The sequence below is a fragment of the Poromitra crassiceps genome (genome assembly GCF_964638095.1).
Source record: "Poromitra crassiceps genome assembly, chromosome: 5".
NCBI classification, from domain to species: domain Eukaryota; kingdom Metazoa; phylum Chordata; class Actinopteri; order Beryciformes; family Melamphaidae; genus Poromitra; species Poromitra crassiceps.
In genome coordinates this window covers 29,647,689-29,719,777 of record NC_139642.1, presented here as the reverse complement: position 1 = coordinate 29,719,777, position 72,089 = coordinate 29,647,689, and the positions used below count along the sequence as shown (strand labels likewise).

At 44.5% G+C, this 72,089-nt stretch overlaps 1 protein-coding gene across 1 annotated transcript; it reads right to left on the bottom strand.

Moving 5' to 3' along the window:
• Window positions 1–34,426: 34,426 nt before the first annotated feature.
• ora4 (olfactory receptor class A related 4) lies at window positions 34,427–65,491 on the bottom strand (the record flags this gene model as incomplete). The annotated part of the gene is made up of 3 exons (XM_083636608.1): window positions 34,427–34,697; window positions 64,430–65,301; window positions 65,405–65,491. The coding sequence occupies 3 exons, from the start codon at window positions 65,489–65,491 to the stop codon at window positions 34,427–34,429; spliced, it is 1,230 nt and encodes a 409-aa protein (XP_083492734.1).
• Window positions 65,492–72,089: the final 6,598 nt, after the last annotated feature.

Below are 72,089 nucleotides of genomic sequence, written 5' to 3'. Positions count from 1 at the left end.
TTGAGTGTGTTTCACATCCCCTTAGCCATCTATCTTCACCCACTCTGTGACAGTGACAAATGGATTTCATGCATTTAAACCACATTTATAAATCATTTATAACAGCTTATGGATGTAATAAATCAAAGCGATATAGGAACCATGCTGGCAAGATAAAAAAAAAAGGGGCAATGTCATATTTCACCATGTCTCCCTTGTCCAGGCAAACAACTGAAACATGCGTCTATTCATTTTTGCTAATAACACGACATTAGCACATTAATGAATGTTTTCCCCATCTGTAAAGCTCTATTTCTCTCTGTCTCGTATTCATGCCAACGTCAACGTTTTGACTGAGAGTAATTAGATTCCCTCAGTAAATAAATAAGCTTCGACTTCGCCAGCGCCCAGCAGCAGCTGCTCTGTTTGCCCGATGTCTTTGTACATTATCTCAAATGGATTGCGCTTTAAAAAAGCAATTACAATCTATTCTATTCGCTATCAGATAACGATTATGAGCTTTCTGAAAAGGACTCTTTAGTGGTAAACCATGCATGGACAGGGAGCCGGGGTAGGCAAGGAGAAGGCGAAGGACGTTATACATTCAGATGAGCTGGAAGGGGGGCTTGTGAAGGTCGTTAGTCAAAGATGATGGCTCCAGCCCCCCTGCTGGCGATGGTGCCCAGGTGGGGAGGGGGGGGGGGTGATGGGGATTGAGAGGTGGGGGTGGAGAGGGGGGATGGATGCTTTGTCGTATGTCATCCCCCTCTCTCTCCCCACCTTTCCTTTCTGCCTACTGTCCTATCTATGAAGGCAAAATACTAGGGGTGTCACGATACACTCAGTTCACGATACGATACGTATCACGATACTGGGTTCACGATAACGATACGATACGATTTTAACAATATTTTTTTAAACTTGAATAATGACAATATATGACTGGAAAAGTAGTATTTTATTTGAAATGCACAAATACAAAACATGCTGTTGTGGGAAATTGTTATTACAATAACAACTAGAAAAAACATGAGATTGGAGATAAGGCTTATCTTGAAATAGAATGAGTTACACCGTCACTTAGATTTACTTTGAACTAAAAGGTTTCTCAGCAGTATAAATTCTCATTATGCATCTTCAGTTTTTCTTCAAACTCAAACAACAAGACTTTTCTTAATCTATTTTTTATGCATCTTCAGTTTTTCCTGTCAAGTAAACAGTTTTGCCAGAAACTCAATTGAATGGTTTCTCTCCTGTATAACTTCTCATGTGTCTCTTCAGAGACTTGTTCAACTGAACTACTTTCCACACATTGAACTTCAACAAACAAAGACGTTTCTTAGTCTATTTTTTTTTTATTTTTTTTTGCGATATGAGATTTCATCTCAACGATACATATCGTGACGTTTTACTATCGCGAAATTTCGTGGGACGATATATTGTGACACCCCTACAAAATACCCCCAAAAAATGATCGTAAATAAAAGTTGCCATTCCTCATTTAGTATAGGGGGTTTACCAGGGACACACACCCAAATAAAAGAGCAAGGCTTTTAGATTTTGTTTTAAAATGGCCCAGAAAGACGCCCGAGGCCCTGGAGCTCATAGGATGTTTCTCATGCTTCAGCAGCTTACTTTTAATTCATCGCTCTGACTTTCACTTTGCCGCCTCAGTCAGAAATGGTCTTTGATCAGCCATCCTCTGCATACTCAAGATATATCCAGCATCATAGCCACAGGCCCAACTCACATTTGATTTACCGCTACATGCCAGAAATGCACACTCAATCTAAGTTACTTGTCATTTCGGTCACACAAGGACAGTAAGGGGATTCAAAACCCAACAGAAATGACTTGCTCCTGCAGCTGCAAGCTTTTGTCGGGCTGCAGGTAGACGCGCGCCACCCGCCCTCGACATCCCCCCTGGTGGAATTAGGGACTACCAGGGGCGCTGAGGGAGGACAACACAAGTCCCGTACTGCCCTACCGGCCCCCAGCCAGCCCCCACACTCTGCTGTGGGAGCTGTTGTTAATGGTTTTAGGGATTTCTTGGAGTTTTGTCATTGTCAATTAAGTGTCTGGTATCACGACTCTATATCGTCTTGGCTTCCTAAACGACTGTACCTGCAGCAGCAGCGCTGCTCATTATGCTTCACTGTCTGTCTTTTCAACTAGGCAAAGTGTTTTCTGTCCAGGGGGCCTCTTACATGACAGCAATGTTTTTTTCCACTTTTCCCTTCACATCCTTCAATGTTTTCAACAGAGACTTTCCATCATTTGCCAGCTAAGGAGCCAGTCAGTCTAGCCACTACCCTCTCCTATACAGCAGCACCATTGGACCCGTCCTCCTATATCATCCGATGCCACAGTCGCACAAAACACAGTCAAACTATAATTGGCCTCCTGACTCTCCACCTACCTGATCCCGTCACCGCAGCAATTACACACAAACCAAATACAAATGGTCACAAACAAGAAAACAGAATCACATCGCCAAGGTGTGAAAGTTAGAGTTGTATTTAACAGTGTTCAAGGACTTCTGAATTCAAGATTTGACACTTATTAAAATACATGCTACACAAGACATGCATCTTAAAAAAAACACCAAGGATAGCACAATACAGTCAGGAGACTTGTTTGCATTGTGGTCCTATCTGTCTGTCTATCTATCTATCTATCTATCTTTTCTTCCATCCCATCTTCTATCTTGTTCTCAGTCTGGTGGCTGTGTGCAGCGTGCGCTCTCTTGGGGCTGGAGGCCGGAGCATTAAGCCGAGCTGAAGGCAAACGAGGGGGAGAGCAGCTCTCCACTGCTCAGCGGCCTGTTAAATCTGCCATGTTCACTTCCTCACACACACAAACACAAACACACACTACCTCGCATACACAAACACACACACACACACACCAACACACACACACACACACACACACACCAACACATACACACCAATACACACACACCAACACACACACCAACACATACACACCAACACACACATACACCCACACACTACCTCACACACGCAAACACAAACACTGATTTGTGGCTGATTTACCTCATTCCATACAGCACCGTTACTACGGGGCTGTGGGTCGCTGTGATGAGACAGGCACAGACAATGCTGCATGCTAAACCAGAGCAAAAATACATTTGCTTAAATATAGACACGACACGGCAGCTTTGGCTGTGTGTTTTTTTATCTCGCTTCCTTCGTGGTTTTCTCTCACATACAGTTATCCACTCGTACGCATTCCATCTGTTAATCAAGCCTCTAGTAGAAAAGGAAAGTAAACAAAGCGGTGTGAAGTGCCCAGTCTCTAAATGCATTGAGCATTGGATTTGCGGGAATGAAGACCAGAAAGTTAGAGGAAGTGTGGGCGTAGCATATAGGCTACCGGAAAAAAACTAATAATACCACAAGAAGCAGCAAATGTTTGTTTACCCCAAACAGCACATTTCTTTTTGGAACATGATGCCCTCTATGCTGAGACATGAGGTTGGGGTGTTGGGGCCAAAACAGCACTGGAGAAGAAATATACTGTCTAGTAAAATGAATAGAGAAGATCTATCACCACAAGGCAAAACACTTAGTGAATCAGTTTGAGTCATTTCATCTTACTGTTTCGATAAGGCCTGTAATAGCCTCATATTAGTGACACTTGGCTTTTATCTTTAAATAGCAGAAACCACTGAAATGGAAAAGGCTCGTTGCCACCGCTGGACTTTAACAGGAACAAAGCAATGAACACTTTTGGGCAGTAAAAGTAATATATAGTAATGTATTACTATTAAGTAATAATATTACTTTTCCTATAGTAATGAGTAGTGTAACGGATTACAATTTCCAAAAGAGTAATAATATTACAGTTACTAATTCAAATAACTTCAAGTTATTGCATTACTTTCTCCAGGGCTGACTCAGGTTAATGTTGCAGGGCTAGTTGTGACACAAACCTGTCATGCAAACATGTACATTGCCTATTGGTCAAAACTTGCCATTTTCAGCGTGTAGCAGCAAGCTATAGCGTTGTAGTTGTTTCACGCACGATCTGATTTCACCAAGTAACAGTTGTTCCCAAGCCCCCAGGAATAGCGCTGGGCTGTGAAGCCATTTGAACATGGTGGCGAAGCTCTGTATTGCAAGTCACGTGACGCCATGCAGCCCAGAAAGGAAAATTCCCATCCACTTGCATGGAGACCCCGGCAGCTGTTAACACATTCACTGCCAGCCATTTTTTTTTTTTACTGTAGGTAGCTTCTGCCAGAGGGTTTTTTTGAGGATTCTGGCTCATCTTTCAAGACCCGAGGATTCTTTTCTGCTAAGATTTTGTGAAAACAAAATATCTCAAAAGAACTAATAGAATGTGTGCTTTCTCTGTCTAAAAGAGTTAGTTTGTAGAGTTAGTAGTTATGTAGGCATTAGCACTTGAATACAGCATGGTTTCAGCGTCTGAAAATTTAAGCTGAGATAAATAGCTTTTTGTGAAATTCGATAGAACAGTCACTTTAACCATTCATTTTTGGCATCAGTAAGACGTCAGACATCTAAACAATAGTTTTGAACAGTACTTTCCTCCATAACAGCAGGAAACCCCCCTCTACTTCAAACTCCTCCCTCCGTGTGTGTTCTTGGCTGTAGCGGGCGTGTCACAAGCGAGTTGCTGCTGCTGCTGCTCCTGTCTGCTGGCGGCCGCTCTTTGGGCAAGTCTGGATGGGCTCGCTCGTTTCTTGGGGTTTCGGCTGAGAGCTTTGATGAAGCTTTTGCGATTCTGGTCTTATTTATGCTGCGTGTTTCAAAGTGTGTTGCACCCATAATCTATTATGCAAATTTGCAATCCCGCACCGCCAGCAACCAGCGCGAAAACGAAAGCGTTTTCGCCAATCCATTTTACAGTATGAAAATTTTTTCATCGCGCGTTCCCCTGCAGTTTTGGCTCTGCTTTTTCTAGTCTGGAGAGGACTGTCGCCACTTAGTGGGTCGGTGGAATGGGTTGTACACGTTCGGTGGCTCCCATATTTATATAGAAGATGTAAAAGGGTTAGATGCACATCCCACCGTCAAAAAAATATATATATTTTTTTTGACGACTTAACTAGTCAATGGCAGTCAACCGTTGGATTTTTTTTGACGAGTCAACTCGCCAATGGCAGTGAACGGGTTAAAGGAACACTCCGCCCATTTTCAACCAGCTTTGTATCATTAGAACATCAGTAGTATATCAGAAAACTGTAAACTGTTATGAAGTCTGTCATTTAATTTGACAGTTATTGAGTGTTAAAGTGTGGACCAGTGACATCACTGGTCCACACTAACTCAAATTAATAACTCATTAACTCAAATCAACTCTCAATAACTGTCAAACTAGATGAATGATGAATAGTTTGACAGTTATTGAGAGTTGATTTGAGTTAATGAGTTATTAATTTGAGTTAGTGTGGACCACTGGGTCAAATTAAATGACAGACTTCAAAACAGTTTACAGTTTTCTGATATACTACTGATGTTCTAATGATACAAAGCTGGTTGAAAATGGGCAGAGTGTTCCTTTAAACCCAGCGGATTTTTTTCCGGGTGTCACTCAAAGGATAAAACGACTCTTTTAATTATCAACAATTTTTTTATGGGGCATTTTTTCTTCAGAAGCCACTATCATGGAACACGTCATGGCACACATGCGCACTTCGCCTTGGGCCGCATGGTTAGGAAGTAAAACCAGGAAGAAAAACCCCTCATGATGGCTTCATGCGCCAGTGAGCAACCTCCGTCCGAATGCATGGGTGGGCGTGGCACGTCCCCTATCCAGTTATTTTAATACATCCATGGTTGTTCCTGGAACATGATGAAACTTGTTTGTCCAGGACTCACATTACAATCGACCAATCAGCAGCAGTGCTTCGATTGTGATGTCATTTACATGGGACTTGCAGCATGGAGGAACCGCCCATTTCAAACAACAGCACTGCCCCTTAAAAAAAAAACGTTTTATTGAATTTAGCATGTGGCTGTCCTGATGCTGAAAAGGTAAGACTATTTTATGGGGAATTATGTGTTTTTAAACTCGCTGGGTTCTATAATGGGAAAGAAGTATGTGTGAAAATAGAGGTTACTAGATGGGGCTTGTGGCACAGTTAGCTCATGGCTAATGGTTAATGCTAATGCCTAATCCTCAAAAGGTGAGATTTGCTTACATTTTACAAACTGTATTTGGGTGGGGGAATTATTAATGAATCATTAATTTAATCTTGGTGGGTTATATTTAATGGGAAAGAGGCTGTGTTAAAACTAGCTAGGACTTTTGGCGCAATTTATCTTGTGGCTAAGAGTGAAAATATACTTCATAGATTGTGGCTTGTAGTAACATTAGCTCTTCCTGCTAAAGCTAAGCTAAGCAAGCTGCTCAAACAGTTTTTCTTTTGGTTCTCATAACAGTTAACTTATTCAATAAAATATGTATTGGAGCCAAGCATGTGTCTGTATCAGTGGCGGCTGGTGAGCTAGAAAGCAAGCGTTTTTTTTTTCTTTTGCAGTTTGAAGACAGATTTAGAGGAATATCTCATTTTAATTTAGCATTAGGATTAGACTGTTGTGATGTCATTATTCAGTTTTAACCATCAATAATTGTTCCTTTTCTCATTATTTCATTTCGCAGAGTAAATACTGTATATTTATTTCGAGATTTTTGTCAATTATTTGTGCTGTTATGGTTATTATTAGCCTAGTTACTCACTTCTACACTCGATTAGATTGTGTTACTTATGGATGGCATGGAATTATAGTGAAAATAGATTATCCCCCCTTTTTGCTGGGGTCCCCACTTTGAAAACTGGCATAGGCTACAACTGTTGCGAGAAGGTTTCAGGATTTATCTCTATGCATTAGGCTGTGATTACTATTTATATAAATCTATTTATTCACATAAGGCTCTTTCACACCGGCCTTGAAAGCCGAAAAATGCACGGAAAATAGGATTCGCGCATCCAATGTGAAAGTCGTGAATGCGCTTTGGTGGATAATTGTTTTACGCCTTTTGTCCCGCGACGGTAGGTAGTAACAGCGCCGGGTTGCCTGGCAACCCGCCTCCATTTGAAAGCGTCGTCGCAGCGAGCCGGAAAAGGTGCGAATGGTCAGCTCATTCATAAAAAAAATTACAGGGGAAATCACCTCATGTATCAAGAAAGTGCACAAGTGAAAGTAAAAAAAGTAGCCTATACAATCATGACTGCAGGGACGCCAGGAGGAATGCTCCGTGCGGTTAGGCTTTATGCTCAAACGATGTTGACATTAGTAGGTAAAATTAACGGATATAATAATAAGCTTCAGAGGGCTATATCTGTCTGTGGCGAGTTGGTCTGATGATATTCCCCCTCGAAATCAGCTCTGTGCATTCCCTTACAAAAACTACTAACGTAGTCATGTGCATTTATAGCCTATACTATTCCCCCGACGAACGTTATGCAGACTGCAGCTGTTTGATATGCGGGCGGTCGTGTATCGTTTCAATTTTAGTAGGACACCATATCGATCTGCCCGCCCACCATGCGAGTGCGGCGGCGGAGCCTGTTTTGGCGAGTCCGCCCACCATGCGAGTGCACCTATCCTCCCAGCTCAGCGGACTAGGAGAAGGAGGGAAGTATTGTTGTTGAATGAATTCGTTCATCATACAGTAGCCAGGCTACACTAACCTATGAAAATATTCATTTGGGCTAGGAGGAGCTGGAAATCCCTCCGCTCGCCTTTCAATCCGGGAGCAGGGGATTTCACCTGAAAGTACACAGCAGCACGGGGATGTGGCCGTGCTGCTTGGCTCTGTGTGAAAGCAATTTCTGTGGCGAGGCTGCCAAGCTTTACGGGCTTCCCGAACTACAATTTTGCGTGATCTGTGTGTGAAAGAGCCTATAGATTCATGATATATTATGGTATACATATAAAAAGAAATAGAGTCCGCACACTGCTTGACTTGCTCCCAGTCGATTTATTTTTGACGTTTCGGTCAACAAGGACCTTCTTCAGAAATGAAGAAGGTCCTTGTTGACCGAAACGTCAAAAATAAATCGACTGGGAGCAAGTCAAGCAGTGTGCGGACTCTATTTCTTTTTATATGTTTCATTGCTTTTGTCCTGCACCTGCAATTTGAGTGGATGTGCGCGCTCTACTTTTTATATTATGGTATACAGCCTACCTGTGACATCAGTGTTTTGATTAATCTGTCTAAATGTAGCCTATTACTGCATGACTGATCCTATGATGGCATTGTAATTACACTCAGGTGTGCTTTCACAGGACTGGTGTTGTCCATTCAATCAGCCCACCTGTCTTTATAATGGCTGTCTTGCACTGTGTTTGTATGAGACTTGACAAAGTCTACGGCCGAAACTGTTGTCAAATAGCGTTAAATTATACTTTATTGCATCTGGCACCAGTGTGCCTTCCCCAGCTGGCTGCAACAACTTCAACATACTCGTTTAGTTACATTCCAATTCATCAACTTTGGAGCGTTATTTACCTCCCTTTCCGACATGCTAGGTTGACATGCTTGGTCCCAATCGATTCCTTATTTCTTCTACTTTCATATGGTAGGCTATAAAGATGACCACCCACGCTTTAAAAACAAGATTGCAGTCAGCGATGGATTTATGGCCCAAATTCAGTTTAAAAATGTGGGAATTTAAGGTTGCGGTTTTTATTAGGAAAAATGACAGCATGAAATACGAAAAAAATAGCGCTGCTCGGTGAACCATTTCCACGCCGAATTTAATAGAAGGCCCGGATAACTTGAAATTAATTGACTTACTTGCATATCCATGCCGTCTGTAGTGTAACCGCATGCAGCCGAGACGTTGCAAATATCCCAGTTTTCTGACGTTGCAAATATCCCAGTATCCCGCCGTACCGCGGCCCGCAACTCAAAACTCGTTTTGGCTCGTAATCCAATGCAACGACTCTCTGGCTTGTGAACACTTACTGCTTGATAAAAAGTAAATAAAAATAAGGGGGAAATATAATATGCTGCTACTCTCGTCAGTGTCGTGTAAATCATTCCTGTCAGGTCATCACAGCAAAGTGGATTTCACTTCCTAGTAGGCTAGTGAACTTGATTCAGCGGTGTTTCCCAGAGGATTTTGAGTTTTTGTGGTGGGGGACCACAGACCCCCTAGGGGGGTGCGGGGGCATGCCCCCCTGCAAGATTTTTTAAAACATTTTAAAGTAAAATGCATGAATTTGGTGTACTTTCAGAAAGCTTAAGAGCAAAATTAAAAGGCTAGATCTATGAAGAACATGTCATCATTACTGTGCTGTGGGTTTACAATGACAAACTAAATTTCTCCCTATAGGTCAGGGATACTCAACTTGCTTTGCCACTTTCGTGAAATGATAGAAGGCGAGGGGCCAGTTAATAAACAAACAATATACATTTTTCTGTAGCGGATTGTAGGTTTTTGGGGTGTCAGCCGGAGTTTAGGCTGACAGTGTTGTGCACACCGGATAGTTAGTTAGGTTAAGTTAGGTTAAGTACATACATAAGTGCCTGGGTAGCGAGCAGATGGCAGTATTTGACAATTTAGCAGCTAAATCATAGATTATTGAAAGATATTCCATATTCCAGACTGAAATGCTATATGCTATATGCTATAAGTATTGGCCAGAATGACATGAACATTTATTGGACACTTATTCAGCGGATATCTTGCATGTTGCGTTCAGGTGCACTGTAAAAAAAAATTAAGAAAAATTGCAATTATATCGCGGGCCACATCTTTTTGTGGCGGTCCAAATCTTATTGTGGCGGCCCGCCACAAATTCCTTTATGTATGGGAAACACTGCATCAGTCTATCCAATCTATCCAATCAACAACCAATTAGGTTGAATAAATGAATTGTTTGGTATTGATTGGTGAGGGCGGGTTATGCTCCAGCTAAATACGATTGGTTGAAAAACATAATTTCACTGTTCCTTGTGAAATGCATGTGTTTTCAACCAATAATATTTAGCATGAGATAAATTACCATGGGAATCAAACGCCCTAGGGGAGGATTTTTTTCTCCTCTACCCCCGAGGGCATGACCAGGGCATGACAGACTGGCACAGACTCTGTCTGCATGCCGCTCCATCAGTGCCCTACAGGGGTCACTGTTGTTGAAGCATTTTAAGAATAGCATGATTTGAGAAGAAAAAACACTGATATTTTATTAAAAATAGATATATTATTATATAAAATCCCCCATCTCTTCTAGAAAATAGGAGGACCATCCTCCTATGCCTCACTGGAAAAACCTCCACTGGTCTGTATACATGACATTGTCACATACAGTTAGTGCGGTTTTAGTGCAATGTTTGTTAACTTCTAATTAGCTCAGCCAGCAAGGCTAGCTCTTGGTGTTAGTCCTGGTCCACCATCAAGTAACATTCATCCAGGGCCAGCATTAAGTGTTAGTCCAAGTCCACCTTCAAGTACAGTCATCCAGGAACATCATTAGATGTTATTCCAGGTCCACCATCAAGTCACATTAATCCAGGGCCACCATTGAGTGTTAGTCCAGGTCCACCTTCAAGTACAGTCATCCAGGACCATCATTAGGTGTTAGTCCAGGTCTACCTTCAAGGCACATTCATCCAGGACCATCATTAGATGTTAGTCCAGGTCCAAAATCAAGTCACATACATCCAGGGCCACCATTGAGTGTTAGTCCAGGTCCACCTTCAAGTACAGTCATCCAGGACCATCATTATATGTTATTCCAGGTCCACCTTCAAGTACAGTCATCCAGGGCCACCATTAAGTGTTAGTCCAGGTCCACCTTCAAGTACAGTCAGAGCTAGCCTTGCTGGCTGACATAAGCTAATTAGAAGTTAACTCATTGAGTGCCAATGACGTCGATCGGCGTCAAATCAAATAGTAACGTTGAGTGCCAATGACGTCGATCGGCGTCAAATGCGTTTTTTGACGGTGGGAAGTGGATCAAAGCCTCATGCATCTCCTGTAAAAATATTGTAGCTATTGAAGGTGTATAACCTATTTTACGGACCCATTAGGTGGCGACAGTGCTCTCCAGATTAGAGAAAGGTGAGGAAAACCAGCAGTAGAAGCCCCGTGATGAAACGGAAACCGATGCTGGAGCCAGAGCCGTATAGATTGCTCTGGCTGGAGCTAACGTTAGCTGCGAACAGCAGTCAATCCGCTCCCACAACTCAGCCCCTCTGTCTCTGCTGCATAGTTTCTCCACACGATTAGGCGCCAGAAAAGCAGCACCCGACGCCGAAGGGCCAAACCATTCTAAGCAGTCCGGTTTGGCTTTTCGGTGTCGCGCTGGGAGCCGGCGCACAAAAACGGAGCGCTCCGAAAATAGACGCTGGGTGCGTGTTAGGCTGTGTGTTAGTGTGGGGAGGAGTTTGCAGCTGAGGGGGATGGGGGGGGGGGGGGGGCACGCAGGGCACCACACAACTACACCACGTCACTACATCAGAAAATATTAGCTTCAGAGTCAGTGAATGTGCTTGAAATGCTTCATTTCACAAAAGGCTGATTATCTCAGCTTCTAATTTGAAACGTCTGTTTTTGGTGAAAACAACCTATCTTCTCCGGCTGATAACTAAAGAACGGAAAATGGTATCAATAAACTTTTTTTTGCTGATGATACAATAGAGTCTCCTCGTTCTTTGTGCGTGTTCGATGTTTACATAGTAATATCACACAATATTCTGTGGGCCTCGAGAAATCACTGAAAACGCTCTGAAACTCTGGCACTGGGAGCGTCCGTTCTGCAAAAGTGGCTGGCACTCAATGAGTTAACAAACATCACTACTTAATAAACCGCACTAACTGTATGTGACAATGTCATGTATAGACAAATGCTTGGCTCCAATACATATTTTATTGAATAAGTTAACTGTTATGAGAACCAAAAGAAAAACTGTTTGAGCAGCAAGCTGCGTTTTAGCTTGCTTAGCTTTAGCAGGAAGAGCTAATGTTACCACAAGCCATATCTAGTAATGTACATTATATTTTCACTCTTAGCCACAAAATAAATTACACCAAAAGTCCTAGCTAGTTTTAACACAGCCTCTTTCCAATTAAATATAACCCACCAAGATTAAATTAAAATTAAATTAATTAATAAATCCCCCACAAAAATACAGTTTGTAAAATTGAAGCAAATCTCACCTTTTGAGCATCAGGCATTAGCATTAACCATTAGCCACAAGCTAACTGTGCTACAAGTCCCATCTAGTAACCTCTATTTTCACACATATTTATTTCCCATTATACAACCCAGCGAGTTTAAATACACATAATTCCCCATAAAATAGTTAGCAAAATTGAAACAAATCTTACCTTTTCATCATCAGGACAGCCACATGCTAAATTCAATAAAACGTTTTTCTTTTAAAGGGGCGGTGCTGTTGTTCGAAATGGGCGGTTCCTCCATGTTGCAAGTCCCATGTAGATGACATCTCAATCAGAGCACTGCGGCTGATTGGGTGGCTGTAATGTGAGTCCTGAACAAACATGGCTCCAAGCATGGTGAATATGCCACTGTCTCTGACTTGTCTTATCACTATACTGCCTTATGCTTGTTGTGTCTCTTGTTGTTTTTTGCACCCATTTGCCCTGTTATATTTGTACTATTTGCACTATGTTGTAAACGGAGTCCACAGCACAAGAATTTCACACGTGATACTTGTACCATGGAGTGACAATAAAAATCTTGAATCTTGAATCCCAGTAATAAGAACATTCATCATGTTCCAGGAACAACTGTTAAGCTGCGTTCACACCGACCTATTAAAGTTTGTTGCTGGCGTCGAGTTTACATACAAAGTCAATGCAAACGAGCGATTGAGCGTATATTCGCCTGGGAGAATAATCGCTGGGCGTCCGAGCGGCAGAGACAGAGCGACAGGGAGAAAATACGCTCGTCGCCCGAGATGAAATATCCCAACTCGAGCGAAAATACGCTGGCATCAGTCGCTCGCTGTTCAATGCTGATTGGCTGCCGTGTGAGAGCGAGTCAAGGATCACACTGGCTTGGAACAAACCGCTGGTTTATTGTGTGGCAACAAACCACATTGACAGGCTGACAGCTGACATGAAGTGAAGTCTGTACTACCGGTATGCAGCTCGCATTAGGAGCATGCTGATAGGCTTAGCTTGTAAACTATGACGGTGGCTCGTAGTGGACAAACAGCATGACATTGCGTAACGTTATATCCCCCACATGTCCGTCATTTCGTGTGCCTGTTGATGAGCGATTTAAACAGAGCGACAGAGCGATTCCAAAGGGTTGACTTGAGCGACAGAGCGAAAAATAAATATCTCGGTGTGAACGCCCCTTTACTTGGTGAAATCAGATCGTGCTTGTTTCACAGTGGCGATGGAGCGGAAAGGGAATGCATAAATGGTCGAAGCCGGTCGGTCGGAGCCGGTCAGAGCCAATGACAGAGCTTGCAGGGAGCGGAAAGGGATTTTCTTCCGCTGCAGACTGAAATGGTCGGCACCAATGGCAGAGCTTAGCCCCCCGCGGCCTGCTTCCAGGCAGTCAGACCACTTGCAGGTGTGCTCTTCCTCAAGCATGTCACTTTGATGGATTCATTCATAGACTGTAGGAAAAAATGATAGTTGGAAGCCTTAGCTCCACTTAGGCCTGTAGACGCTTTTAACTTGACAACATAAACATTCTAAATTGAACCCCAGCTCACTTCCTGTTGCAGTGTTTGCTAGTACAGTAGGACAGGACTGTCAGGAATCTCAGGACAGCTGACAATTCCGTGAAAACCGTCAATATTCACAAACATGTGAATACGCACATGCAAAGTCAAAATTTTAATGAGAAAGGATTCAATTAGCAATTTTGTGGGGTGTAACGGAAGAGTAATGTAACAAATGACTGTTGGCAGGGAGTAATAAATAAAGTATTCTACAACAGCATGAGTGAATACTGGATTCTGATTGGCTAGCAACAGTGGTAAATACGCCAACAATCTACAGTTCGGCTCCAACCGCAGTATCACTCCGCTCCCTGATGCTGACTCCGTTCCCTGTGCTGACTCCGCCCACTATTAGCCTGTCAGTCTGCAAATCTTTAACAAGGAAATGGCCGATCTGTAACAAGGAAATGTCCGATTTCGTAGTAACGTTTGATTTACTGGGTGGATTGAGTTTTGAGCAGTGGTTAGATGAAGATGAAGGTGAAGTGAACAAAGAACGACATGGTGAAATTGGGGAGAGAGAACTGGCTGAGCTTGAGTTGTCACGAGTTCGGACTAGCGGGAGGTCGGACTAGCGGGAGGTCGGACTAGCGCCCGGACCCCGAACCTGGGACTGTCAAACAAACAAACGCCCTCTGCCGTCACCAGATATCAACACACCACCACCAAAACGGGCTGCTTTAGATAACTGTTTAAATAACTGTACTTTTACAGGCAATGTATCAATAACTGTGAATCCCGTTAAGGAATAGGTTAGTTGTTTTTTGGCTCAAAGGCAACTAAATGTTTAGTGCAATCATTGATCTTGTGTATGGAACTATATTCTGTGGCGGAAGGATAAATGTATTCTGAAACCAGTAATGATTATAAATAAATGAATTGGATGTTACAATTGTGTATTTTTTATATTATTTGGTAGCTGTTGTAGAAAACAAATTTAACACTCAAGGTCGGGGGTTGTGGGCACATTTACCACTGGTACAGGTTTTATAGCACTCGGCTTCGCCTCGTGCCACAACCCTGTACCAGTGGTAAATGTGCCCACAACCCCCTTCCTCTCGTGTTAAATTTGTTACATATTATTACTTTTTAAAAGGGTAACGAGTAACGTATAAAAAAATAGTAACGAGCCTGTTACGTTACGTGTCTTTGCTTAATTGTTCCTCTCCAGGCTCTTCCTCCCCCCCTGCTGTGGCAGGTGTGCAGGTGTGCACAGGTGCACTCACTCAACCTAATTGAGAGGCCACAGCACAAAACCCTGGAGAAGACAGGCAGACAGGCCCAGTGGGCCATCTGAGAGCTTGTGTGCTGTGTGTGGTGCTTAGCACTTGTGGACCGGTGTCAGTCAAAGAAAGCTTTGAACTCTTCTAGAGAGTGTGACTCTCAGACTGAGAGTGGGGTGCCTGTTGACTCTCTTCGAGAGTGTGATCAGTTTATTTGGTTAACCTCAGCTTTTCTGTTTATTAATCACTCTTCCTCTGTTTCATGGAGCAGTCCTGTGTTGGTTCAATTTGATCCTTTTTATTTAACTTTATTTTGGTAATAAAAACCTGATTATTGTAACTTATCTCTTGTCTCCTTTGTCCCCCGGGTTGTTGTGCTTTATATGTTACATCCTTTCTGCCCTGGTTCACTTGGGAACGTAACAGAGCCAAACACTAGCAATGAAACAATTATTAATGTCTTGAATCTGAAGCGGACCTGAGCGTTTTTTTTTATTTTTTATGTTGACACCTTTTCTCAATGTTTTGATTTCTTGAAGATAAAAACCAACGCCAAACCATTCTCACCATCGATCTCCTGCCTTCCCAAGATCACCTTGTTCTGATAGTTTTTATGATTGATACGTTCCTCTTCATAAATGAAATTGGCATCAAAACTGCATTTGCATTTCTCCAGGAACCTGGTGTTAATGTCCCTGCATACATGCTTATCTTAATGTAGGTCATAAATGAGTAAGGTGCAGCTTCTTTTTGTGTGTGTGTGTGTGTGTGTGTGTGTGTGTGTGTGTGTGTGTGTGTGTGTGACAGTGCAGGTACATGATAATGGCTGATTATTTGTGTCCACATAAATACAATATGCAAAGGACACACATGCCAGGGGGACAAATACCGTCAAGGCATAATGCATGTGCCAGGGTTGTGTGTGTGTGCATGTGTATAGGACATTTTTCAGGGTCTTACAGAATTTATGTATGTTGATGGATACACAACTCCCATTTTTTTCAGTGACACTCTACTATACATTCTTTTTACCCGACTCTTGTATTCCTGCTCCCTGGCTGGTATATGTGTGAGCGTGTGTAGAGACTCAACAGCAAATAGGTGTGATATCAATATAGGCATCATCCCCCACTATGCAACCACACACACACACACACACACACACACTAGTGTTTCCATCAGCATAATTCTAATGAGCATTTTGAAGTATCGCATTAGAAAAGGTTGATGGAAATTCCAAAACTTGGAAAAATGTCCTCATCATCAATTTTTTTTTACACTTGCTTGAGGTGGCTTTTGCCTTTTCCAAAAAGCAGTTAATGTGCAAAATTGGAGATGGAAACACCTTTCCCCGATTAGTGCTGATGTAGGGAATATTGAATTCACATGATTGATCAGCTGTGCTCAGCACAGGCAACTTGTCCGGTCTGCTGCGATGCGTTCTGCTGTCAGAATGGAGCTGCACCTGACCGGCCCACAAACGGCCCGATAATCCTGCAGCAGATCAAATGTTCTGGGTGAAGTGTTGCACCCGAAAGACTCTCCATCCCTAAAAATGTTCCATGGTGACTGCCAGAACTGTTTTGTGCATCTTGTTTCCCAGATGTAAGGCGAGCATCGTACTGTAGAATGGGCATGAATGAGTGAATGATTTTATTATATGATTTCACCACATACAACCTACTTATTCTCTCTTATTCTCAGCCGTTAATGGAAACACACCTAATTAAAGTTGTAAGATTGTCGACTTGTCAAAGGTTCACTCAGAATTTGCACAAAACCTGAATGGAAACGTGCCTACAGACATGATGCAGCACTGACAGAAGTTTCCAACATCTCCCTTACCTTCAGCAGCTGGGAGGGAGGAGGAGAGATGGATAGTGGTGCTTAAGAAAATGATGCATCATCACACTTTCACGCTGTTCCCTGTCCCTGAACTGCAGGTGTGTGTGTGTGTGTAGGAATGTGTAGCACGGTGGTTATGTGAGTACTGTGTGTTTGTGTGTGTTTATAAAATGCTGACACCACATTGTAGTAGTCAGGGGTTCATCATTACTTGTCCCAGCCATCAGCAGGAGAGCATTTAAAAGAGCACACTCTCCTTCCTGCTCCTTTCCTCTCCATCTCTCCCATTCCTCCTCTCGTTGTCTGTCCGTCCGCTTCTGGCTCCAAATAACCAAGATGGCGACGGTCAAAATGCCAAACTCGAGGTTTCAAAACAGAAATCCACAAAACAATGCGGGTGATGTCACAGATGCAACGTCCATATTTCTATACGGTCTACGGTTTTAAAGCGTTTTCATGTCAAGAGGCCACACATTAGGGGTCGTGGAGCAGCGGATTTGTCCCAAACGTGAAACCACATAAAGGAGGATTTCCATTACTGTTGATTTAGTAACTGTCTAGATCAGGGCAGCGGTTTGCACCAAACCGGTAGAATAGCCCATATATACCTTCTCCATCTGACCACTTGCCTGTTTGCAGCCTGCTGCAGAGAGCAGACATCATCAACCCAGCTGTGTCTGCCTCTGCCTCACTGCGCTCTCATTGGCTGTAGCACGTTGATGTTATACTCGTCTAGTCTCTCTCAACTGGGCGGGTATACATGTGCAGATATGAAGCCACCGCTCTAAGTTACTATTATTTTATTCAGGAGAAATGGAACTTTGGTGCTTGGCCTCTCACCCATGATGTGCCTATTTCTTTAAATCTGGAAAGGTGAGACTCTTGTGGACTCAATTAGCCCAATTGTCTTCATGTGGGATGATGTTAGTCCCCATCATCGGTCCCCATATAGTCATTTCATTGTAGTGAGACAGGTTTTTGAAACTTGATCTCACTGTCTAAAATGAGCCGTTGTGACCTTTAGGATAATCACAGCCTCATGAAACTTTACCCAAACATGGTAGTACCACTGTGCCCCCAGGTTAGGGGCTTGAAGACCCCTGGGTCTCCCTTGAGAGCACCTACCCAATGCCTAAACCTAAGCCCCCCTTAGTAATAATAATAATAATAATGATTGGATTTATATAGCGCTTTTCTAGACACCCAAAGCGCTTCACAGGAATCATTATTCATTCACACCATTCGTACCAGTGGTGGTAAGCTACGGGTGATGTAGCCACAGCTGCCCTGGGGAAGACTGACGGAAGCGTGGCAGCCATTTCGCGCCTACGGCCCCTCCGACCACCACCAACATTCATAGACATTCATACCCATTCATACGAGGCAATGAGGGTTAAGTGTCTTGCCCAAGGACACAACGACAACAGCTGGGAGGGAGCGGGATTCGAACCGCCAACCCTTGAGTCATTGGCCGACCTGCTCTACCTCCCGAGCTAATGCCGTCCCAGTCAAGTGGGCTCGGAACCGGGCCCGGGTCCCTAATGTGAAACCACCCTAAGAGCCAACCTGCGACGTCGGTAACCACCACACAAGCCATTTACCAAACCTCCATCTTTTCTCATGCTGAGCAGCGTGCATGGAGGGAGCTCTTGTAGTCCTAAAGCGTCTGTTAATATTTGATGAGTCTGTGACTACAGATGGATGACAACACTGTGCACAGAGCCCAGGCAGGGGAGGAGGGGGGTGGCTGCAAATCTGGGAGCGCTGGGAGATCGTAAAGAGCAGAGAAAGCAGAGACTATTCCCTCTTAACGACTCAGGAGTCGGAATCAGTTACGCCACCGGCTGTTATGGATGGAGGCTGGTGTATCTGGGGTGGGAGGAGCATATTGATGATGTGCTCCTCCCCCTTTTCTCCCAATTGCACTTAGCCAATTACCCCCTGTCTAAGCGGTCCTGATCGTGGCTCCACCCCCTCTGCCGCACTGGGGAGGGTGTAGACTCACATGCCTCCTCTGATGCATGTGGAGTTGCCAGCCGCTTCTTTTCACCTGACACCGAGGAGTTTCACCGGGAGGACGTAGCGTATGTGGAGGAACATGTTATGCCCCCCAGGTCCCCTCCCCGCTGAACAGCGGCCCCGACCGACCAGAGGAGGCACTCAAGGACACGTATTCACCTTATGTAGCCACGCCCATTTGACCCGGTTCTGTGGCCGTCCTACGACTTCCGGCAAAAAAGAAAGAAAAAAAAATGGCTGGCTGCTCCAATATAATCTAACTCTGAATTAACTAATACTTTAGCCAATTGTATGTAACATACCAAATAAAAGCAAACGGCAATGTCTAAGAATGCAATGCCATGTAACTGGCTCGTTAAGTCTCGCATTCCAGGGAATTACGTTAACGTGTGCGGGTCTTATAGACGTAAGTGGCTCGAGCTGCGCTCGGAGGAGAGAAAACTATCTGAAGCTTTCTTTGTTGGAGTCCAGGTATGTTTTACAAGAAAATGCTCGTCATTGTCGACGATAACGTTATCTGACCTGGCTAACAGTGGATACTCCGCTTGCTTGCTGTGTACCGAGCTCAAAGTAGTAGGCTACGTTTTTGTTTTACACCCTGTGCTGTCCGCTACAAAAACAACTCTCTTCTTCATGACGTTCTTTCATATTTGGCGCCGTGACCGCCGGAAGTGTTAGACGGACCCGGAAGAATTTGGCCCACTGTAAGGTCTGAACATAAGGTGAATACCCTTGTCCAGCTTCAGTGTCTGTAGGAAAACCCGACCAAGCCGGTGGTAACAACGGGGGCTCGGACGTGTGGCCCTCGTGTTGGTAGGCGAGGGAATATATCGCGACACCACGTACGCGCCTCTATTTGAATACAAGTCTGTGAGCAGGAGGATTCTATGTAATCCATATGAGGATGCTATGGTTCGCTTAGCTCAGCCTCATCACCCCCCTCCCTCCTCGCTGCCTCCATCTCTCTTCTCTCTCCATGCACATCGCTGTCTCACTGTTTTGCAGCCGCATCCCTTTTCACTGTTTGCTGCCTCATCTGTTGTGGGATCTCTCTCTCTCCTGCTGTCTCTCTCTCTCTCTCTGTCTGTCTCTCTCTCTCTCTCTGTCTCTCTCTCTCACACACGCACGCACACACACACACACACAGCATGATGGAGGTCCCTATTCCTCCTCCTTCAATTACTACATCAACTTATCCGTGTCAGCAGGCTGTGTGCTGTGACTGCTGACAAGGGTGGCCAGCTAGTAAATGTCTGCTTTACCCTCCATCTCTCTCTCTCGCTGTCACACACACACACACAATGCACACGCACAGGTGCGCACACACATGCACGCGCACACACACACAGACACAGACACAGACACACACACGTCACACACACACAGACACAGACACACACACGTCACACACGTTTTTATCAGTCAGCGTTTCTTGCCTGAGACACTCAAACCATCTCTGTTTGTTTTATACAAATCGCTACGTCGCTGTTTTCTATCCTCTCCTCCCTCTGATCCTCTTGTTACAATTTACAACAATTTCACTTAGCAGACGCTTTTGTCCCAGGCTATGTACATCTGAGCTTTATACAACACAAGCAATGATGTAGGCTAGTCAGAAGACAACAACATGTGCCATGAGACCAAGCTTGAGTCTGAATGGACCTATAGGTGCCATCAGGCAGTGCACAGAGTGCATAGGATTTTTCCATCATGCATGCCCCTCATTCATCATCATTCATGCAAATCTACAGCCAATGGAGCAAAACTTGAAACACTGTCCATCTGGTCTAATGCTATTGTTTATATTACCTAGGCGGTTCTAACACTGCTCTCAATTCAATAGCTTATATCTGCTACTAATTGTTTGTCATATGTACAGTATCTCCATTACTATGGCATTTCCGATACCATGTCATTCCTGTAAAGAGCCCAAGCTTAACTCACAAACAACCTTTTGTTTGTTGATTTGTTTAGTTTTTGTATAGTTTTGCTTCTGTTTCTTACTGTACTAACTTATTTTTTCTTATCCTTTACTTTATTTTCTGCACTGTATCTGCATGCTATGTACTGTAAAAAAAGAAAAGAATGAATAAACAATTATTTAAAAAAATCATTCGTGCAATTAACATTCATCGTTGTGCTTTCTATCACTCTCAACAAGTCTTCTCTCCCTCCCTCCTTTCCTCCCCACATCGTCCCCCTCGGGTGCTCTTGAGTTTAAGGCCTAGTCTTCATTACCACGTTTGCAAAAACACCGTAGTTAAAGCCTTCCGAGTCTACACTAGAGCAGGCTCCGAGCAATCTCCGTCCATATAAGCTCATGCGAGAGGCACGCTACATGACGCCTCACATACACTGGGCATGCGCATGTCTCAATGTGTAGTACTGCAGTCCACTTCGAGAGGGCAACTACACCTACGGTCAAGGCAGAGAAGAAGATGAATAAGGTGACGTAGAAAACTATCAGAAAACAGCGTTACCGTTATGATCTTATGTTAGAAGACACACGTAACTGTATAGATCCCCGTTATTAGGTCAGTTTATCAAAATAATGCCTATTTCAAAATCTTGATTTTTGAGGACAGGGGGTCCAGCCAGCTAGCTGATGGAACCCGACTTCAGAGCTGCTCGCCTGGACACATAACGTCCATGATACCGGGCGAAATGGCCTGATGAAGTAGTCTGTGCGACTCTGTGGTGATTAGCTAATGTCTTGGTAGCATTGTGATTATGATTTAATTCATCATGGAAGATAAATTATGTTGGTTTAACACCCACAGATGAAAATAACAATTCCTTAGATGTAAGATCACACTTCAATAAATATAACGTTTTTGCAGATTTGAATGCTGCTGCTGGTCGTTTGTTTAATTTGCTCTTCTGTATGTTAGTGGACATTTAAAGCTGACTGAAGCACACTTGTCTTGAGGTAATTCCGTCAAGCTCAGTTAAAAATATGGCAATTTAATGTGTCATGATCATTGGACACGACAAGCTCGTTCATACTACATATGAAGCTGTAGTTCATATGTAGTTACATGGTCCTGGACCTGTAAATTAAAGTGAATCTATTCAACTGTATTCCATGTGTATTTACATGATTTTTGAATGTACTGATTTATTGAATTTACTGAATTTTATTACAAATTGTGGGGTTGGGGAGCCAATACAATCATTTGTGTACAGAGTAAGCAAAGGGTATGAACTAACAGATTCCTGGGGGGCCCCGGTACTGCTTACTAATGTATTGGAAAGAGCTGAATCATATTTCACATCGCCTGTTTGATAAAAAGGAATACTGTTCATTTTTATCAAACAGGCCACACGTAAAATGACTTACTGTAAAAGGCCACAAACAAAAAGGATTTTCATTTAACTGAATTTTTTAAGCAGAATGTGCGGATGGATTGTATTAATAGCAGAACTAAAAGCAATAACATTTTGGTGGTACAAAAAGTTTATTACATCCAAAAATAAACACCAAAGCAAACACATTGCTAAATGGCTCTACACATTACTTTAAACTCCATGTAGTTTACTTGAAAAAAGAAGAAAAATAAATGAAAAAATAAAAGAAGGGGATTGCCTCACGTTGACCCAGCAAACTCTACAGCCAGATCAGAATACAATTTAAATGTTAAAATTAATTATTAAACGTTAGATGAAGAGATTATTCAAATATCCTGCCACAGATTATTCATGTGATAGGTAATGCCTGTTGTGATTTAGTCACTTTAGTTAATCCCAGGCTAGAAGTAATACACTGAAGAGATTGGGTTTAAATCTATTGTGCCTTTAATCTGAACTCGCCTTTGTTGATTTATGTCACTGTTCATGTTTAATTCATACATTTCGGGACAATATATCTAAATTCAACATCTCAATACAAAATATATGCTCTGTATGGTGGTTCAGAAAAAAGAATGGTGATTTAGCACCATGTTACTCTGCTGTAATAATCACAAATCAGACACTTAACCGTCATTTCACAAGCTCTCCATCCAAACGATATCATTTTGGTTGTAATGACATTTTTACATTATTGCTTACATTCTAGCAATCCAATGTTAAGACTTATGGCTGAGAAATGAACATTATGTACAATCTGACATTTCTGTCACTGTAGTTTTATTTATTACATGTTTGGTTGGAGAGAAGCTTGTTCCTCCTGCAGAAAGTGGAGGCGCTCTTCAGCAGGTTAGATGCAGCAGTGTTTCTTCAGATTAGATGAACAAGTGAATATTTTCTTACAGCAGACACACCAGTAGCCCGTTCCAGTGTGAATGCGTTTGTGTTTTGTTAGGGTCCCTGAGTCACTGAACCTGCTCCCACATTGGTCACAGTGGAAGGGCTTCTCTCCAGTGTGAATGCGTTTGTGTTTTGTTAGGGTCCCTGAGTCACTGAACCTGCTCCCACATTGGTCACAGTGGAAGGGCTTCTCTCCAGTGTGAATGCGTTGATGTATTTTTAGGTTACCTGAGGTACTGAAACGGCTCCCACATTGGTCACAGTGGAAGGGCTTCTCTCCAGTGTGAATGCGTTGATGTATTTTTAGCCTACCTGAGGTAGTGAAACAGCTCCCACATTGGTCACAGTGGAAGGGCTTCTCTCCAGTGTGAATGCGTTGATGTATTTTTAGGCTACCTGAAGTAGTAAAACAGCTCCCACATTGGTCACAGTGGAAGGGCTTCTCTCCAGTGTGAATGCGTTGATGTATTTTTAGGCCATCTAACTGACTGAAACTGCTCCCACATTGGTCACAGTGGAAGGGCTTCTCTCCAGTGTGAATGCGTTGATGTATTTTTAGGCTACCTGAAGTAGTAAAACAGCTCCCACATTGGTCACAGTGGAAGGGCTTCTCTCCAGTGTGAGTGCGTTGATGTATTTTTAGGCCATCTGACTTTCTGAAACTGCTCCCACATTGGTCACAGTGGAAGGGCTTCTCTCCGGTGTGAATGCGTTGATGTATTTTTAGGCTACCTGAAGTAGTAAAACAGCTCCCACATTGGTCACAATGGAAGGGCTTCTCTCCAGTGTGAATGCGTTGATGTATTTTTAGGCTACCTGAAGTAGTAAAACAGCTCCCACATTGGTCACAGTGGAAGGGCTTCTCTCCAGTGTGAATGCGTTGATGTATTTTTAGGCCATCTGACTTACTGAAACTGCTCCCACATTGGTCACAGTGGAAGGACTTCTCTCCAGTGTGAATGCGTTTGTGTATTTTTAGGCTACCTAACTGACTGAAACTGCTGCCACATTGGTCAAAGTGGAAGGGCTTCTCTCCAGTGTGAATGCGTTGATGCTTTCTCAAGTTACTTGAGTCACTGAAAGATTTCCCACACAGCTGACAGGAGTATGGTGATTTCTTCCCTGAGTGGATTCTCTGGTGATCCTTTAACATCTGAAGTCTTGTGAATGCTTTGTCACACTGCTGACAGCGGTGACCTTTGGGTCTGTTGGTGTCCATCTGTTTCCATAGAGAAAGGTATAAAGAGAAAGAATCAGAACAGAGGCAAAGAGTGCCTGTGTGTGTGTGTGTGTGTGTGTGTGTGTGTGTGTGTGTGTGTGTGTGTGTGTGTGTGTGGCTTCAATGAATACATGAAAGACAATACACATTACTATGTATCAATTACTTAGATTTATTGCACTAATTATTTATCAGTAACAATCAACATGATGAATCAATATCATGTGTGAATTTTAGAGTAAATACAGAGTAACTATATCACACTCATTTTAAGAATAACACAATAACGAGTGTGGGTCTCACTCTCCATTTAGAACAATGTTTCAGTGTTTGTGGGTGTGTATGTGGGTGTGAAGAGAGAGTTTCCCTGAGTTAGTAAACTAAGTCAACAAGTTTATAAAATAGGAGAGGATTTGGGATTGAGTCTAATAATGGAAATTAATAGAGCGATCAAGTAATTAGTTGGGAGAGAGAGGGAGAAAGTGTGAGAGGGAGTTTTGCATGCATTACCAGAATGATACACTCTGTAGTCATCAATAAACAAAGAAAGGAAATAATCACCATCCTCCTAGGTTTCTACAAAATATATGTCATGTAATTAGTATACACTGCAGATCTAATCTAATTCTGCCCAAGATGATTCAGCCTTACTTGGAGAATCTTTGTGTTTCCAAAGTTGTCCTTGCTTGTGTGCAGTAGTTGTAGACTGGATCAGAGCACAAAGGAACAGAGGCCTAGTCCTTGTGGTCTGTTGTCCTGGAATTTCCGTAGAAAATGTCTCTTTGGTGATCACAGCTGGGTCTAAAAAGAGGCAGAACAACTGTAAACAACTGTTTATATAGTGCAGATGACATCACACCTTTGAACCACCAAAGCCCCGCCCATTGCAGTACAGATGGTTCAGGAGGGGGTTGGGAGGCTTTGTTTGAATGAGGTGAAGGCGGGAACTTGTAATCCTTTGTCCTGCAATGTATTGCTGTTACCAAGCAGCCTGTGGCAGTCCCCTGTAGTTTTGTATAAGTGTATGTTGATTTTTTTTTCAGGTGCTGGTATAGATAACTGAGTTATGTGCTTGCCAATATTTACAGGGGAAATTGAAAGCTTCAGGAGCCTTTCCTACCAGTTCAGAGTAGGCTATCAACAATTTGGCAATTCGTTCCTGAAACCTGTACAGCAATCTACCTGGTTTTAAAAGGGAAATATGTACAAAATATGCATGAAATCAATAAGAAAGCAGCTTATGTTTAAAGCTCCTTCTGATTGGAATGATCTACCTGTCAATTTTTGTTCCATATCATCTTTCCACATGTTCAAAAATTCCTTGTCTTCTTTTATGGGACTAGCTCTACTTGTCTGATTCCATGATAATCTGTATATTTATATGCATGTAATTAATGAATGCATTTAATGCTATTGTCACTATCACTATGATTAACGTTAATACCTGACACCTAATGCATAGATCTATACTGTATGTGTTGTGTATATATATATATATATATAGAGGTATTATATATATATATATATATATATATATATATATAGCGCTTTCGTCGTATCCACTAGCCTGAGATACAGCGCCCCAGATCCTTTTAACTTTAAATAGTCCTATTTGTATGCTATACCATGTTAATGTATATGAAATAACTCTTAATGTAGGGTATGAGAGTGTAACTGTGATTTTAAACCCTTATATGTATTTATTTATTGCACCCAAACCTAGAGCAGCAATTACTTATAATCCCTTATTTACTTTGAAAATTGGTGTATTACCCTTTAAACTCACAATGGCCAAATATTACTTTATCCGTTTTGTTTCCCAGGTACTGGATTCCCTCAGGTAAGTCAAACACTTAGAAAATCAAGACAGTAATCATAAATCCACACAACTCAGGTAAGTACGAAAATAGAATGGGATTTAGTTATAAAACAAATAAAACGATTATCACAGTTAACAAATTCACTTTTCCTTCAAGTATGAGTTTTCTTTTACAGGAAAATATACCCTTTTGTTTGTGACACAACCCAGGTAAGTATTATTAAATAAACAAACAGCTATACCAACCAGACAAACATCATTTCACTAATGAATGTTATCAAACTCTGAAATCAGTAATGCAAATATCAAAATAATATCCCAGTCAATAACCTTATTTTTATACAATGCACATGAAATGTAAACCCCTTTGCTTTACCTCTGGTATTATATAATATAAATTGTGGGCCCACCTTTAAATGTCAATACCTCTAACTAAGCCGGCACACCTAACTAACCCCAGTTGCAGGCCTGTTTCGAAGCTTGGGATCGGTGTGGCCTCAAACCAAATGGCCCCTTCACTCCAAGGGGAGCTTTAAAATAAAGTGTGCTTTAGCAAGCAAGATGAACGCGTTTATCGTACTGTCATCATCAGCACGGATGCATGTCTGGGCAGGCAGCGCAGCAGCAGCAGTTGTGATCCACGGGAAGGAGAAACGGAATGGCCGGGGCTAGCAGCTCCAAGCCCAGGCGGAGATTTACCTCTGTTGTCTCCCGTCCGAAACAGTAGAGATCGCCGGTGGCTACTTGGCCTTAGCTTCACGAGGTCTTACTGGCCTGGCAAGACACCAGCTATCGCTAGCCACTGGTGGGCTAAAACTATGACACGCTCTGCACAGTTAAACCTTACTGTTTAGCTCTGCTAACGAACATCACCGTTAGCCGTCCACCAAGTGATTCTGTCCAGCGTCCAGTCCTCTTCAGCGCTCGCAAAGCACCTCTTTACCAATGTCCTCGGGTTGACAACTTGGCAACCGACACGCTGTTAGTTTAACGCGAGTTAAAACTAGTAAACGTCTAGAAATCAAATTCGGGTTTCTCCAACCTCTCTCTTGCAGCGACTGACTGCTTGCCTGTTCCCAAAGTAACACACTGGCCGCTTCCCAGCTCAAACCCGCCCCTGCTCCACTCACAACCAATCACAACGTGATGTCCCCCTTTATGGACCAATGGGAAACAGAATACAACGTAGGTGAACGTGAAACAAGGTAGGCTGTCTCAACATGTGCTGACACAACATGTACGTTGTGAACAACAATGCTGGTTACAGATTGTTTTTAAAGTGACAGGACCAGTTAAGATTACAGGATGATGAAATTGACAGTTTGATACAGCCTAATACTACAGTCACTGTACATCTATACACATTTTAAATGGGGATATTTACTTTTAGTTTTATATTTAATTCAAATGCTTTTAGTCAGGGAGTATGGGGAAATATTTAATTCTATTGCTTTTAATTCTGGGGATATAACCACCAGGGGTTACACCTATATATATATGTATATATATGTATATATATATGTATATATATGTATATATATATATATATATATATATATATATATATATATATATATATATATATATATATAATGTATTCTTGCAAGATACCCGTTGAATAAGTGTCCAAATGTTCATGTAATTCTGGCCAAATACTCCACTTCTGTTATAACATTTCAGTCTGGAATATGGAATAGGCTATCTTTCAATAATCTTTATGACTAAAAGGCTAAAAGTAATCTCATGTGTAAGAAATGTTCTACAGTCATTTCTTTCTTGCGGCCCTGGGGTCTGGGGCAAAATGACTCAAAGAAAAACAAAACGACCCCCAAAAACTCAATAAAAGGCAGAATTATGTTAATAAATCTCATCTGCTACAGCCATTTGATTTGTATCAGTATTATATCAGGAGATTAACAAGAAATTACCAATCAAAATAGAAGAGAGAGGGGTAAAAATAGGGAGACTCCCATGGAAATCAGGAGTGTTAGCAGGTATAATCTCCAATGTGTGGCCCTTCACTTACTTGATGTAAGTCAGTAGCCTAAGGCAGAGGTTCTCAAATGTTTTTCAGCCAAGGACCCCTTACAAGATAGAAAATATACCGGGGACCCCCTCATTCTGATTTGTGATTTTGGGCTAAGCTTAATTGTTTCCACGGTAACGTGCTTGACTTTTAATTTGATAGGTTTGTTATTAGAATGTAATCCATGAACCATTTTAGATTTAAAGCATAAACTATTTTCATTGAACTATGAAGATTTTGCAAAAAAATATATATATATTTTTGACCGAGGGAGGGAGTTCGTTCCACCATGTCGGTGCCAGGGACGAAAAAAGTCTTGAATGGGACGCGCGACTATTGACTACATGTAGTGGTGGAGGGGCGAGGCATCCAGCACTAGTGGAGGGGTGAATCTAGGGAGCGGTGTGAGGGCTGGAATCTGACGGATGCATCAGATGAATATGCCATATCTTTTGGCCAAAAAGATATATATATAGAAAATAAAATAAAAAATATATATATTTTTTTATTACATTACATTTACATTACGTCATTTAGCAGACACTTTTGTTTTGTCCAAAGCGACTTACAATATCACAATTTGTCAACAGTACAGAAAACCACTATGCAACACAATCAATGACAGCCAAGATATTTTGATAGACTAGCACCATGTAGGAAGTAGTTTGAGAAGGAATAAGTAACATGTAGCATTTTATTTTTTAACACATTGAATGCCAGCCATGTTTTCATTCCTGTAGGTAAGTTGTGCCAGGGGTGTTTTTGACGATTCTGGCTCATTTTAGAGACAGCCGAGGATTCTTTTCTGTTAAGAATTCATGAACACCAATCATCTAAAAATAACTAATAGAATGTGTGCTTTCTCTGTCTAAAAGAGTTAGTTTGCAGAGTTAGTAGTTATGTAGATATTAGCCGTTGAGTACAGCATGGTTTCAGCGTCTGGAAATTTATTCAGAGATAAATGGCTTTTTGTGAAACAGTCACTTTAACCATTCATTTTTGGCATCAGTAAGACCGTCAGACATTCTAAACAATAGTTTTGAACAGTAATTTCCTCCATAACAACAGGAAACACCCCTCTCATTCAAACTCCCTCCTCCCTCCTCCCTCCTCCCTCCTCCCTCCGCTGTACAGCGGGCGTGTCAGAAGCGCTTTTGCTGCTGCCTGCCTGTGTGCCTGCCTGCCTGCTTGCCTGCGTGCAGACGCTCCTTGTGCGAGTCAAGATGGGCCGGGGAATGCGTGGGCGATGGGCAGATGTTGATTCTGGCCTTTCTGAGGTGTTTCAAAGTGTGTTTCACCTATGATCTATTTTGCAAATCGCTCTCCGCTCTCTGTGTGCTGCTGCCGGTGCGCGGCCGCTCTCAGGCAAGACAAGTCTGTTACTGTAAAATCGCCACGGCATTTCCTTGAACGGCTTGGTCCCGCGGCAGTTTTTTCTTTGATTTCGGTCGTCTGGGGGAGCACTGTCAACACTTAGTGGGTCGGTAAAATAGATTATACACATTATCTTGCTCCAATAGTGATCTCGAAGATGTAAAAGTTGTTGATTCATGTCCCACCGTCAAAAAAAAAAAAATGTTTATGTAAGACGAGTAAACTCGGCTCTGGCACTTAAGCGTTGGATTATGTAAGACGAATTATTTCGGCTATGGCACTTAAGGTGTTAATAAAAAAAAAAAAAAATTTTTTTTTTTTTTTTTTTAACTTGCAAACTTTTCGCGGACCCCCTGGCAAAGTGCCACGGACCCCTGGGGGTCCGCGGACCCCCATTTGAGAACCACTGGCCTAAGGCCCTCAGGAAAAAAATGTTGCCCACCCCTGTGTTGCCTAGACTGAGTGCCTAGCTCAAAGTCACAATGGTAGGAGGAAGTAAGGCATCTAATTACAGCAGCTTCTTAACTGATAGTTGAGCTGTGAGCAGAATTCAGTCCCAATGATGAATGAATTAGGTTACCAGGAGTCACATGGGTAGCTACTTTGTGTAATTCACTCTCTGACCTGGCCCAATGGATTGCTTTGATTGTGTTGCTATGGCAAAATAAACCCTTTAATAGGTATCCAATCAAAGCCTATCCATCGACTTGCAGTTTGCCAAGCCCAATCAACTTCCCCAATTCATCATTCCACAAGTGATCTAGCAATGCTAATTTGTGTTAGATTACATGTAATGTATACAAAACCCCGCCATTCATCACTTTAAACGTCTTCATCAATACTCTCCAATATGGCCAGTAGGCAACAGAATCCATCCTTCAATTCTTTGACTAACGACCAGTGATGGATGAGGACAGGCCAGAATAATACATGTTTAAGCTTCAAAGGGATACATCCAAACAAGCTGTACACAGTCCTCAGGACCCAGAGGATTGCTGCCTTTTTTTCTTTTGTTCTGCCTTTTCTCCCCCACTGTATTTACCTAGCATGGGAAAGTTGCATTCAAATACAGTCAAATATATGTAACAGTTGCCCAATGGCTTTTCCAGAAAGGAAGACGCAGAGTAAATTCACTTTTCTCAATTCACTGTGGTTTATTTTGACACAGGTCTGGTTGGCAAATCAGCTTTAAAACACTAGTTTATTACATTAACAACTCTAAAAACAGTGACATAGATCTCCTACACAAAAACAGAAAGCAAAGCAAAGGCATGTATTGCCTCTGTTGTGCAATGCCAGGAATCAACAGGATGAATTAACAGTGAGGACCTCCGTGCCCTACCAACAACACAGAGAAATACATTGAAATACATCATATAATTGCAACAGCCCCCAGCATGACACACACAATAAAGATACATTTAAGGCACATAATATGAACGTACCGGTGAGCCCGCAACACACAGCGCTGGCTGTCCCACTAATGGCGTCCTCGCACTAGCAGCCAATGCGCCCACTATAACGTGACAAGACATTTACATTATTGCACCTCCCAATGCAACTAAAAACAGCGTTCACATACACAGTTAAAATATCTACTTACATCTTGTCACGGGCCGCAGACTCATGCCAAGAAAGGACACGAGGACGCTGCCTCGCCAAACAGACTCGGGAAGGCTTCTCATGAAAGCCGAGGCGCTCTGTGCTTTGAACACTTCCTGGCAGCGTAACCCATACGTGCTGACGCAACACCGTAATGTACGCCCTGCGGGGCCTTACACTTATGTACGTTTTTATTTGCAGACTCTATTGTGTGCTACTGAATCAACCAGAGGGAAAAGCATAGAGAGTTGAGAATAAAATGTTTTTTTCTTGTAAGTTAGACATATCTAAATTTTTGACTACCTCAAAGCATTGGTAACGTGTCCCACACAAACATACTCTTTGTCCCACATTTGGTTTGCTGGGATCTACTATGCCCTACTATGCCACTGCTTCAAAGGATTAGTTGATGGGAATGGTATGGTAATAGCAATGTCAGTGAATTGATCCTAAGTGAGCTGTGGATGATTATCCAGCAGAGGTTGGCTGGAGATGGAGACTTCACAACAGAGAGAGAGAGACAGTGGGAAGGCAGAGTCCAGGTAGAATGGATTTCCACACTGTCTTATCTCTGCCTGCATGTCACAAATACACACATAGCATATGTCTTTGAGCCTCTACATCACACATGGGCAAAATGCGGCCCCAGGGCCGGACCTGGCCCCTGGACCATCTCAATCCGGCCCCCAAGGTCCTCAAACAAAAACCATACAACCCCCAAAAACTCAATAAAAGGCAGAATTATGTTAAAGGGGCCATATTATGCATTTCTTAATTTTGTATCATATACAGTATATGTTGTTACAATCTTGGATGGCCATATTAAACATGGGCTAAGCTTCAAATAAATAGGTGAAGGTGTTTTAATGTTACCCCCATGAACCCCCCCTCCCCCCATGAAGTCTCGTAGACGAGAGGACATGGATTTGTGCGTGAGCATAGTTCTAGTGACGTCAGGTAAGACTTGTTACCATGGTGATGCCAACTTTGCCAAGCCTAGCCCGGGCCCGTGGCGCGCGCCCTGCCCCTGCCTTCCCTGTTCTGACATTCCAGTAGACTGCGCGACAGTGTAATCACAAGGGATTTCTGCATTCTGGCCTCATTTCGATCTAGTATTAAACATACTATTGATTCATGTTGGAATAAAAACACTGCTTGTATCGATAAATATGCACCATTACTACTACAAAATGAAAAAATAATTTTGAAAAAGACTGAAATAACAACTTAAATCGAGCTCTGTTTAGAGGGGGGAAATCAGCGTCAGGCTGCCTGGAGGAAAATGGCACACCAAAAAAATCGTCACTCCTCGCCTTTGAGAGCCATGTCTACACTAGGCCATATTGCACTTCGTTTGCACCTATTGTCCACACTACCTCTATTGTTTGGAGTGTTAAAACCGGAGACTCCGGTCTCCGGGGGCAGAGCCAATCTTCGTCATCAAACTCCGTCTTGGAATGCAATATACGGAATATGTTGAAACGATGCAACTAACCAACTTGTACAGCAGGTGGCGGTAAGCAGCTTGAAGCTGTCAGCGACCCGCCTACAAACAAGAGTAGAAGAAAGTGTCGCGCTGGTGACGCACTTTTTGTGGCGACGCACTGTTTACATCTACCCCACTAGTTGAGAGAATTGGACAGACATTTGATCATGGATAACGATCATGCCTCTCTCTCATTCATCTCACAATGTACTTGGAACATTATGCTGAATAACACTCATTACATCCACCAGGAGAAACCCCTCTCAATGGTTTGTGATAAGTGTCCATGTAAATCTACTGGGAGACATCTTTAAGCCTGTATAGATGATAACCACTGTTTTGTGGAACTGCATTAGAAATATTGTTGACCCATATTTTAAAATGTTGACATGTAACCGTTTATTTGCTACAGTGCATTGGATGTGTCCCATGCAGTTTAGTATCTGCACTTGCAAAAGATAAATATTATTCCAGTGTGTTTCCATTTGACTGTATGTGACGAAAATGGTTGTAGCTAATATGTTGGATAACAAGATGGTATGTTGGGGGAAAATAAAGACCTTATAGGATTTAGAATGGGAGATAAAAACAATACTGGCAAACTTCTGCACAATGAGGCATCAAAACAACTCCGCATTATTTACACACCCAAACTTATACTGCAGAGCGGAGGACCAAAATACAGCAGGACCACTCGCCCATGGCCACTTTTCCTGCCGGAGTCAACTGCTTGCCTGTATTTGAGCCGGATGGCCTTCAGCTTGGTAGTCAATTGACCTGTGAACACAAAACACAACTCTGTTAGACCTTCTATTGTGCTAGAACCTGAAAAAATCAAAACCCCTAAAGTTAGCACAAGGCTTCATCATATCTTAGAAAATAAGAGCAAATAGAGGCCTTGCATTGGATGTTTGTGTAGGCCTAATCCATCTCGAGTTTTATACAAAGCAATACTTTGCCATATTAATCCATAGCATAGGCCACAACAGTTAACACATTCAGCGTTTATAGGGCTGAACAGTCACATGACTTTTCGTGACGTTTCCTGTCCCAGAAGTGAGTTCCCCATTCATTTTCTCCATAGACATTTCGAAAAAATACATAACGAGTTTTAAGTCTGGGACTAAGCCAACCCATGACCTACTGAATCGTGAGTGACCATAAAACATTCGGTTTGGCGCAAAAACAAAAAATAAGCAGGGGGGGGGGGTCTACAATTAGGACCCTATTCTTTGTTTGCTTGTCAGAACAAGCAACAAAGCATTTACCTAACGTTACTCGTAACTGCACGAAACACGATCCCTTCCAACTGAAACTATTGAAATATCAGCCAAAACATTATAGCTAGGCCCACATACCTTTTGTGACGTCTTCCTTGTTGTGTGGGAACTGCTTTCCCATCGTCCGCGCATCCTCTGGTGACGGGTAGTTTTCATGGAAGCGGGCCAGAATGTCGCTGTATTTACTCTGCACGACTCCCAGTCAATATTTTCCAGGGCATTTGCTGCTTTGTAGTCCAGTGTGACACTCAGCAAGAGCTCAACCTCATCATCTTGCCAGGAAAAAAATCTCTGCTCGCCATAGCGCTATTTGGTCACCAACAACAAAAAATAACGTGCAGGTCAATGGGTGCACCCCAGCTGGCCTTCCTCTTTCGTGTAACGTCAGAGGGCCAACTCGGTGTCGTGTAGCCATGCCCGCATCTCTGGTCCTAGGTCGAAGAGGCTGGCTTCCGAGGGTGGTCTATATAAGGGGCAGGTGGTGATTATATGGTCGGCGGTCTGCTTAGAGTCACCGCACTCACATACCGCACTGTCCGCCAAGCCCCACGTCTTCATTGATGTTTTAAAGCGACCGACCCCAGTTCATAGACGGTTCAGTGTGGTCCATTGCGTGGTAGGTCGTCTCCTCCAATGGCGCCAGCTCCTGGGTCCCAGATGTAGCGGTGGATTCGGGAGGGCCCGGCTGACTCCCACTCCTGCTTCCAAGCTGCTGCCAACCATGCATCTCTGGAGATGTCCTCAGAGGTGGAGTTGAGCATCTCTTGTGCTGCCTTGTTGTAGGGGTGGCGGGACTTGAGTCTGCTTGGAGGTGCTGGTGTTATTGTGGTGTTGTGCAGGATGTGCCAGTCATACTTTTGTGCCTTCCTGGCCAGGGCGAGGGTGGCAGCCTCCCGTCAGAGGGCGGCCGGTGCTATTCCCGCGAGGACTGGCAAGAGGGACACAGGGGTAGGCTTCAAGCATCCAGTTATGCTGGCCTGCTCGTCTTTTATAACACCTGCGCGCATGCGTCGTCGCCTTCTTCTTCTTTCTTTGCCTTGACCGTAGGCGTAGTTGCTGCCCTCTCGTTGTGGACTCCAGTACTAAACATAGAGGCGTGCGCATGCGCAGTGTAGTGAACCATCGTATTTGCCGGCGTCTCGCATGAGCTAATATGGACGGAGACTGCTTGGAGCCTGCTCTAGTGTAGACTGGGAAGGCTTCAACTACGGAGTCTTTGAAAACGGCTTGGTGAAGATGTAGCCTAAATCCCAAAGGCTGTGAGGACGCTGTGTTTGCTGCAGCCAAACACAGCGTCCCCTCCATCTCCCTCTCCCTCTCCCTCTCTCCCTCTCTGCACGATTGTGATTTGCAGTGGTTCTCAACGTGGGGTCCGGGTCCTCTGTCTGGGCAGAGGTTTGCAAACACAAACTTTCACTCCCTGCCCGCCTGGAGTATTTCGGAGGGTGGGGGTTCTTAAAGGGACAGGACCTAAAACAGAGCGTTTCAGACAGAGGGTGAACTGAAGGGGGCAGTGAGAGCCAGTACAAGATAAACAATGAGTTTTTTAAACTATGAATGATGCAATAAGTTACTCTACTGGAGGCCAACAATAAAATAATAATACATTATATTAGCAAAATATGGGCCCTTTAATAAATCTCATCTGCTACAGCCATTGGATTTGTATCACTATTATATCAGGAGCTTAACAAGAAATTACCAATAACAGCGGTTGAGAGGGTTAAAAATAGAGATGCTCCCGCGAAAATCAGGAGTGTTGGCAGGTATGATCTCCAATGTGTGGCCCTTCGCTTACTTGATGTAAGTCAGTATGGCCCTCTGGGGAAAACATTTGCCCACCCCTGCTCTACATGCAAACATACACACACATATATTATGCACATTACACACACATTCATATGCATGCACAAACACAGACAGAAGATCAGCAGAAGCACACAAACCCAACCAATCAGGGCCGTGCGTTAACCTTTTTGCACATAGCACTGGTGTTGGATGGTCTCAACCAAAGACAAGTTCACATGTTTGTTAATTATCTTAGATTGTTGAGCACTGTCTATTTTATTATTCAATGTATTCAATGTCTTTTTTTTCCCTGATTTGCAATCACCTCAAGGTGCTCAGCCAGGGTATGTCCTCTTCATTTATTGGATGTTGATTGATGGAGGCACTCCTCATATGTATATATACAGTAATAATAATAATAATAATGATTGGATTTATATAGCGCCTTTCCAAGTGCTCAAAGCGCTTCACAGAATCATTATTCGTTCACACCATTCGTACCGGTGGTTCGAAAGCGTGGCAGCCACACATCGGCGCTCAACGGCCCCTCCGACCACCATCATTCATGTCTACATTCATACCAATCATACGATGGAGATACCCCCTACAGTAGATGGAGATATGTGCCGCCCATAATAACACTTGATGAAGGTCTACCGACCGAAACGTTTGTCCATCCAGAAATAAAAAATATATTCTTCAGAGAAGGGAGACGGTGTGCGGGAGTTTTCTGTTCTACTGGCTGCATCTTCCTCCGACGCACCTGTCACACACTTGGGTGTGCAGAGACTTTATTCACTAGGTTCATTATCTGAAATTAATGGATGGATTAACCATCGCAGCAAAACTGTCATAGCTTGCAGACCACCACACATACTGTATAGTCTCTCAGCCACAGCTGCAGAGTGCACAGACAAAACGAAATGTCTGCTGGTCGGTCGCTGGTTCTCACCTTGGAAGCAGCAGAGGTATAGAGATGGAGAGATAGAGGGGCTGAGCGCCTCATTGTGGTGGAGCAGATCTCGGAGATCAATGTGCGTCATACAATCCATGCAGGCCAGGCGCGAGGCCCTATGATGCGGAGGCCCTGTGTGGTTGCACTCTTCGCACAGCCCAGTTCCTGGTTACAGCCCCCGACTCTCGCGTATGCACTGCATGCATGCACTTATATGACCACAAGAGGTCGCATTCTTAAACATCAGTCGTTTTAACTCGCTTGAAAATCGACCGATTCCTTGTGAGGACAGACTGAGAAATGGATAAACCATGTGTTTGCAGCACATATACAACGTTATAAATCCATTAGCATTACAGCATTAGCCTATTGCTGGTGAGACGTTAGCGGTGATGCTAACATAATAATAATAATAATAATAATAATAATGGCTTTAATTTATATAGCACACTTTAAAATGTAAAACAAATCTCAAGGTGCTTTACAGTAGCTAAAAGACAAAATAAAAACAAGCTAAAAACAGCTAAAAGCTCAGAGCTAGTAAAAAGCAGAGCGGAACAGGTGGGTTTTAAGGTTCGTTTTAAAAACAGCGAGGGATTCAGAGGCCCGAACAGTTCCTGGGAGCTGGTTCCACAGGCGTGGCCCCAGAGTGGAGAAGGCTCGTTCACCCATCGTTGCCAGCTTGGTGCGGGGGACAACAAGCAGGTTGAGGGTGTCGGATCTGAGTGACCGGGAGGGGGGCTTGGGGGGGAGGAGTTCCTGAAGGTAGGTGGGACCAGTGTGGTTGACCGCCTTGTAGTCCAGGAGGAGGAGTTTGAAGGTGATGCATTGGTTGATGGGGAGCCAGTGGAGTGGCAGTAAGACAGTGATGAGAAGCACTGGCAGACGTGGCAGCAGCAGTGTGCAGAGTAAATCCCTCAGCCAGCCTTGTTTTGTCATATTAATGACGCTCGCTCGTAAACATTACCCCCCTGCGTCGCCAAACATAGCAAACATATGTCCCACTCCTCTGCGGGTTGTATGGAGGGATTGGTGTGTTGTGTGTGTGTGTGTGTGTGTGCGCGTGTGTGTGTGTGTGTCCATGTAGACATGTAAAGCTTGAATTATACTCGACCAAGCTCCGTGGGGGTGGGGCCCCGCGAGTCTCCGTGAGTCACCGTGCAGACCCCGCGCTGGGGCTGATGCCATTATACTCAGAAAGTGATCAGCATGTATTGTACAATGGTAATAGTGAGAACAGCCCGTGGAAAAGTCGCAATGAAACGCTATTATGTGCAGTACTGAGTGCGCTTTCACTCTCAAACGACCGTACATCAGCACATGAAGGAATCACCAAACTTGTTTTTACTGAAAGCCGTTTTATTTCTCAGCCCTGATTGCCTACTCTGTGCTGCTTTTAATCTCTCTCAATAATGCTCTCAACACAACACATTTACTTGGTGAAATGACTAAAAACGAACAGTTGCAAATCAAAGTTTATAGCCTACCACATGGGTCAAGAAATGTGGCGAACACACAGCTCATTGTTCAGGGCTCAGTGGCTTGAAAGCGGACATGTTTGGAGAGAAGCCCTGCGTTGCTCGCGCTGTGAGAAAAAAAATCCGGCACACGGCGAGCGCCCGACGGAGGTAGCGCCCAACCACGCCCAACAAATTTACGTCATTTGACTCGCCCGGGCCTCGCTCCACCCCCGCGCCCTTCACGGCAGGGTGAGCATAATACAAGCTTAAGACAGCGGGGGCTAAATGACCCAGGGGTGCAGGAATGATCACAACACCACTGAATAAAGCCACATGGCTGGATATTTGGATAAGAGAGGCCACCTTATGAAATGCTACTGCACTTCCAGAGTTGCCATGAAACAACGGTTATTGTCCACCAAAACCAGCAAGCAGAGAAAGGCAACTCCAGCCATAAAACAGCTCCAGCCTGGTGCTTCAAAGTGCTGCAACAAGCAGCTTTGCCCGAGCTCGACATGCTGGGCCAGACACATTTGGCCACATTAAAGGTGCTATATAATATGTGTAGCATTTTTTATAATCAACAATCATCTTCAAATTAATTGTGACCTTGTTATAATTACCATGGACAAATGAGACCATGAGACGATTGGTAGCCTCTATCTTACATCAGTGGTATTGTTAGTGCTAAAGTTTCTCTAAATGAAAATCCTTAAGAATCAACATGTTGGAAGTGCCATTGCCAGAATCTGAATGTTTTTCTTTTTTGTTTGCACTTGAGGAACAGCGCCCTCTTCCTGCTTTGTGCGTAAGCTAACATGTAAAACTACGTAGTTAGAACAGTGGAACTGGAACAAAGGTGTGTACTTGCAAACTTGTTTTGTGCCATAAATCAATCCAGCAGATTTCCCACGGCGGTCTGATTTGTTTACAGCAATTACAGTCAGTTTTAATGGATGTAAATATCACAAGAGGAGATGGCGTGTGCGCCAAGAGAAATCCAATTTCACTGTGTAGTGTGTACTGGAGACATATTTTACTGCCAGCTGGGAATGTAATCCAGCTAAATCTATCTAGACACAACCTGGAAGCGAGGTGCATGCTGATGACAGGTGATGCATGTTAATGCCAGGTTAGTATTGTTCCCATCTTACCGCTTCATCTTCATCCGGGCCCGGCGCCACAAGGGGGCGCCAGGGGGCTTTGCACCCTCAGTTCAATTTTCTGCCCCCTCACTTGAATTTTTTTTTTTTTTTTTTTTAGAATAGCAATGTTTGTACCTGACATGTTTCGGCTGCTGTTTCTGCAGTCTATATCACATTTGATCAGTTTAAGTTGATGTAGGCTACCCCCTATAAACATAGCTCTGTTGTTTCAGAATTGGCAGGGAAGCGCTATTTGCTGTGCTTTGGTTGTCACAAGGTGTCAGAGATGTAGCTATTTATTAAATTTGAACCTCACTGCATGTTGTAATGATCATGACGTGATTAAAACACACACACACACACACACACACACACACACACACAGAGAGAGAACTCAGCTGCACCCAAGCACACAGCATGCCATGAGCAGAAAGATGGAGACAGCGCATCTGATCACTTTCTTTCTTTAATTTAATGAACCTGGCACTGACTGGCTATTATTTTGTTTAGTTTTTTGTCGATTTTTGCAGCAATTGTTTATTCTATGACTTTTCATATAGACATATATGTTCAGAGTGCTCCAGACAGGTCCCGCATTTCACGTTATGCAAAGCTCAGCTCTATTAATGCCTTAATCTGCTGCTGTGAAATAAATGTTTTATTTGATTTTGAATAGTAGTCTTTCTTGTGTTGTTATTGTGCTTTTCAGAAGTTATTATGGTTAAAAAGTGTTTTAATGTTTTATGTTTTACGATATAAAAATATCATATAAAAAATAAAAATCAGCCCCCTCCCCACTTATAACCGCCCCCTAAGTAATTTCATCCTGGCGCCGGCCCTGTCTTCATCCACATTCATTATTCATCCACACAGAGCCACTCAAACACATTCATTATTGACACACACACACAGGCCCGGTTTTCCAGGGGTGCAAAAGCACGCATTGCACCCTTATTTTAATTGTCTGCATGCTCGGGCCGGCTCGTGCATGTGCACCCCTTCCTATCTAGGATGCATCCCTAGTCATCTTGTTCTGGAACCGGCCCTGCACACACACACATACACGCATGTCTTTTGTGGAAGCAATGTGTAATCTATCTCAGTCCAAAATCCGTATGTATAGACCATTTAGGCGCAATGAATAATAACGATCTCATGATGTGTTTAGTCGCACTGATTGAATAATTCCTATAGGCTAAAAAGAATGATAATAAAATAAAAAAATGCTTCTGAACTTAATCGACACGGTACGTGCGGGCATAGATTTCATTTATAAAAAATAGCCTATTTTGTGGTCACATATATAGGCTATTGTCAGCAGAGTCGTATATCTCCATATTTCATATAATGATGCTGGAAATATGAAGTTCAATCACATCATACAGGCCAAAAGCAACACAGTTGCAGCTGCAAAATGCAGGAGTAGCCTAGATATGAATAATCGGTGTGCAGGCGATCCCATATTAAATTGCTTAGATGTAGTAGGCTATTCTAGCTTGTATGACTATTTCAATTCCAACCCAACGTCAGTCTCAGCTCCGTTGCGCACATGGCACCGTGCGCTTTGGAGACGTTTATGTAACCTTTTTATGCCGGTTTAGTGAAATTTCTCCACTCACTATTCAGCTGCAATCGATCGGCGGCGTCAAACAACGTATAGGCTACTTGAGAGCACAAAAATGAATATATAAAAACATATTCCAAAGTGGTAAGTAGGGCTTAATTTAAATGTAGCCTGCAACAAGTGCAAGGCTTTACAGTAGCCCTTGATTAATTCAACAGGAGCCTTTTTTTTCCTTTTTTCTTTTTCTGAATGATCAAATGGATCCTGCCGCTCGCGAAACACTCTTTCTCTCTTCAAAGCCCCCCTTACAATTCAGGCTCCTTCCTCGATGGGAAACTCGTCCAGAAAGGGGTTGGCCATTTTTCCAAAGTGCTGATTCGATTGGTTCGTGGGCGGTGTATTTAAGGTCTAATCTTATCCTTGCAACTTAACCTGCTGCGGACCAGGTTAAGTGTGAAGCATAAGTTGCTATGGAAATATATGTCGGTAAGAAGTTAACTAGCTTTGTAGCACGGCCAAACCAGGGTTAAACCTGAAGTTACCTCGCTAAACCACTAATCGAGCTTCGTGGTACAGGGCTCAGGTGTAAATAGCCCCTAGTGGAGCTTTGTAGGTCAAGGTCACATGCCCCCTCCTCTAACACACAACTCTTGTACTCAATTATGAGTGATTTGTTTATTTGTTTTGTTTGTTTTTCAATTATTTTGCCTTGTTTTTAACTTTGTCTTCCAATGCTACGTGAAGCATTTTTTACAGTTACAAATAAAAGACAAATAAAGTTGTTGTTATTATTATTATTATTATTATTATTATTATTATTATTATTATTATTATGATTGTAGAAAAAAATACATTGCTGTCCACCCTCCACTGCTTGCTCAAACAAAGAACAAACCCCCAAAATGTGAAGATGTTCACTGTGACTCGGCAAAAACAACCGTTACACGAGGCTTGAAAATAATTATCCCGACCCAAAGTCACCCTCAGAGAGAGAGAGAGAGAGAGAGAGAAAATCCATTTAAATCCAGAGTGGGCGGCTGACAAGGCCAAAGCAAAAGAGCAAAGAGGCACTGACCTTCATTAGCAGCCAGGTCGTATAAAGAAATGACAACTTGTGTTTTTCTTTTCTGTCCTTTTCTTTTCTTTTCTCTGTAGAGGGGCGACGCTCCCTCGCACTTTTCACTAGTGGGATTTGAGGAAATCACTTAGTGCACCGTGCTCACTGCGCTCACACTCTGACCTGTGAAGGCTAATTGCACTCATATGACTTAAACTGACAGCGAAGACTATAAATTGGATTCCCAAGGAGCTTTGTGTGCGCGTTGCTCCTGGCGAGTTCCGATAAGAGCAACTTTACTTTCTCCCACCTCACCCCTTTCTCTCTTTCTTAGAGGGGTGTGTGTGTGTGTGTGTCGGGGGGGGGGGGGGGGGGGGTGATATGACAGTTTGTCCACAGAGGGAGAGAGGTGGAAGAAGAAGAGAGGACAGAATGCAAACATAAGAGGAGGATGAGAGGAGAGGAAGGGGCTTGACTTAGTGCGTCTTTGTCTTGCCTGAATGGAGAATCACGGCTCACGTGACGTGGTGGGAGTGGGGATGGGGGTTTTGGTGGGAGTGGGGATGGGGGCTTTGGTGGGAGTGGGGATGGGGGTTTTGGTGGGAGTGGGGGCTGGGGTAAATCATTAAATTGCACAGAGCGAGCCGCGTGATGGGGAGAGAGAGATAAGATGGCACGGTCTCTCTCCACGTGAAGTTTCTCTCAATGGCGCTGCTGCCGCCAAAATGGAAGATCCATCACTGCTGGAGTGGGGAATAAATCCAATAGACACAGGCGAGTGCAGAAGAAGCTTCCCATCAGGGTGAAGATGCTGAGGTTATGCTAATGGACGTGCACGCTCTCCGTCATTTAATTCTAGTAGCAGGAGGAGGAGGTGGTAGCAGCGGGGGGGTCAAGGTGAGCCGGAGAGCAGGACCTCCCACTTCTCAGAGTCCAGTGAGCACATGAGCAGCTGCAGCGGGAGTAACAAGCCTAGAGCCCCAAACACCCCCATCCCCCCCATCACTTCACTCCAGGGCCTGATAACTGTCCTGTCGCCCGCTGAGAGGGAGAGATGGCTGATGGAGGAGTGCAGTGTCGGGCCCCCCGGCCGAGGCTGTGGTGGAGGAGGAACAGATGTTGGACGGCTGGCACTTGGCAGAGGCGCAGAGCTCGCTAAACGCTAATTGCCGTGCTAAACTGTTAGCTAAATATGTGTCTCTGTGTCACATTAGCCTTTTATGAGGGAGATTTATGGTCAGAGGAAGGCCCGTCTTCAGGAAGGAGGGCCATCGGGAACTAATGGATGCAAACTACACACACACACACACAGAACAGAAGCTAGCTGATGCGTCGTGAGCGTTTTGGCACAAAATGGCTGCCGTGCATCACCCAGGTGGGCCCTACACATCGGTGGTGGATGACGAGTTGAGTCCCCCCCCTCCCCTCATATCTAGAAAGACATGCTGCAATAAATTATAATGGATAGCGATAGATGCTGCAGCTATTGCTATGGCTAATAAACAAAACATTGCACTAAGTCCAGTCCTACACCAAACTTCCTCAACATGGCATTATGGCCTGATGGTGGAGCACCAGCAACCATCTCAAGTTTAAAACTTTGAAAATTCAGAACAAATCAGTTGTACATGCTATGGCTTTGCAAATGTAGGCTCAAGTCGAGTGAGCAGACATTTTCTGATACTTCGAATTGGCAGCAATAATGAAGGCCTTCTCTATTTTTCTCAAAAAGTGAAAAACGTATTAAACCTTTCTGCTCACAATCTTTTTCTCAATTGACACCAAACTTGCTACACATCTTCAGACCTCCACAAACGATTCCGCCAGATTTGTGAACGATCAAAAAACTGAGCCCACTAGTGCAGCAAAATGTTTTACTCTAAACCACTACTGCAAAATTCTTGACCGGACACTTCTGCACAGCAGCTATAATTACCCTTGTTTTACTTCTCAGGATGACCAAGACTCCAGGGTGTCTCGTCTCAAATGGAAGCACAGGCTTAAATTCCACTTCTGACAAGCAGCGTCAATACTCTTCCAGCTAGTGGTTTCAGACTTTTCCAACACCCTGTATTTGTCTTATTCTTTCTTCTTCTTCGTCTTCTTCTCCTGCTGCCGCGATGAGCAAACTGTGCCCTCAGGCTGCAGGCATCGTTAAAGTTTCATCCAATCTGATCCAAAGGAGCGACTGGCTATTTGGCAATGGCAGCAGGTGCTGAGCCACAGCCGATGCTCCTATCGCTCGCGCTGCACTCTGCACCTCGAGGGCATGTGGCAGCGTTCACACTCCACTGTATCTTTCAGGACACAGTGCTCATTATCAGTGGTGGCAGAGAGCTGCTTTACTGCCATCACTGCTGTGTGTTTGTAGAGCCAGAGGACTGTGACAAAGTATCAGGGGCCACAGTGCCTCCAGGGGCCCCGGGTCATTATCAAAGCAGACGGACAGCATGGCTGATGAGAGAGACAGCCTGGCGGAATACACACACAGACACACACAGACACACAGCCATTTTATCAAAGGATGCTCGCCTCACACACATAAGTGCGTTTGTTGGCGCTGTGGCTGTTTACCAAGCGTCTGAGAGTGAGACATGACATGGAGATATCAGCCGGGAAACAGATGAGAGAGAGAGAGAGAGAGAGAGAGGAGATGAAAGAAGAGAGATGGGAAGGGCGGGAACACAGCCACCGCCCTAGGCCAGCTCTGAAATCCCTGCTGGAGAGTGACTAAACACAGACACGCATGTACACACACACGCGCACACACACACACACACACACACACACACACACACAAACCATACCAGTTCGGCAGCTATATTCAGAGCTGACATGGCTTTCACCCTCCAACTGGATAGACAGCAAGTAAATCAGATTACTGGATATCACACTGTTATTCAACAGACATACTGTATTCTGGACCAGGAATCGTTTTGCCGGCACTGAAATGGAAATCATATTTTGTGCTTACATTGTGAACCCAACATTAGCGATAAATTGTATTTGCGCACTAGTTGATGTGTACTGCATGGAATTGTGCTCCTGTTCCAATTTCCAGTTTGCATGAAATTATCTCTTGTATTACTCACCCGCAGAGCCCACTAATTCTCCTCATTCATGTGCACTCTTGGATATGTGCGAGTACGCACACACACACACACACACACACACACACACACACACACACACACACACACACACACCAGGCCTCTCAGCTGCAGTGCAGAGATAGACTGTTATAGCTCTGCAGTGGGCCGGGTTTGAAAATGCTGTAATTATGCTCTTCATGAAATTAGCCAGCCGAGAAAAAACACAAGTGAGAAGCTGTCCATTCTGGAGATAAGGATTAACACTAATCATGCCTACCTGTTCTAGTGATGCCTACCTGTTCTAGTGGTGTGTGTGTTTGTGTGTGTGTGTGTGTGTGTGTGTGGGGGGGGGGGGGGGGGGGGGGAAGGGGGGGGGGGGGGTTGGGGGCACATATCGTCTCCTCACCGTTAATTACATTAAAGGCCCCTCTCAAAACTGATCGTCCCGCAATACAGATTACATGAGTGTGGGTCCATTTGCAACCGTACTGCATCTGTTCCGGAGGCGGTGTACATTATAATGCCCTAAGTGTTGACTCTGCCTGCCCAGGCCAGATTCGGCATATTCCCTTATACTAGGGGTGGGAATCGTGGAGTAACTCACGATACGATACGGTCACGATACTTGGCCCTTGATAACAATATTATCACGATACAGCGATTCTGCGATAATCGATATATTGGAAGAAATTTAATCTACGATACATCACGATATCTGTGTAACTGGAGAGAAAAAAATACCCCTAAAAGGCAAGAAGCAGATATTATGTATTTATTAGCAGAATTGACATGAACTTACTCAGAGTTCACTCACTCACTCATACCATTTTCGATACCACGGAGGAAAAGTTACATATTAAGAGTTTTTTTATTATTATTATTAAAACAAGAGAACAATGGCATATATTCACAATATATTTTTAAGTTGTCTTAAGTCAGGGATACTCAACTTGCTTTGGCCGGGGGCCAATTTCGTGAAATGATAGAAGGCCAGGGGCCAGTTAATAAACAATCAATATACAGTACATTTTTCCTTAGCGGATTGTAGGTTTTTGGGGTGTCAGCCGGAGTTTAGTCTGACAATGTTGTGCACACCGGATAGTTAGTTAGGTTAAGTACATACATAAGTGCCTGGGTAGCGAGCAGACAGCGGTATTTGACAATTTAGCAGCTAAATCATAGATTATTGGCCAGAATGACATGAACATTTGGACACTTATTCAGCGGGTATCTTGCATTCAGGTGCACTGTAAAAAAAAGAAAAGAAAAATTGCAATTATATCGCGGGCCACACAGGGGGCGCCCACGGGCTGCATGTGGCCCACGGGCCGCCAGTTGAGTATGACTGTCTTAAGTAGTTAGTGGAGGGTGGGGATGTTCCAGCTTTCATGTTTCATGTAGGCTACAATTCCCTCCAAAGCCTCCCTCAAGCTGAGCTGCTGCCCCCAGTATGCTCAGAGTGTAGCCCAAGACAGCCCAAACACCAACTCTGCATGTCCAGGATTCAGTTATAAATCGCAACTTGGACAATTCTGCACCAAAGAACTTAAATTGATAAGAACTGACGACTCGATTGTTCCCCTCAGTGGTTACACTGCAACACCAAGGCAGGAGCGCTGTTGTAAAAAACCAACAACACAGGCTCTTTGTCTGCTACATCCGGGTGCCTCCACCGGCAATGCGTTTAACGTTAAATTTAGCTGCAATCTACAAGCAGGGTCCATGTATCAACAGATTTCGGTAACGCTTTACAATACTGGTGCAAACATGTGCATGAATGCATGCTTAACTCATGATGAATTAAGCCATTAATTGATGCTTACCGCATCATCAACTAATGAAAGGTATGTTTGATGAACACACCGAGTCATATATGAATTACTATTAATTAAGTAGGCTATGCCTATATCATCATAGTTAATTCCTCATCAACACATACATTAACACACTGTGTTCAATAATACCGTAATTCATGTGTTAATTACCACTATTAATGTCACTTTTCCCCAACCAATCTGCATTTTCCTTCCTTCTTAGCTATGTTTTATTCCTGCTGTAATTTGCCCTGTTTTTAATATATGTTCTTATTACGTGAAACTGTTTTTATATGCACTGTAAGGCGACCTTGGGTGTTCTGAAAGGCGCCTCCAAATAAAATGTATTATTATTATTATTACTATCGACATCCAGCTCCCTGCAACCGGAACTTTAGCGTTACCAGACCGCAATGCCGATAGCCCACATCAGAACCAGCTGAGCGAGGCGGTGTGCAGCATGTCAGGGACCGGCTGGATCTAACCTCTCCCAGCCATTAGCTTGTTCATCATGGGCATTCCTTCCTCTTCGAAGCTTGGTCCACTGCAGGGACGCAGAACATGTGGCCGGTGTTTTGTGCCTATCTTACCGGGTGTCTACCGCGTTGATACCAGCGGTGGAAATGGGCCATGCACGACCCAGCAGGCCAGCCACCCTCTACCACTACCCAGGCTAAGAGCCTCTCTCCCGGCCCGACACCCAGGGCAGCCCCCCTACTACCACCACCCATCCAGTCGCCTGCACCCGGGAAATCGATTGAGTTTCCCCCGTTGCATAACGAAGACGGGATGCGCTAGCCACGCTCCTCCTTGTCCGAGCTAGCCTGGTAAACCAAATGAAATGTGAGTTCACGTGACGGGCTGGTTTACCATGCTATGTCCGAGCGACATCTCAGGGAAAACATACTCGACTTCGGGGAAAGAGAGTTCTCTTTGTTTGACCGGTGCCTAGCTGGCTGGAAAGAGAGGCGTTCGGGGTGCAGCGGAGTCGCCTCTGCTGTTTACGGTAGTTTGTCAGTGGTGGTGGCCTGGCGGAGACACTGGCGCTATATGTATGACTGGGAAGCGTGTGTTTATGGGCGAACTGTGCTGTAGTCTATTAGATACTATCAGTAGGCTATCATTCTGATTACTTGTTACTAGTGTAGTAGTGTAGGCTACGCTATTTTATGGAGGTTCCTCTCGTGGCTCAGGCTGATCGAGTGATTGATGCTTGGTGCTCACGGGTAAACTCAAATTGACAGTAGCCTAAAAGAGCCCATGTGTTTACCCAATCTGTCATCCGCTGCATGTATCTTTGGGATTTGCCCCTGGTAATCCGAAATAGGCTAAAAGCGCACTGTGAGCGTGCTATTTGTTTGACATCCTGACCTGCAACATGTTCTCATATCAGACACCATTGTAGCTGGGCCACTGTCAAGGTAACCACGAGAAAACATGTTGTTTCCGGCCAAGACTTTCAGAATAAAAGTCGAAATTCATGTTGTAACCAGCTACGCAGTACTGAGCTCTGCGTGCTTTTATTTTTGATGGCAGGCTGAGGCAACGGAAGTAATTGTTTGTGTGCCATGTCTTTCTTGACACTTATCCTCGTGGTCGAGAGCAACTAGCTGGGTTGCACAAGGTGGTGTTCGTTTTGCAAATATCAGCTGCCTCCGTGTTCTTATTCTACAAAGAGTACAAACTGCAAAGCCTAAAAGTCGGTCACAGTGGTGGTGGCAGTGTCGAATGGATACCAATCGCAAGAGGAACGAGCGGGTTTGTTAGAGTTTCAGGTAGCTAGCCGTAGCAATTTAGCTAACTTGTTTGTTCTGTGTGCGTGCATGGTGGAGACCTGTCGCTACAGTCACGTTGGTTCGGGAAGTGAAGAGCAACACAAGTGAAAAAGGACGAGAGCTGGACCCGCCGGAGAGATCGAGCAACGCGGGCCGTGGGGAGGAGAGGGGAGAGGCCAGACTGTTTCCCCCAGCTGATACAGACAAGGGGCACTGGAGAGCGAGTCCTTGCTCCAGGGCAGACTTTGGGGGGACATGTTCACAAACTTGATAAATAAATGTGCTTTTATAACTCCAATGATGGTCTTCACTGATTACCTATATATTTTGAATTGTTCACATGACTATACTGTATAAAAGTGATTTCATGATCAGCATCAGCTAATGATTTGTGAGGATATCATTATGTCGTGACTTTACATTATGTGGCACAAAACTATTAATTAATACATAAGTATGTCGTGACTTTACTATTTGTGGCACATAACAATTAATTAATACATAAGTATGTCGTGACTTTACTATATGTGGCACATAACTATTAATTCATACATAATGATATAGGCACTTGTGAGGCACAACACTTAACTCATACATATATATGTGGTTCTTGGCATATAGAGCCTACAAGACATACATCCAGTGTTTGATGTCTGTTGGAGATGCACAGTGGATACAACGTCAGAGAATGTGTTGGAGTTGGTCTGGTTCGGGGCTACTACACGCATAGCCTATATCAGAGCAGCAACATCGGAATGATAGCTACTACAGCTGCTGAAATAGCCGTACCCGGCTAAGAGGTTCTGAAGGGGTCTCGGCCGGAGGTGTGGGACCCAGGCAAGGTGAGGGGCAGGGCGGGTAGCGGTTGGGTGGTGGTAGCCTGGGTAAACCCAGCCCCCAGTGACCTCGACCTGCTCTTACTTTACTTTACTTTATTTCATTTGGCAGAACGCTTTTATCCAAAGCGACTTACATCACATTTCAATACAATTCATTCAGAGAAATACAAACAATGAAAACATAACTAAAACCATATATAATCAATAAGGGTTAACCGATTCCGGAGGGACCCAGGTATAGCCCGAAAAGGTACGTTTTTAGTCTCCGGCGAAAAATCGGCAGTGTCTCGGCCAGCATGACCAAGGGGGGAAGTTCATTCCACCATTGCGGAGCCATGGAGGAGAACAGTCTTGAACGAGACAAGCGTTCACCGGGGTCACGTAGCGATGGAGGGGCGAGGCGAGCCATGCAGGTGGAGGAGCGGAGGGAACGGTGGGATGTTTGGAAGCTGACCAGGGATTGTAAGTAGAGCGGGGCTGACCGGTGAACTGCCCGGTAGGCCAGTACCAAGGTCTTGAATTTTATCCGGGCCGAGATGGGGAGCCAGTGAAGCTCACGGAAAAGGGAAGTGACATGGGAAAATTTCGGTAAGTTGAAAACCAGACGGGCAGCTGCATTTTGGATGAGTTGAAGGGGTTGAATGGCCGAGGCAGGTAGCCCCGCCAGCAGAACATTACAGTAGTCCAGGCGTGAGAGGACCAGTGCCTGTACAATGATTTGAGCCGCCTCCCTAGTGAGAAGCGGACGGATTTTCCTGATGTTGTACATGGCGAATCTACAGGAGCGAGCGGTCGCTGCAATAAAGGCTGAGCAGGACAGCTGGTTGTCCAAGGTCACCCCAAGGTTCCTGACTGTTTCTGACGGACGTACGGTAATGCTGTCAATAGTGATGGAGAGGTCAGTGAGGGGGCAGTCTTTCCCAGGGAGGAAGAGTAGCTCAGTTTTTGCCAGATTTAATTTAAGGTGATGGTCTGTCATCCATGTTATAATATCCTTGAGGCACGCGGCCAGACGTGTCTCAATTTGAGTGGCAGAAGGGGGAAAGGAGAGGAAAAGCTGAGTGTCATCAGCATAACTATGGTAGGAGAACCCGTGAGAAGAGATTACGTGACCAAGGGACCTAACATAAAGAAGAAAAAGGAAAGGGCCAAGGACAGAACCCTGAGGGACACCAGTGTTCAGAGTGCATGTTTTAGAGAGGGACCCACGCCAGAGAACCTGAAAAGAGCGGTTGGAGAGATAGGAGGTGAACCAGGAGAGTGCAGAACCAGAAATACCGAGGTCAGTGAGAGTGGAGAGAAGGATGTGGTGATTCACCGTATCAAATGCAGCAGAGAGATCAAGGAGAACCAGGATTGAGGAGAGGGAGGAGGCTTTAGCAGTGTGAAGGGCATGGGTGACAGAGAGGAGGGCTGTTTCGGTGGAGTGGGCGGGCTTGAAACCAGACTGCAGGGGATCCAGGAGGTTGTTGTGAGAGAGATGGAGGGATAATTGCTCAGAGACTGCTCGTTCCAGTGTTTTTGCGATGAATGGGAGGAGGGATACAGGGCGGTAGTTATGTATGGCGGTATGGTCCAGGGAGGGTTTTTTAAGAAGTGGCTTGACTCTAGCAATTTTTAACGGGGCCGGAACAGTGCCAGAAGACAGGGAGGAGTTGATGAGGGAAGTAAGGAAGGGAGATAAGTCAGATGAGATAGTTTGGAGAAGAGGAGAGGGGATCGGATCAAGAGGGCAGGTGGTGGCAGGGTTAGATAAGAGGAGTTTAATGACGGCTTCAGGGGAGAGGGGAGTGAAGGAGGACAGGCTAGTGGCAGGGGGCAGGGAATCCGATTTGGAGAGAGAGGAGCTGTTGTTAGTGGCCGGGGGGTGGAAGGAGGAGCTGATGTCATCAATTTTGCTCGTAAAGAAGTGCAGGAAGTCATCGGCAGTGAAACAAGAGGGGGGAGGGGGGGAGGGAGGGGTGAGGAGAGAGGTAAAGGTGGAGAACAGTTTGCTGGGGTTGGAGGCAGAGGACTGAATTTGAGAAATGAAGAAAGATGACTTTGCAGTGGTGACAGCAGTGGTGAAGTTGGATAATAAGAGGTGATAGGCGGAAAGGTCTGAGGGGTCGTGAGTTTTTCTCCATTTTCTTTCGGCCGCCCGAAGCTCTGTGCGATGAGAACGAAGAGCTTCGGACAGCCAAGGTGCAGGGGGACAGGATCGGGCTGGTTTGGAGATGACTGGACAGAGGGAATCGAGGGCTGAGGAGAGAGAAGAAAACAGACTGGTTGCAGCATCATCAGGGGATAGGTGAGAGAAAAGTTCTACGGAGGGGAGGAGAGAGAGGACAGCGGAAGAGAGTGCAGGGGGTGAGAGAGTTTTTATGTTACAACGGGTGGTAGTGTTATGAGTGGGTGGTGGGGGGGGTTTAGGGAGGGAGATGGGAAGGGAGAAAGTTATGAAGTGATGGTCGGAGACTGGGAGAGGAGTGACTATGAGGTTGGAAGTGCTGCAGGAACGGGTGAAGATTAGGTCAAGGAGGTTCCCGGCCTTATGAGTGGGCGGAGAAGGAGAGAGGGAGAGGTCGAAAGAAGCGAAAAAGTGTTGAAAAAGGGGAGATTGAAGGGTTGCTGCCATGATATTGAAATCACCTAGGAGGATGAGAGGTGTCCCGTCTTCAGGGAAGAGAGAGAGGAGAGCATCCAGCTCTTCGAGGAAGGTCCCAAGCGGACCAGGTGGGCGGTAAATAACAATGATATTGAGCATAGTGGGCAGAGAGACAGAGACAGAGTGGAATTCAAAAGAGGTTAAAGAGAGGTGAGAAAGACATCTGGCTCTCAGACAGACCCTGGGCTGCCCTGGGTGTCGGGCCGGGAGAGAGGCTCTTAGCCTGGGGGTGGCTGGCCTGCTGGGTCGTGCATTTAGACACCCGGTAAGATAGGCACAAAACACCGGCCACATGTTCTGTGGACCAAGCTTCGAAGAGGAAGGAATGCCCATGATGAACGAGGTAAAATGGCTGGGAGAGGTTAGATCCAGCCGGTCCCTGACACGCTGCACACCGCCTCGCTCAGCTGGTTCGGATTGTGGGCTATCGGCATTGCGGTCTGGTAACGCTAAAGTTCCGGTTGCAGGGAGCCAGATGTCGATAGTGGTAATTAACACATGAATTACGGTATTATTGAACACAGTGTGTTAATGTATGTGTTGATGAGGAATTAACTATGATGATATAGGCATAGCCTACTTAATTAATAGTAATTCATATATGACTCGGTGTGTTCATCAAACATACCTTTCATTAGTTGATGATGCGGTAAGCATCAATTAATGGCTTAATTCATCATGAGTTAAGCATGCATTCATGCACATGTTTGCACCAGTATTGTAAAGTGTTACCCAGATTTCAAAGCCAATATGTTACTGGAAAGAGGGTCACTCCGACTGGTTAACAAGTTAAACATTTGGTCACTCACACTGGCGTTTTGAGCCCGGTGTTGGTGAAGTGGTTACAGCAGCAGTAGTGGGATTAGCTAATGTAGCTAACAGCTGCGGTGCTGTGTGTGTCTGTGTGGAGGAGGCAGAGGGAGCGCTGCTGGTATCGATAAACTTGATACTGTATAAAATGAGTATTGTATCCGTTTAAAAATGTTTAGTAGCCTATCGAGTACCTAAGTATCAATATTTTTGACAACCCTAGGACTCTGTTTATCAAAATGGCTGTGGGGAATCAGTTTAAAAATCCTGCATTTTTTTATAACATCGATACTTGGTGCCATTGTATCGATAACGTATCGCAAGTGGAAATATCGCGATACCGTGAGTATCGATATTTTGTCCCACCCCTACCTTATACATGACAAGCAAACCCTATGTTGTGTGTATATCTGTGTGAAGCACTGACAGAGAGAGAGAGAGAGAGAGAGAGAGAGAGAGAGAGAGAGAGAATCCCCGGCAGCAGCCACAGCAATTTATTGGCAAATGTCAAACATTAACATTGCTTCACATGGTCAGAAAAAAATCGCCGGATTTCTGCTTTCAAGAATTAAAGTTGCCAGGAGGGTCTGAAAAGTAGCTAAATATAGCGACCAAGTCGCCAAGTTGGCAACATTGATCAAGGCTATCAGTGGGCTGGCCGAACACTGCACACTCCCACTTTCTTTGTCTGGTCACTTACACTGGACATTTTGACAGTTGTCTGACAAGCTATCAGATGCTTTCAGTTTGTCGCAGTACAGGAGCGAGCAACGCCTTTGGGAACCGTAATTCCACGGTACTGTTGGTAGTAGCATTGTACTATATAAAGCAGCATACAGTAGTAGGCATTGTGACGTGTTGGCACCATAGCATGCAGCACTAACACAAAGACTACCCTAAATGAATTGGGAAGAAGCATTTGGATGTGTGTGACATCACTAACATGTACAGAGTCAGTGGACATTGAGGTAGATACAGAGATGTGCCATTTCGGCAGCTTGAAAGGTCTATTAGCTCTGCCAGCTCCATGTGATGCCACACCCCCTCCCTCCTCCCTCCTCCCTCCTCTCCTGTGTCAATAAAGTGAATCACAAAGCCCAGCGGGCAACATGTCAATTACTGCAGCCTGGACCAGGAACAAAGCCAAAACACTGGCGTGCGAGCATCAAGCTATCAATAACAATGGCATCCAATGCACCAGCAACCACTACATCACAGCAAACACTGTGAAACACAAACACCCTCAACTAATCAATTGGTTATGTGATCTGATTGCTGCCACCCAGCAACAATTCACTCCAGTCTTTCATGCAATGAGTTGCCACGAATAATCAAACTTCATAGAAGTGACAAACAAAAGTGACAAACAAAAGGACTCCATGTATTTCTTGCAGATAGACGGACTGACTCATTTCATCTGCTTCATGTCAGAAGACGTCAGAAGAAGCAGTTACAAAGGTCCACTGCACATTATATAATGTTGACCTGCATATTCCTTGCCCTTCTAAATCTGAGAAAAACACATTGAATACTCTGATTTGGTGTAATCTTGTCACTATGGTCTCTTTGGATGGCAAGCTGCATTTAAGTATGCAGTGAGATAATCTTAGACCATTACTGACACTGCGTCTAGTCTGTCCTCTTTGTATTGTAAGTTAAATGCAAACATGCTATTCAAATGCTTTCACATCCATATAACGACAGGCAAAGAGAGAAAACGATAAAAACAACTGCTAAATGTTAACAAAACACAGCCAAAGCAATCACATTAAACACAGAGAGAAATCAATAGTTTCTATTTTCAACTTGTGTCCATGGAAATGGCCCGAGGGGGAGGACATGTGTCCTTGTCTGAGCAAGGCCAGTTAGAGTTCAATGTGTTCAAATATCCATATCAGAGTTTATGACCCACCAGTAATGTTTATGACCCCCCAGTAATGTTTATGACCCCCAGTAATGCCGCTGAGGACATTCCCTTCACAGATGAGCCACATGATGAGACAAAGACCATCACCACACTGACACTTCCTCTGGCCGTGGATAAGCTCTATTAGATGTAAGGTCAACAAAGCAGAACATTACAATATTGGATTAATCTTTAGCAAACCCAACAGCAGCCGCATATTAAACTATACAGAATAACCATGAGTTTATGGAGAGCGAGAGCGAGAGAGAGGAAGAAGTTCAAACTAGTTGATTCTCTTTGGTTTAATGTGGCTGCCTTTACATGCGCAGAGCACTGGCGTAGCCAGACTTGACACATTGGGTGTGCCACACAAAGACAGGGTGGTCTTGTGGCCGCCACCAAATGGTTCGCCCCCTGGCACACCCTGTCTTTCTGTGGCACACCGAATTTTTTCAAAAAAAAATTTGGCCTTTTCAAGCCAGATTTAGAGGAATATTAAGATAGGACCATATGACCATAACCATCAATGTTTGCTCCTTTTCGCACTCATTATTAGCAGGTAGAAGCAGTCAATTAAATTGTATTTTTTTGGCAACATGTAAAACCACTTTGGTATCTCAAAAAAGTCTCACCTACTTTTTCCAAAGAGTGTTCTAGTCGGGAAAGAACGCAAGTTTGGTTGGCATGCAGGTTCGTCTACTGCAGAGAGATCTGTAGCGTTAGTGTCCTCTGTCTCTGCTGCTGCACAAACCACCGGTGTGTTTTTGGCTGCGTCCCCCGCTGTTATTAACGTCATTGTTTCGGCTGCATCATCTTCATCATCGTCTGTCTCTCCACTGTCCACCACCAATACAGGTGTGGGAACGGGTGCACTACAAGCCGCACTTGTTGAGGGAGAGGGCGACGAGTCATCTTCTTCCTCGTCAATGCGACGTTTCTTGCCTTTGTCGAAAAAGCTTAAAAGCGAGCTGTTTCATGTCTTCTTGATTTGGCGCTGCGGCGGCATTTGTTTACTTTACTAGACAGCGTAGCTAGTTTCCCATGATGCTCTGGGGCACAAAGGCATAGCGGACAGTCGGACAAACAAACAAAAAAGTTAATTTTTAAAAGTTAATCTTTTTGGGTGTGCCAGCTGCCTGTGTGGGTGGCATTGGCACACCCAGGCACACCCGTAGCTACGCCATAGGCGCAGAGGAGTCTGCTATTAACCTGGCAACTCCACTGTTTTAACGCATGTAAACATCTTGGTTGGAAAAACCTGGTTCGGCTCATACTCCATGGAAACATCGTACTCCTTTCACTTCACATTTCTGTTATCTTTGCAAATTCAGACTCACATAGACTTTATGGACAATTTGATGTCAACAAGAAGCACAGCAGTGAGCAGCCCATAAGGCACATGGTGGCAAGTAGTAGGCCTCGTGCTCTGCCCACAGCAACAAAGTGTATCTTAGCCGTGCACAAGCACATTTTACATGTGTGTACGCATAGCTCCTCCCAGCAAGCAAGATTACATCATGATGACGTTGTGATGACGTCTTTCAGTGACATCCTCACAGCCGATTTGGGGATGATTTAGACGTCTATGCCAGGAAATATGACGTTAACATGAATGGGCATATTCAGTTATTCTGCTATGTACACAGTGTGTATTCAGCAGCTTTATACATAATTATGTCCAGATTAACAATTTATGCTACATTCTTTTCAGAAAATAAAATAGTGCCCCAACTGGGATTTGAACCCAGAGTCTCCAGCTACTACAACTACTACACTATCTGTTCACTGAGATGATCAGTGGCACGTCGAAATAATATACCGTTTCAAAACATGGATCCCTTTTCACTTGTTCTTTTAACAGTGTCTGTCACATCCAACCGTGGAGTCAGGACAGTTTAAAAAACGAAACGTAATTTAATTCAAACCTTAATCTTGAAGAATCATTGAGGGTTCCGTCAAATTTTACAAGTCGTGTCTCCACCCTATAACATTGCTTACCCAGCGCTCCTGCACACCACAGCACAGGCTAGACGAGACACGAATATAGCCTATACCGTAGGATGTAACGTTATTATGGCATACACGTTTTTATTCAAAACGTATAGGCGTCAAGATCGGACATCACAGTGTGACCGTCTGTAACAACTAGTATAAGGGACATCCCTCCACGATCAGATGTTCTATCTGCCGGTAAAGCTCGGGGAGGGTGATTTCCCCAGCCAGTGGAGTCTCGGTCACACGTGTTCCAGTTCCCACATACACACCATGAAAAGCAAACTAAAATGCTTAGAGGTAAAATGTTCTCTGGACTCTCATTGGAGAGAAGTTTGGGTTGCACAGGGGCAAGTCATGAAAAATGATTCCACTTTTTCCACCCAGCTCTTTTGGCACCAGTGGGCCACCATCACTCATTGATACTGTTCAAATTGGGCCAGGGACCTGTGTGTGTGTGTGTGTGTGTGTGTGTGTGTGTGTGTGTGTGTGTGTGTGTGTGTGTGTGTGTGTGTGTGTGTGTGTGTGTGTGTGTGTGTGTGTGTGTGTGTGTGTGTGTGTGTAGGTGTGCGTGTGCGTGTGTGTGTGTGTGTGCGTGCGTGCGTGAGAGAGAGAGATGGAGCAAGTGTCAGAGGAGAGAATGGAATGAGATGTGTGATTATGGAAGCAAAGATACAGTACAAGCAAACAAATTGGCTGTCTGACGAGTTGACTAATTAGACTGAGAAGTGACAGCAGATCAGGAGGCTACTGCTTGACTCAAGGACCTTGCATTCGCTAAATAAACTAATTAGACTCAGAGACAGATGGTGTAGAGCCCACATAGTTTACTTCTGCTTCCAGTGTCGTTTACACTCCAACGACATCTCAGTTATCTGTTTATGGAGATTAGCTGAAATGTCCTCTGGACATAAAACACCTACAAAAGGTATTGATTGATCAACTCCAACCCCATTCTTGCGTAAATTGGACTGTACACAATGATCAAGGCATACGGATGCGGAAGCCTTGGTGCAGACATCCGCTCTGCACTGGAAACCCCGGAATATCCGCCGTCTGTCCCAGAGTCTTATTAGTCATCACACTGATAGACTCTGGGTTCCCAGATCAATGTCCTACAGCAGGGGGTTTCAAAGTGTGGGAGACTCTCCTCTCATCTCCACCACGCTCTCCCTCGCTGTCTCTGCTGCCTCTCCTCTCATCTCCACTACTCTCTTCCTCTCTGTCTCTGCTGCCTCTCCTCTCAACTCCACCACTCTCTCCCTCGCTGTCTCTGCTGCCTCTCCTCTCATCTCCACCACTCTCTTCCTCTCTGTCTCTGCTGCCTCTCCTCTCATCTCCACCACTCTCTACCTCTCTGTCTCTGCTGCCTCTCCTCTCATCTCCATCACTCTCTCTCTACCTCTCTGTCTCTGCTGCCTCTCCTCTCAACTCCATCACTCTCTCTCTACCTCTCTGTCTCTGCTGCCTCTCCTCTCAACTCCACCACTCTCTCCCTCCCTGTCTCTGCTGCCTCTCCTCTCATCTCCACCACTCTCTTCCTCTCTGTCTCTGCTGCCTCTCCTCTCATCTCCACCACTCTCTTCCTCCCTGTCTCTGCTGCCTCTCCTCTCATCTCCACCACTCTCTCCCTCCCTGTCTCTGCTGCCTCTCCTCTCATCTCCACCACTCTCTCCCTTCCTGTCTCTGCTGCCTCTCCTCTCAACTCCACCACTCTCTCTCTACCTCTCTGTCTCTGCTGCCTCTCCTCTCAACTCCACCACTCTCTCCCTCCCTGTCTCTGCTGCCTCTCCTCTCATCTCCACCACTCTCTCCCTCGCTGTCTCTGCTGCCTCTCCTCTCAACTCCACCACTCTCTCTCTACCTCTCTGTCTCTGCTGCCTCTCCTCTCAACTCCACCACTCTCTCCCTCCCTGTCTCTGCTGCCTCTCCTCTCATCTCCACCACTCTCTCCCTCTCTGTCTCTGCTGCCTCTCCTCTCATCTCCACCACTCTCTCCCTCCCTGTCTCTGCTGCCTCTCCTCTCATCTCCACCACTCTCTTCCTCTCTGTCTCTGCTGCCTCTCCTCTCATCTCCACCACTCTCTCCCTCCCTGTCTCTGCTGCCTCTCCTCTCATCTCCACCACTCTCTCCCTCGCTGTCTCTGCTGCCTCTCCTCTCAACTCCACCACTCTCTCTCTACCTCTCTGTCTCTGCTGCCTCTCCTCTCAACTCCACCACTCTCTCCCTCCCTGTCTCTGCTGCCTCTCCTCTCATCTCCACCACTCTCTCCCTCGCTGTCTCTGCTGCCTCTCCTCTCATCTCCATCACTCTCTCCTTTGCTGTCTCTGCTGCCTCTCCTCTCATCTCCACCACTCTCTCCCTCCCTGTCTCTGCTGCCTCTCCTCTAATCTCCACCACTCTCTCTCTCCCTCCCTGTCTCTGCTGCCTCTCCTCTAATCTCCACCACTCTCTCCCTCCCTGTCTCTGCTGCCTCTCCTCTAATCTCCACCACTCTCTTCCTCCCTGTCTCTGCTCCCTCTCCTCTCATCTCTACCACTCTCTCCCTCCATGTCTCTGCTGTCTCTCCTCTCATCTCCACTACTCTCTTCCTCTCTGTCTCTGCTGCCTCTCCTCTCATCTCCATCACTCTCTCCCTCCCTGTCTCTGCTGCCTCTCCTCTCATCTCCACCACTCTCGCCCTTCCTGTCTCTGCTGCCTCTCCTCTCATCTCCACCACTCTCTCCCTCCCTGTCTCTGCTGTCTCTCCTCTCATCTCCATCACTCTCACCCTCCCTGTCTCTGCTGTCTCTCCTCTCATCTCCACCATTCTCTTCCTCCCTGTCTCTGCTGCCTCTCCTCTCATCTCCACCACTCTCTTCCTCCCTGTGTCTGCTGTCTCTCCTCTCATCTCCACTACTCTCTTCCTCCCTGTCTGCTGCTGTCTCTCCTCTCATCTCCACTACTCTCTTCCTCCCTGTCTCTGCTGCCTCTCCTCTCATCTCCACCACTCTCTCCCTCCATGTCTCTCCACATTTCAAAATGCAGGGTGGGAGCTGCCTGCCATCCTGCATTTCGGAAATTTGCATAGTCGCAGCTATTGCGATTTCATGCAGTTTAAGTCTATAATACATCAGTTTAGGAGGTCTGATAACTCTGCTATAAATAAATAGTCCTGTGTGGGATTGATGAGAACGTAAAAACAAAATTGCTCTTTCTGGATGGAGGAAGGAGGGGGGCAAAGGGTCCGGTTGCATTTCTTATTTGTCATCAGTGCAGTGAGCCACAGATGGAGGGAAACGAGATGATGCCTACAACCTGACATGACCTCTGACCTGATACGAGGAAGAAGCATAGATGAAACTCTGCTTTTTCATTTATCAAAGGTGAAAGGAATTCACCAGACGTCTGCAGGATAAACAAAACACATGCTGGATTCACAAGCAGCTGCACTGCTGTAGGTACGCAGGTAAATGCAGGCTGATTAGGAGCAAGAGGTTTTAATGTGAATTTATTTCCATTAACCGCTCATATTTCTTTCACAACAACATCTGACAGTGAAGCTGCTAAGGCGTTGCCAGAGAGAGATTGGTTGTGTTAGAGGATGTCATGGGGCACGGGGCAGCTGTTATTAAAATAGCCAGGCAAGGCTTGGTGTTTCTCCTTGACTGTGTCATACTGTATCAGAGGCTAATCAATATTTTTGAAGTACAGGATGCAAATTATGATTTAATTTTTTTGCTCCACTCTTCTGATACTTGAGTTGACACTTTTAACCACTTCAGAAGCTCCATCGCTCTGCCTGTCTGTCCTCATCTCAGCCGGCTCCGTTACCTGGTGCGCTCCTGCCAGCGAGCTAATTAACTTTAGCATTTTTACACCCCTGACATTATCTTTACTGCAATCGCTCAGTACACCACATTAACTACGGAATAGATGCTGTCAGCTCTTCTGGAAACAGCCATAAGTCTGAGTTTGAGTGTCTGACTTGCAATACAAGACTGAATTGTGCAGAATGTACACTTGAAATAAGACAATAAAAATACACATTATACATAATTATGCATTATTAAAACAAACAACATCAAAATACAATCAATGTTATCCAAAATTACAGCTTATTCAAAAGCCCCACGCCACAAGAGATGGTGGAGTTTGTCAGTCTATTTGCCTGATTTAACTGATTGCCTTTCTTTCTTACTAGGAGGGAGTCGAGGGATGATGTGGTGGAGCAGGTGGTTAGGCTGGTGCATAGTTAAAGCCTGCATCAGTCGCTCTAACTAAAGACAGACGCATTGCCTAATAAAGAATTATCCAATGAGATCAAATCAAGTGCTCACCGCCCATATAAGGCCACATTCACCACAGAGTCAGACATCCATTCATCCATCCAGTTTCCATACCCACTTATCCCTGTTCAGGGTCACGGGCTGGAGCCTATAGAGAGGTCACCAGTAGAGTATTTAAGTATACTAAAATATACTAGAGTATTTAAAATTGATGACTATGAAAATGTAAGTAAACACTACATATATAAATTATGTATAATGCATCATGGGATGAGCAGATATGTTTAATACTGCGGGTTAATATCTGTGAATAATGTTTCCTGTGAAAAGCTTATATACTTGTTTATAATAGAATAAGATATTATAAATAAATTCAATGCTGGATATATCTACTAGATTTCTCATGAAGATCCCTATTGAGATATTTCTTCTGTTGGTAATACATAATTTAAAATGTTTTAAAATATTTTTAGATGTTTAAAATGCTTGGGTCGCAGCATGTCTTTGCAGCATACTGTATGGCTTTCCATACAGTATATCATAAGAAACAACTTATGTTGCTAAAATGTACAGTAACGTATTTTGTGGATGGGGCAACACTGTGCACTTTGTTACAGTAGTGTGCAGTTTGGTACTCTGACAACCTAGAAATAACTATACTTCTGAAATGGTGCTTTCGATAAAGTAGAATTCCTCAAATTATACAAGTAATTACCGGTATACAAATATAATAATTCAATATAAAGTCCTCATATTTCAGTGCCTGGAGACATTTAATCTTGAATGCATTCACCTCTGTGAGCGGAGACAATGGGGGGTTGGAGGTCTCGTTATGAAGGCTGTGATTTCTTCCCCTTTGCCGGTGGCTGGCACAGCCACAAAAACAATAAATTCTAATGAATGAATGAATGAATGACTGAATGAAATGAAATACATGGCTAGCATCTGCACGTTTTAGATGAATGTGGCATAAAAGAAAGTAGGGCATTTGAATAGAAATGTTACCAAAATAAGCACTGAAAGCACTGTCTTCCAAAAAGGTATACTGAAGGGAAATTAAATACTTTTCGACTTGACAAAGGTACAGAAATACTCTCAAGTTGTGATTTTGTCTGGTACCAGACAAGAAAATATTCTATAATTAAAGGTATCACAATTATTATTAACAGGTTGAACATGAGTATAAACTATGCATGACAACAACAGACAACATGTTGAGAGGGGATAAATAATGCATCATTCCTTGCCTCCGGCCGGAAATTTCCGGTGATGTCGGTGAAGTGTTCACTGTACTGTACAGTACTGTGGGTGAAGTGTTTACTGTACTGTACAGTACTGTGGGTGAAGTGTTTACTGTACTGTACTGTACTGTGGGTGAAGTGTTCACTGTACTGTACTGTACTGTACTGTGGGTGAAGTGTTCACTGTACTGTACTGTACTGTGGGTGAAGTGTTCACTGTACTGTACAGTACTGTGGGTGAAGTGTTCACTGTACTGTACTGTACTGTACTGTTGGTGAAGTGTTCACTGTACTGTACTGTACTGTACAGTACTGTGGGTGAAGTGTTCACTGTACTGTACTGTACTGTGGGTGAAGTGTTCACTGTACTGTACAGTACTGTGGGTGAAGTATTCACTGTACTGTACAGTACTGTGGGTGAAGTGTTCACTGTACTGTACTGTACTGTACTGTGGGTGAAGTGTTCACTGTACTGTACTGTACTGTGGGTGAAGTGTTCACTGTACTGTACTGTACTGTGGGTGAAGTGTTCACTGTACTGTACTGTACTGTACTGTACTGTGGGTGAAGTGTTCACTGTACTGTACTGTGGGTTCTTTTGATGGCTGATCAATTTTGCAAAAGATAATGAGAAATGGACCATGCATGTCAATAATGCATCTTCACGCCAGACATGTTTACCATGTTTACAGGCTTTGAAATCTATCTTCTGCAAGAGTCCTGGATCATTTCAGGAGATAACATCATAATAGTGATGTGAGTCAAGGGCCAGTCAAAGCACAAATGCCACTCTCAGATTTCATTTTTGCACTTTCAATGTTGTGTTGTGATCTGTCTTTTAGATTTCTTTCCCTATTGTCTTATCTCTGAATATGGATATGCATACTTACACTATGCATACTTACACTAAGACAAATTCCTCGTATGTAGGCTAATCTTGCATAATGTGGCAATAAAAGCACAGTACTTCTGATTCTGATTTCCTCCGAGGGTATTATCTTGCCAACCATTTTGGGGTTTGGATTTCTTGCCCTCCAGTATCTACTTCAAAGTGTGTGTTTTTGTGTACTTAGTCTATACTGTGTGTGTGTGTGTGTGTGTGTGTGTGTGTGTGTGTGTGTGTGTGTGTGTGTGTGTGTGTGTGTGTGTGTGTGTGTGCGCGCGTGCGTGCGTGCGTGCGTGTGTGTGTGATACGGCTCTGGGACCTTTGGAGATCTGTAAGTCTGCTGTCACGGTGATGAGAGCGGCACAAAGACAGCGGCGGTGCACTAAGTGTCAGCATGTCAGCGAGGAGCAACACTGAGTATCCCAGTGTGTGCCTCGACCCGGCACACACGACAAGGCCAAGCTCGTAGAAACAAGAATAATCCCTATGAGATATGCAGTGTGTGAGACACACACACACACACACACACACACACGGGCATAGGCAAGCACACAAGCAGACAGATACACAGAAGACATGTAAACATAGGTCTGGTGTCTCAACAATAAAAGAGTGATGTATCAGTTATGCCTGTCAGAGGAAGCTGTATTTCAGCTTCACAGGCTGAGCAGGTGTGACAGGTGTGTATGTGTGTGAGTTGTGTTGTGTTGTGTTGTGTTGTGTGCTCCAGTGTTCTCCTATCTGATGTTGCTGTGCAGGAGGGGGGGGGGGGGCGGTGCTCACTTTTATTAAATTCACTATCACATGACGGTATACTAATTAGCATCCCTACCCACTGTTGTCACCCTATGTGATACAGGAAAGTTACATTTAGGGCTTTCTTTTTCTTTCGTTTTTTAGTTTAGTGATTAAAAAAACGTAAAGACAAAGTGGTTAAACATAGTGACAATGCACAATGATAAAACACAAAAGCAAGATAAAAAACAATTTATACAGGTTAGATCAAAACAGAACAGAACAGGGCCTGCTTGCATTGACGTTTCAAAATAAGGTAACTTACTTATACAACAGTGTAACAACAATTCTAGCCAGAGTAAACATATACTTAGCTGAATCTATCTGGATTCAATTAGATGAGGCATAAACTGGGTGGACTGTTGTATTATTCAGTGTTTAAAGGAGCAGTAATGCATTCACATCTTATTTTAAATCATTTGTTACCTTTAACTTTCTCCCCCACTTGTATGACCTCTCTCTTTTTGAACAACAAAAACGGTTTGTTTTGCCTTCTTCCCTGTAGTCTCTGGGGATTGACTCTCATCCTCAGTGTCCTCATGGTGACATTTGACAACATCTGACCACCCTTTCATCATACCCACAATTCTTCTCCTCAGCTTGCCGTGTCCCAGAGCCACCACCATGGGACTGAATCCTACAAACAGCGAGGCAGAGAAATGGGCCACGGTCAGCAGCCCCTCTGCGTGGTGTCCCCCGTCATGGTTGTAGTACGTCACGGCGGCCACCTGCAGCACCCAGCAGACCACAAAGAGGGACACCAGCGACATGATGACGTGACCCGCCTTCCGCTCGCTGGCCACGTGTTTGTCCAGCTCGCCCTGGTTCCCTCCGGGCTCTCCCCCGGAGGTGACGGCCCGGATGTGTTTGGCCAGAGCGTGCAGCGTGAACAGGTTGGTACAGACCATCACCACCAGAGGCGCCACCTCGTTGAGCACCAGCGAGGCAGAGGCAAAGGCGGCGCCCTGCTCGGCCGACGGGAACTCCCAGATGCAGCCCAGCAGAGGCCGGGTGGTGCAGCTGATCACCATCAGCTCCACGGTGAAGTTGCCGTGGACGTGAGTGGTGTACACCAGAGCCGGGAGGGAGAAAGCCAGGTTGACGCCCCACACCAGCGCCAGAGCCACCCACACCCGCCGCCTCTCCCGCCGCTGAGCCAGAGGGCCGAAGGCCACGTGCTGGCGCTTCAGGGTGACGCAGTGGAAGGCGCTGAGGGCCAGAGTCACCCAGCAGCCCACGGCTCGCCACCACACCCACAGCAGCATGAAGAGGCGACACCAGCCCGGGGACAGGGACACTTCCAAGCCCAGGTCAGACACAAAGATGGGCACCGTGCGGAAAAGTGACGTCAACAGGTTGGCCAAGGACAGGTGCACCAGAATAGTGTCTGATGGAGGGAGTCGCCGGGAGGGACTGTCGATGGCTGACTGGAACACCTGAGAGTACAGGGAAGACACACGGCGGCAATCTGAAATTGAGCAATGATCCTAAAATCAATGGAAACAGTCTTCACACGTGAAATGTTCTGTGTTCCCTTACCACATGGATGACCAAGAAGTTTCCCACGATGCCAGAAAAGACCAGCACCCCAAACAAAAAAGCCTCTACAGTGAGGACCTCCGACATGGCATCGTCCTCAGCATGGCGACACAATTAGTTTCTCTGTGACAAACATGTGTCTTTGTGTGAGAGCCAATGTCCTGACTGAAACATCTGCCAGTACAGGGCTTACTGAGCCACTTGTATACCTCATGGTGTGTTATATATACCTACATGTACATCACAGACAAACAGATCCAGCCCACATGAAAGCTCAGTGCCTTTGCCTTAGCTGACCATGCTCAAGGTCAATTGACTTCAATATGTTGTTGCTTGGATACTCTCCTCACAAAGGAACACTTTTTCCACTGCCCCCCCCCCCCCCCTCGCCCGCACCTCACATCAGTCAAAGAAACACGCAACGCTCCCATCAACTGAAACTGCAATTCACCACTCCTGTCAACTAAGTTCACATCAACAGGTGTTTATGGTTGATATTTATGGGTACAATTATTTTTTGTTCTGTTCATTCCAGCTCGCATATTTACACCAATCATCACTTATTTATGCAAAGTGTATGTTGTGAGCCCTGTGATGAACCGGCGACGTGTCCAGTCTGCACTGCGTCCAGGGTGCGCCACACTAAACACACTACCTGACCATTTCCACCACTGAGCCTGAATAGGAATAAGTGAGTTTTGAAAGTGAATGTATATTATTAATCTTTACCAAAAACCTTTTGTTTGTTTGTTTTGTTGTCCTGTGAGAATTAGGTAGGCTATAATAACATCTTTCACGTAAGTCCAGGCTTGTAGGATTGCTTATTTTCCCTTGTTCTGCTAACAGACTGATTTAGATTGGATAAGATTGGCGGGTGCCAGACAATCAGAGGATGGAATTATGGATCAGACAGATTTAGCAGTATTCTCTCCTGGGACTTTTAGGGAGAGGTGGTGTTAGGACAATCCCACTGATGCTGCACTTTCTCCTATTAGTCAGCTCTCCCTTGGTACTGATTGTTTACCGGGTTGCCAAGTTTCTCATTTGCAAATGAACATGATTGCTCAGAGTTAGGTTATGCAAAGCACTGCTTAATTAAATGTATCATGGATTATAATGAGCAAACGTGATATTTTAAAATCAGTGCTGCTTCTTGTTGATAGTAGCCTAAATCGACTAGTTTTTTTCCACACTATGCTTAAAATTGTTCTGTATTATCAGAATGAGAAATAGCGTGCCCAGTTTCTAGTGTCCCTCGCTGCCTCGCCCGCTGAACTGGCAGTGCTCGTTCCTACCATGCCTCTTCGTCGTCACTCGTCATTGTCCTCCTCCTCCTCCTCCTCCTCCTCAGCGCTCATTTCTACCATGCCTTGTTGGTTTGTCCTCGAGGTCTCGCCCACTTTCTGGGCTTGCAGATGCAGCTCGGCTGCGGAGGATGCACTTAAAGCCTCTCAAGCCTCACTCAAAAACCTCTGGGCGCTGCCTTATGATTATATGCCTTATGAGTATGAATCTTGTGCAGACTAATAGTGATAAATGCTTTTGGAACTGTGGCATGAAGTAGCCTAGTGCTGTTCTTTATTAAAAAAGAAAGGGGGGGGGAACTGTAAACTCACATCAACAGATCAAGGCCTCAATTGATTCTCCTGAAACAGCTCAACTGATCCAATAGGATCCCCACTAGATCGCTTTGCCTGCGTCTGCAATTAATCGCTCTAATGGGAAAGCATCGTTCTGAGCACCGGCTGAGGCAATTCATTCCTCAATATGAAATGAACTATCAGCCACTTAGCATGGGATTACTATCATGGGTTCATTTGTATTGGAACCAATTAATTTGCGTCGTTCACTGCAATCCTACTGTACCTTGAGGGCGCACATGCGACTCCCTGAGTGTGCATGAGAGGAGTCCATAAGGCTTGTCATATTTCACACATCGAGCAAGACAGAGAGAAAGGAAGAGACCAGCCAGAGGGAGAGAGACAGAGACAAAGGGAGAAACCAGACAGAGGGAGAGAGAGAGGGAGAAAGGGAGAGTCAAAGACAAACGGAGACCAGACAGAGAGAGAGCGCAAACTGTGAAATTACTATCAATTTCTTCCAGAGGAAAAGTGACATCACAAATCAAACAGAGTCAATGAGAGGAGCAGTGCAAATCAAATAGACATCCACTTTGACAGCTAATAAAAGATCTCGATCTAAGACCCCAATTTCCCATCCTGCTGTCTAAAGGTCTGACACAGGCGGAGATGCTTCAAATGACAAGAAGAGATGTGGCCATCAAAATGTATCATTATGAATGATGAGAGAGCGGTTAGGGATCACAGCTCCTCACTCTGTCTTTGACACTGCCCCCGCGCTCTCTCTCACTTTCGCTTACACTGCAGGCATACATACTAGTGAGGTTTCATACCAAATTTCAATCACAAGGTCGCCATATTCGCATAACCTGATCAGCCCGTGACGTCAGTCAAGTTTAGAGAGTCCGCTACGCCCTGAGTCACCCTGAGAACACTAGGCTGTGGGTCAAACACTGACAGGCTCCCATGAAAGGAGACAGGTGAAGTGCCGAGGGGGACAGTGAGACTCTATGTTCGTGTAAGACATTTGCTTCTGCTGTGTCTCACGCTCAACACAAAAGACATCTGATAGACGCATTGGTTGCCGTGTCCACAGGAAGAATCTTTTGAGCTGCCATTTCCATTCTGCAATTCATTCTCAATGGTAAAGACGCTATAGGAGCGCTCCTCTTCCCAGCACCGTACCTGGCGTTTAGCGCTCTCGACAGCTAGCGTTTTTGGGCAGAGAGCTCTGGGCGCCTCAAGCAGAAAAAAGTTAAACTTTTGGAGGAGAGCGCTGTTTGTCAATGTCACTTTTGTCTACAGCAACAAATAAGGGTGTCTGTGTGTGCTGGAAGCGATCTGGACATGCATCCAAAGCACTCTGTGGACACGGCCCCACACTCATACAGTACAGTACAGTACAGTACACACACTCCCTCCAGAGCATAAGGGACAGCACGCTCTGAAACATCTCGCCGGTTTGGAACTTCCTGCTCTGCACTTTCTCTACCTCTCTTTTCTCTCATTAAGGTCTGATGCACCTCCTCCTCAAACAAACTGTCAAACGTTTGCGAGTGCAGCGGCACTGAGCCAAGGCCAGGGTCAAGAGATGGATTTTTCATCTGATACTAGAGCATCCAACTTTTCTTGACTCCAACTTTCTCCTGAGCTCCTAACTCCCTGCTTCTTCTGCGTGGCTTGATAAATCGCCAATATGCAAATAGTCAAATGTTGATTGAAACATCATTTAGTGATAATACACCCAACAATTTGAATGATAATTAGAATTTCCAAATGAGCGCGGACTCTTCTGATAAGACTCCGTTAATCTGTTTACATTAACTTTCTTTTTGTTGTTATTGTGGTTCTTTGCCATATCTTGTGTCTGTCTTGCAGGATTCACAGCCCTTCTATAATCACAGCCGTTGATTCTAATTACTATGGAGCCTTGGGTAAAGTTGTTTGTAGCTAAATTATGCTTTTCATCCCCAAGATTAGCAAAACTGCTCACAGTGTTATTAGTGCTTTAACAGCCCTCCCCAGGCGAGCCACCGCCTACTTTCCTCCCCTGACTCATTCACGCACTCCTCCATCCGTATCAGCTATGGTGCACAGTGAGTTTTTCAATCTGCGTTAAAAGCACAGTTGATGCTGGGAGGGTAAATTGCAATAAAATGAATGTGCTTCCACGCATTTTATATCTTCTCTTCCAATGTATACTAGTCTATTTACCCAAATCCTTTTTTGTGGTAAAATAAACAAACTAATTTCCTCTGTTCTATGGAAAGGCAGGACCCCCTAGCCTGACGCTGCCAGATGTTATGTTATGTTTTCACATAACCATCTGGGAACGAGGTTAGGGTCGCTCGGGAAACCGTTTCAAAGTGCACGCACTTTTGCAAAATACCTGGCAGGTCATTGGATGAACCATCTGCCTATCACGTCTATCACAGGCTCGCTTCTTGCTGGCATCACACCTAAAGCCCGCCCATAGCTGACACTGATTGGTGCGAAACCACTGGTGGTTTGGATTCAAACCAATAGATTGGAGCATGACACGATGGATTTGTCATGTGATCGTGATCTCATGACTCTATGTATAAATGTCACCCTCCAATATGTCATCTATTCTGATAGCTCCAGCTCCGTAACTTTGTAACGCCTCATCCCCCAACATTCCCCCTAATTCTGTCATTGACATAATGTTGGACATTCCCACAAATCAGAAAGGCCTCATCTCCAAACTTTGCACCTTATCACAGAGGCCTCTGTTGATCAAGTTAAAAAGAATGGGAAGATGAATTTGACAGTTATACAGTAGATGACAATGACTGCATAGGCGATTCTAGGCTTTCCAACCAGGGGTTGCACCACCAAGAAGGTAATAGGACTCCGACTGGCGGGTATCTAGACAAAGAAATTGTGTACATTTTAAAGTAAAATGCATTAATCTGGTGCACTCTGAGAGAAAAATGAAGAGGCTAGTAGATATGATATAACTTGTCGCAGAACATCAATTTTGGTTTATTTGGTAAAAGTGGAACTGTATTCTTTCTGGTTTTCTTCATTGTTCATGATTTTGTGGAAAGTATTCACTAAAGAGTCTATAGTGAATGCTGCTATTAACTTGTGTTTACTTTTGCTACTAAACCAACATCAGGACATCCAAGCAAGTTCTGACAGAGAGCAATGGACCGATTGGACAAACACATTTGCATATCTCCCAGCATGCATTGTCCCTTCCAAACTTTTGACCACAAAGTAAAGTAACCACATTAAATAAGTGGTAAGTGGAAATAATCATTAGCTTATTCTTAGTTAAACATGCAGTTTTGGAACATTCAATAAAGACAAATAAAAAAATAGACTACAGTATGACTCCACACCCAAGTGATACACACATGTTATGAGAGTGGTATATATACCCCTCACGCTAATATCCGTTTTAGTGTAGAATGGTTAGTTCCTTGCTCTGCTCTCCCCTAGAGTGCAATGGACAAACAACCATGTCCAACCCTGTATGCAGCGCTGATATGTCAACATAAAATAAAAAATAATCTGGCCACTAGGGGTTGCACTATGAATGACTGGGATGGTGGGATTAGTTTGAGTGAATGACAATACATCTTGTTCTATAGACCAAATCACCGGGATGTTTACATTTACTTCCGGGTACCCCTGGGTCCACACATTATAATGGCGGTGAACGGCACAAACTGACGTTTTGAAGAAAAAAATGGTTCGTCCGTGTTGTGTTGTTGTTTAATATCATTCATAACAACATTCACTAACGTTAGTGGAGACCAGACTAGCTAATTTACCTGTTGGACCAGACTAGAGTAGACTTGAAGCTAAATTAAATTGACGTGGCGTCAGTATCTCTGTCTGTACCAGGCTCGCCGAGAAGAGCCTAGTGACGCGAGGTTACTCTGTAACGTTAACGACTGCAAAAAAACAGCGAGTTTGACAGACAAACAAACGCTATTAGCTAGCTAACACTACATAAAACAAACACAGAAGAAAGGCTAGATACGTCGGACAAGCATGTTTACCAACCGTTTAACCATTTAAATTGAAAGTAGTCGGCTGAAAACAAGGAGAGGGTTTGACAGCATTTATTTGACAACACGCACATTTAAACCTGCCGCCTTCCCCAAGTGGTACCCGGAAGTAAATTTGTTTACATGGTGACGTCACGGTGATTTGGTCTATACAGTAGGCTCATTCTGATACAATGGACTACAATGATTCAATGGAGAGTTGTGAAGTTATGAAAGACTGAGTTTCAATGGGTTGAATGGTGGAATCTGGAAAAGGACACACACACACACACACTCAGACTGATACCATCTGATATGGAGGTTCCCCGCTGACCCCTCTCCCCCAAGCCTGAAAAATCATTCCAGTGTTGGCTAAGCTCCAGGTTGCCTGTCATTTAGTGCACGTTATCGATTAACCCGCTGTAATTAACACATACTCCTTCAGGGAATATATCAGTGCTGATGAATCACTTGTGGTGGTGGTGGTGATGTGTGTGTGTGTGTGTGTGTGTGTGTGTGTGTGTGTGTGTGTGTGTGTGTGTGTGTGTGTGTGTGTGTGTGTGCGTGTGCGTGTGCGTGCGTGTGCGTGCGTGCATGTTTGTGTGTGTGTGTTATCATGTTGACGGAGTGATAGTCAGGCCCAGGGGTGAACCGAGCTAAAACTGCCCTGGTCGACAAAATAAAACTGATGCATAGGATTAACTCATACAACCTGTGGAGTCTGCTGGGGAACAACGATGGCAGGTACAAGGAGCACAACCACAAAGACCAAATTTCCCCAAGGACCTCAACCAGGGTTTTTCCTGGTGGAGGTGGTAGAGCGGGATGGATATGGGATTTTTGAGACTGACACCATGTGATTTTAGAGGAATGAACCAAATACGAAAATGCCAAAAAGCAGAGTGTTCCAACTTCCACCATCCTCCAGAAAAAAGAAAAGGAAGTGTACCTAGGTGTGATCGCAGCCTTATAAATAGACGTGAGGGATCAACACCTAAACGACACCCTATCTGTGTGACCATGAAGGAACACCCAGTGAAACACGAACCTGTCTTGTATTTTCTCCCTGTTATGTCCAATCTC